This window comes from Phyllobates terribilis, unplaced genomic scaffold (genome assembly GCF_046119375.1).
Source record: "Phyllobates terribilis strain yellow unplaced genomic scaffold, ASM4611937v1 Scaffold_1__5_contigs__length_1240528914, whole genome shotgun sequence".
Classification (NCBI taxonomy): Eukaryota; Metazoa; Chordata; class Amphibia; order Anura; family Dendrobatidae; genus Phyllobates; species Phyllobates terribilis.
The window spans coordinates 481,519,153-481,587,700 of NW_027362761.1; the positions used below are offsets into that span (position 1 = coordinate 481,519,153).

Below are 68,548 nucleotides of genomic sequence, written 5' to 3' on the forward strand. Positions count from 1 at the left end.
TTTTTACCGTGTTCACTGAAGGGGTTAACTAGTGGCACAGTTTTATATGCCAGGTTGTTCCGGACGTGACGATACCAAATATGTGTACTTTTATTGTTTTTTTTGTTTTTTTTTTTATAATAATATTTATTGATGGGTACATTATATTTTTATTTTTGGTGGATTATTTTTTTATTTTTTTTTTAATATTTTTACAATTTTTTTTTTTTTTTTTTTTCACTTTCTGATAGTTTTTATACTTTATTACTTTGTCCCACTATGGGACTTTCACTTTTTTTTCTCTGATCGCCTGCATGGCACAGGAATGCAGCACCATCCCTGTGCCATGTAGGCTGTCAGCGCTGGACAGGGAGAAGATTGTTTGGAGATGCACTGCGCATGTCCAAAAAATCTTCCTGCTGTCTGGTGACCCGAATGTTGTCATGACGACATCGGGTCATCATGGCAACATCCTGGAAGCCGCAGCAGACATCGCTGGAGGCCGGAAGAGGAGGTGAGTATCGGCGATCACCTCCCCTTGCCACCGCAATGCTGCGATCGACTTCGATCGCAGCATTACGGGAGTTAATGTGCCGGGAGCGGTGCGGGACCGCTCCCTGCACATAGCCCTGGGTGTCAGCTGTGACAATCAGCTGACACCCGGCAGCGATCGCGCCCACACAGGCTGTGTGCGGGCGAAATCGCCAGGGTGTACTAATACGTATCAGGTCCATAAGGCCAAGGGCACAGATACGTACTAATACGTCCTAGGTTGCAAAGGGGTTAAAGTACACCCTGCACCCTATCTTGACTGAAAAAAAAACGAAATATAGAAATTTTAGCAAATTTATTAAGAAAGAAAAACTGAAATATCACATTGTCATAAGTATTCAGACCCTTTGCTCAGACACTCATATTTAAGTCACATGCTGTCCATTTCCTTGTGATCCTCCTTGAGATGGTTCTACTCCTTCACTGGAGTCCAGCTGTGTTTAATTAAACTGATAGGACTTGATTTGGAAAGGCACACACCTGTCTATATAAGACCTCACAGCTCACAGTGCATGTCAGACCAAATGAGAATCATGAGCTCAAAGGAACTGCCCAAGGAGCTCAGAGACAGAATTGTGGCAAGGCACAGATCTGGTCAAGGTTATAAAAGAATTTCTGCAGTACTCAAGGTTCCTAAGAGACAGTGGCCTCCATAATCCTTAAATGGAAGAAGTTTAGGACCACCAGAAGTCTTCCTAGACCTGGCCGTCCAGCCAAATTGAGCAATCGTGGGAGAAGAGCCTTGGTGAGAGAGGTAAAGAAGAACCCCAAGATCACTGTGGCTGAGCTCCAGAGATGCAGTAGGGAGATGGGAGAAAGTTCCACAAAGTCAACTATCACTACAGCTCTCCACCAGTCAGGCCTTTATGGCAGAGTGGCCCGACGGAAGCCTCTCCACAGTGCAAGACATATGAAAGCCCGCATAAAGTTTGCTCAAAAACACATAAAGGACTTCCAGACTATGAGAAATAAGATTCTCTGGTCTGATGAGACGAAGATAGAACTTTTTGGTGATAATTCTAAGTGGTATGTGTGGAGAAAACCAGGCACTGCTCATCACCTGCCCAATACAATCCCAACAGTGAAACATGGTGGTGGCAGCATCATGCTATGGGGGTGTTTTTCAGCTGAAGGGACAGGGCGACTGGTTGCAATTGAAGGAAACATGAATGTGGCCAAGTACAGAGATATCCTGGATAAAAACCTCTTCCAGCGTGCTCTGGAACTCAGTCTTGGCCGAAGGTTCACTTTCCAACAAGACAATGACTCTAAGCATACAGCTAAAATAACAAAGGAGTAGCTTCAGAACAACTCTGAGACCATTCTTGACTGGCCCAGCCAGAACCCTGACCTAAATCCAATTGAGCATCTCTGGAGAGACCTGAAAATGGCTGTCCACCAACGTTCACCATCCAACCTAATGGAACTGGAGAGGATCTGCAAGGAAGAATGGCAAAGGATCTCCAAATTCAGGTGTGAAAAACTTGTTGCATCATTCCCAAGAAGACCCATGGCTGTACTAGCTCAAAAGGGTGCTTCTACTCAATACTGAGCAAAGGGTCTGAATACTTATGATCATGTGATATTTCAGTTTTTCTTTTTTTAATAAATTTGCAAAAATGTCTACATTTCTGTTTTTTTCAATCAAGATGAGGTGCAGAGTGTACTTTAATGAGAAAAAAATTGAACTTTTTAGAAATTACCAAATGGCTGCAATGAATCAAAGAGTCAAAAATTTAAAGGGGTCTGAATACTTTTCGTACCCACTGTATGTCCGCCCCTGTATCTCACGCACCCTGCCCCCTCACACCCTTCTATCTCACACACCCTGTAACCCCTTGCACCCTTCTATCTCACACAACCTGCACCACCTTGCACCCCTCTAACTCACGCAACCTGCACCCCCTCGGACTCCTCTCTCATGCACCCTGCACCCTTCTATCTCACACACCCTGCACCCATCTGTCAGTCTGCACCTCTTTATTTCACATAGCCTGTACCCCACACACCTTTCTGACAGTCTGAAACCCCATAGCCCACACAGCATGTACCCCTCTTTCACATACACCCTTCCCATGTTCCCCTGTTCCCTCATTTCCTCTCACAAGTGCCTCCATCTTCTCCTTTAACATACAACTGCTTCTAGCCGGCAAAACGCTGTGGCTCCTCCCCATCATCAAGTCATATGATCACATACCTCCCAACTTTTGAAGAGAAAGAGGGACAGATCATGTGGCGTGCGTAGCGCGCTGCGTCAAGTTTTGGCCATGCCCCTGGCCACATCCCAATCCACGCCCATTTACCATTTTTATCCCCTGACAGGAGGAGTTGTCAAAGGGGCACTGGTAATGAGGAGCATTCAGCAGATGGCCCTCTTCCCCATTCTAGTATGTATGGCCCCCTCATCCCCATTCCTGGTATGAATGGCCCCCTCATCCCCAATCCTGGTATGCATGGCCTCCTCATCCCCAATCCTGGTATGCATGGCCCCAACATCCTCAATCCTGGTAGGCATGGCACCCTCAGACCCAATCCTGGTATGCATGGCCTCCTCAGACCCAACCCTGGTATGCATGGCCCCCTCAGACCCAATCCTGGTATGCATGGCCCCTTCAAACCCAATCCTGGTATGCATGGCCTGCTCGTACCCAGTCCTGATATGCATGGCCCCCTCATCCTCAATCCTGGTATGCATGGCCCCCTCAGAACCAATCCTGGTGTGTATGGCCCCCTCAGAACCAATCCTGGTATGCATGGCCCCCTCAGAACCAATCCTGGTATGCATGGCCCCCTCAGAACCAATCCTGGTATGCATGGCCCCCTCAGAACCAATCCTGGTATGCATGGCCCCCTCAGAACCAATCCTGGTATGATTGGCCGCCCAGACCCAATCCTGGTATGCATGGCCCCCTCATCCTCAATCCTGATATGCATGGCCCCAACATCCTCAATCCTGGTAGGCATGGCTCCCTCAGACCCATTCCTGGTATGCGTGGCCTCCTCAGACCCAATCCTGGTATGCATGGCCCCCTCAGACCCAATCCTGGTATGCATGGCCCCCTCAAACCCAATCCTGGTATGCATGGTCCCCTCAAACCCAATCCTGGTATGCATGGCAGCCTCAGACCCAATCTTAATATGCATGGCCCCCTCGGACCCAATCCTGGTAAGCATGGCCCCCTCAGAACCAATCCTGTTATGCATGGCCCCCTCAGAACCAATCCTGTTATGCATGGCCCCCTCAGAACTAATCCTGGTATGTATGGCCACCCAGACCCAATCCTGGTATGCATGGCCCCCTGATACTCAATCCTGGTATGCATGGCCCCCTCAGACCCAGTCCTGGTATTCTTTGCCCTCTCAGACCCAATCCTGGTATGCATGGCCCCCTCAGACCCAATCCTGGTATGCATGGCCCCCTCAGAACCAATCCCAGTATGCATGGCCCCCTCAGACCCAATTCTGGTATGCATGGCCCCCTCATCCCCAATCCTGGTATGCATGGCCCCCTCAGACCCAATCCTGGTATGCATGGCCCCCTCAGACCCAATCCTGGTATGCATGGCCCTCTCAGACCCAATCCTGATATACATGGCTCGCCATCACTGCACACATGAAAAGATAAACAATTCTACTCACCTTCCTTCCTCCCCTCTGCTCCAGCGCTGTGTCCTGTCTGCCAGCAGCTCATGTCCGCATCTGAGCAGCACATGACATCACTGCAATGCACCCTCAGATGCCGAGGTGACCGGTGGGGATATTCACTCCTCTCCACGCTGGGACTATGTGCGTGGAGAGGAGTGAATAGTCATTCTCCTTAATAGTGCACACAGCAGCGGCCGTGTTCCTGCTGTGGCTCCGCGATCCTCTGCGCCCGCTACTAAAGAGAATGGATATTCACTCTTCTCCACGCCCATGGGAGTGTAGAAGAGTGAATATTCATTCTCTCTAATAGCGGGCAAACAGGATTGAGGAGCCGCAGCAGAAAGCCGGCAGTTGCGACTGACAGTGTGCGCTATTAAAGAAAATAAATATTCACTCCTCTCCACGCCCATTGGCGCCCAAATCGCTTGTCAAAATATTCATTCAATATAGCACAATATTAACAACTAGATGGTGGTCCGATTCTAACGCATCGGGTATTATAGAATATGTATGCGGCCGACCGGGCGAGACTAATCAGCGAAGCAGTATTTAAATGGGTTGTGCACTGGGTTGTGCAGTTGATCTCCTGACGGTGGCCTGCGTGTTTCAAATCCGGCGCCAATTCGGGGCCGGGCTGCGCCAGTTGCTGATTGGTCGCGGCTGGCTGGCCACAACCAATCAGAGAAGCGGTGATTTAAATTTCGCGCCAATATCGCTGATTGGTCGCAGCCGGGCGGCTGCGACCAATCAGCAGAGCGGTGTTTAAATTTGGCGCCAATATCGCTGATTGGTCGTGGCCGCGACTGATCAGCGAACCGTGTTAGTGAGGACCGGGGAGCGGCGCTGCCTGTGCGGGTACTTCCGCTGCGAGCAGCCGGGAGATTGCCGGCTAGCGCCGGTCATCTCCCGGCTGCATCGCCGCTGACCTCCGTGCGGTAGATGAGCCGCTAACGGCCGCCATCTTGTTCTGAAATCCCGCGTCGCTGATTGGCCACGGCCGGACCAATCAGCGACGCAGGATTTCATGGACGGACAGGCAGACAGGATAAGTCGATTATATAGTAGATAAATCAACATGTTATGATTGCATTATGAATAAGCAAGTGTTAAATAAAACACATAGGAAACGCATTTCACATAATACATACAAAAATACACAGAAACTATACTTTTGATATACTGCATTCCTTTAGGAGAAGCTGTATCGAGGGAATATATCCAATATACTTCTCTTTGTAACAATCTCTTTTATGTCTTACTTACATCACTAACGAATACCTCCTCCAACACCATCTACCTTAATTCAGACACCATATGTTTATGTTCCTAAAAGTGCTTTGCCACTGTTGTTTCACCAAACTTTTTATTTTCAATAACTTTTACTTTTTCCTCCCCACTATTAAGTTTCTTAATAGGGGCTTACATAGAAATCATGGGGCCCCATAGCAAATGTTCTAATTGCCCCCCCCCCCCCCCCCGCAACACCCCAAAAAAATAAATAATTGTCGGGGTCACAGAAGAGCAGATCTCACAACATTCCAGCCTTTACATAGTAATTTTCCTCCTGCTGAAGTCCTAGATTATGCAAGCGAAAGTACCCCCCAAACACAGTTTGATACCCCCATGGTGAATTCCACCACATGCACAGTATAATGACTAGTGTTGAGCGAGCACTAAAATGCTCGGGTGCTCGAAGCTCGGGCCGAGCTCGCCGTGATACTCGGGTGCTCGACCCGAGCAACGAGCCCAATGTTAGTCTATGGGAGACTCGAGCATTTTTTGCGGTGGAACCCCCGGCAGTCTTTTAAAAGCCTAACAAGTGCTCAAAACGGTAGTGACAGTGCTCAAATGACATGGGGACAGCATGGGGATCGCCCCAGGAAGCATTTCTGACCCCCAGGTCACTGCTGTCAACAACGTGGTCAGAGGTATTAAGCCACTTTTACGGGCTCACAATAAAACCTTCAAAAACGAAAGTGAAACTTTTTTCCTGTGAAATATGTTAACCACTTCCTACCAGAGCCTGTTTTTGCCTTCGTGACCGGGCCAATTTTTTCAATTCTGACCACTGTCACTTTATGAGGTAATTACTCTAGAACGCTTCAACGGATTCCCCTGATTCTGAGATTGTTTTTTCGTGACATATTGTACTTCATGATAGTGGTAAAATTTCTTCGATATCACTTGCATTTATTTGTGGAAAAATCGGAAATTTGGCAAAAATTTTGAAAATTTTGCAATTTTCAAGCTTTGAATTTTCATGCCCTTAAATCAGAGCAATATATCACACAAAATAGTTAATAAATAACATTTCCCACATGTCTACTTCACATCAGCACAATTTTGGAACCAAATTTTTTTTTCTTAGGAAGCTATAAGGGTTAAAAGTTGACCAGCGATTTCTCATTTTTACAACAAAATTTACAAAAACATTTTTTTAGGGACCACATCTTATTTGAAGTGACTTTGAGGGGCCTTTATGACAGAAAATACCCAAAAGTGATACCATTCTAAAAACTGCACCCCTCAAGGTGCTCAAAACCACATTCAAGAAGTTTATTAACCCTTCAGGTGCTTCACAGGAATTTTTTGAATGTGGAAGAAAACAATGAACATTTAACTTTTTTTCACAAAACTGTTACTTTAACCTCAAATTTTTAATTTTTACAAGGGCAGCCAGAAAAAATGGACCCCAAAATGTGTTGTGAAATTTCTCCTGAGCATGCGGATACCCCATATGTGGTGCAAAGCCACTGTTTGGGCGCACGGCATAGCTCGGAAGGTAAGGAGCGCCATTTGACTTTTGGAATGGAAATTTGACTGGAATCAATAGCGGACGCCATGTTGCATTTGGAGAGCCCCTGAGGTGCCTAAACAGAGGAAACACCCAACAAGTGACCCCATTTTGGAAACTAGACCCCTCAAGGAACTTATCTAGATGTGTGGTGAGCACATTGAACCCCCAGGGGCTTCACAGAATTTTATAATGTTGAAGTGTGAAAATAAAAAAACACATTTTTAACACAAAACTGCTACTTTAGCCTCAAATTTTTAATTTTCACAAGGGCAACCAGAAAAAATGGACCCCAAAATGTGTTGTGCAATTTCTCCTGAGCACGCTGATACCCCGTATGTGGTGCAAAGCTACTGTTTGGGCGCACGGCATAGCTCGGAAGGTAAGGAGCGCCATTTGACTTTTGGAATGGAAATTTGACTGGAATCGATAGCGGACGCCATGTTGCATTTGGAGAGCCCCTGAAGTGCCTAAACAGAGGAAACCCCCAACAAGTGACCCCATTTTGGAAACTAGACCCCTCAAGGAACTTATCTAGATGTGTGGTGAGCACATTGAACCCCCATGGGCTTCACAGAATTTTATAATGTTGAAGTGTGAAAATAAAAAAAAACATTTTTAACACAAAACTGCTACTTTAGCCTCAAATTTTTAATTTTCACAAGGGCAGCCAGAAAAAATGGACCCCAAAATGTGTTGTGCAATTTCTCCTGAGCACGCTGAAACCCCATATGTGGTGCAAAACCACTGTTTGGGCGCACGGCATGGCTCGGAAGGTAAGGAGCGCCATTTGACTTTTGGAATGGAAATTTGACTGGAATCGATAGCGGACGCCATGCTGCATTTGGAGAGCCCCTGAGGTGCCTAAACAGAGGAAACCCCCAACAAGTGACCCCATTTTGGAAACTAGACCCCTCAAGGAACTTATCTAGATGTGTGGTGAGCACATTGAACCCCCAGGGGCTTCACAGAATTTTATAATGTTGAAGTGTGAAAATAAAAAAACACATTTTTAACACAAAACTGCTACTTTAGCCTCAAATTTTTAATTTTCACAAGGGCAGCCAGAAAAAATGGACCCCAAAATGTGTTGTGCAATTTCTCCTGAGCACGCTGATACCCCATATGTGGTGCAAAGCCACTGTTTGGGCGCACGGCATGGCTCGGAAGGTAAGGAGCGCCATTTGACTTTTGGAATGGAAATTTGGCTGGGATCGATAGCGGATGCCATGTTTCATTTGGAGAGCCCCTGGGGTGGCTAAACAGAGGAAACCCCCAACAAGTGACCGAATTTTACAATCTACTCCTCTGTATAAATTAATCTAGTGGTGGGAAAATAAGTAGATAGGTAAATGGTCACTAAACCCATAGATGAATTCCCAGAGAGGTGTCATTTCCAAAATGGGGTCACTTCAGGGGGGATTCTGCTGTTCTGGCACTTTTCAGAGGCACTAAGTACCAGAATTAAAGAATCCCCCCTGAAGTGACCCCATTTTGGAAATGACACCCCTCTGGGAATTCATCTATGGGTTTAGTGACCATTTTAACTCAATGGATGATTTCCAGAAATAAGCACGCAATGGAAGGTTTAGATTCTGGAGAACCCCACCCCCACCCCTGGAAATTAAGTGAGCGCTACTCGAATGTGTCATTCACTAAATGAACCAAATGTTTGAATGAAAAATTGGGATACATTTTTACAGTTTAAAAACGTGGTTCTGTGTGGAAGATTTTAAAGCAGTCAGTGACGCATAAGGCTGGCAATGATGGGCATTGTGGGCAATAGTAGCGGGTATCACGCCTCATTCCTCTCTTAGTACATACACGACATCTTTTCTGGGGGTTCCTTCTTGTGTCCGTTGCTGGCATAAGTGCAATAAAATGTCGCTCAGTGAGTCTTTTCACATCCTCAGATTCTAATGGATGAGCGGGGCTAACACTTTGAAAAACAAGATTTTCAATTACCTTTTCTTGATAGTCAAGAAAAGGATCTGAATTTCCTGCTTTTTTGTACAACACAAAAGAATTGTATGTGGCCACCTGAAACAAATAAATAACCAACTTTTTATACCAGGTATAGGACTTTCTTGATACCTGGTATGGCTGTAGAACCTGGTCTGCAAGGTCCACACCCCCCATGTGTTTGTTGTAGTCAATGACTGACACAGGTTTTTGCTTCAGAGTGGTGGATCCTAGTTCTACAGTGGCCCTTGTGGCATCTGTGTGGATCGAGCTGAGGACAAAAATATCCCTCTTATCCCTATATTTCAGGGCATGCAGCTCTCCATTGCGTACAGCCCCTGACTGCCCCTTTTGAAACTTTTGGTTGACCAATGGTTGTGGAAACCCCTGACGGTTTTTACGGATGGTCCCACAAGCCCCGATGTTGTGTTCAACCAGACTTTTAAATAGGGGTATACTGGTGTAATAATTGTCCACGTACAGATTGTAGCCTTTTTGAAAAAATGGACTTATCAGCTCCCAAACAATTTTTCCAGATGTCCTCAGATAAGTAGGGCATCCTGGTGGGTTTAGTTGGCTATCTTTCCCCTCATATATGCGGAAAGCGGATGTGTATCCGGTTGAACTTTCGCACATTTTATAGATCTTTATTCCAAACCTTGCCCTTTTAGATGGGATAAATTGCTTGAGATGCAGTCTTCCTTTGAATTTTACAAGGGACTCATCTATAGAAATATTTTGTGTTGGGGTGTAGAGCCTTAAGAATTTTTCTGACAAATTTTCAATGATGGGTCTAATTTTATATAACCTGTCATGTTCTGGGGCATTTCTGGGCAGGCATTGACTATTGTCGTTAAAATGCCAAAACCGCATGAGCATTTCATAACGGGTCCTAGTAAGAACAACTGAACACATAGGGGTGGCTTGAACAGGGTGGTTGGACCAGTAGGATCGAATGCTCGGTTTTTTAACAAGCCCCATGGCAAATGTAAGTCCTAAAAAATGTTTATTTCCGGGACATTAGTTGGTGTCCATAAATTTGCCCTAGCATAGTAAGATCGGGGATTCTGGCTTATGAATTGGGACGCATATAAATTTGTTTGCACGACAATATGCTCTAGCAAGCTGTCTGTAAAAAACAAATTAAAAAAATGAATTGGTCCAAAATCTTCCACCTCCACATTTATACCAGGAGTGGCGTTGAAATCAGGGCTGAATGGAGGAGCCGAATCCGAAGCCTCCCATCTGGGAAATGCTAGATCATGTGGCAAAGCCCCTTGTACACTGGCATGCGCCAATTCACTAGTAGCAGGGACAGCGCTTGTACTTGGCAGTGTTCCCTGATTTGGAGACGTTTCTCCAGTAGCGCTATTTGCCCCTATTGCCGTACTGGTCCTTGGGCTTGAGGATGGACCAGAATCACTGCTCATTTCTGAGCTCTCAGTGTCACCGCTACTAAAGCCCTCAAAATCCACATCTCCATCTGAGATTGCACTGTCATCAGTGTCAGAACATAGCAGGGCATACACCTCCTCTGCGGTATAAGTCTGAAGGGCCATTTTATTTTTATATTTTTTGACTGGACTGAACGGACAGGACTGGACTGGACTGACCGGACTGGACTGACCGGACTGGACTGATCTGACAGGACTAACTGACTGACAAGACTGACTGGACTGATCTGACAGGACTGACTGACTGACAGGACTGACTGACAGGACTGACTGACTGATCTGACAGGACTAACTGACTGATCTGACAGGACTGACTGACAGGACTGACTGACAGGACTGACTGATCTGACAGGACTGACTGACTGACAGGACTGACTGATCTGACAGGACTGACTGACTGACAGATCTGACAGGACTGACTGACTGATCTGACAGGACTGACTGACTGACTGATCTGACAGGACTGACTGACTGACAGATCTGACAGGACTGACTGATCTGACAGGACTGACTGACTGACTGATCTGACAGGACTGACTGATCTGACAGAACTGACTGACTGACAGGACTGACTAACCCTAACTCTTACTTTCTTTTTTATTTTTTTTTTTTCACTTTTACTGTGGCAAGGTTGACAGCTCTTGTCACACTGTTTCTCCTCTGCTCTCTCACTGAGATCGGAGGAGAAACAGTGTATTTATCAGCCAGATCGCCCGGGAAAGTTAGTTGCCAAAACAAACTTCCCTAGTGATCTCTCTGATTGGCTGGTGTGACGCTGACATCATCGAGACCTGAGCCAATCAGGTCTCGATGATGTCAGAGGTCACAGCACTGGGATTCCCGCTGCTACTAAGGTATGTGGGGGGTCCCGATCGCCGACCACCGGCTGTCACTATCTTTTAAATGCCGCGATCGCTATGGATCGCGGCATCTAGAAGATAGGAACAGGTTAACATCATGGGGACCTGATCCAATCAGGTCCCCATGATGCCACATGTCAGAGCTATCGCTCTGAACCGGTACCGCAGCGCTTACAGGACCTTGGGGGTCCTGAGCGCTGCGGGACCACCCACCGTTTTTAAACGTCGGCGCTGCACAGAGCCCAGCAAGTGCCGACGTTTATCTACAGTGGGGCGCCGCTAAGCGGTTAAGGAACATCCTTTCCAGGGAAAAGACTTGTGTATAAGTTAAAATAAATGACCAAAAACAAAAATACTCCTCCACACCTTCGGCTATGTTCACAAGTAGCATTTTTTAAGCGTTTTTGCACTTTTGTATTGCTTTCAACTATGACAAATGCATTCACCGGGAAATGTCATTTTAACATTTTACAACCTTATCTGGCCATGTGCTGTGTGACACATGCATAAAGTGCTGAAAAGACATGGGAACAGCATGGGGAAGACCCCTGGAAGCATCTCTGACTCCCAGGTCACTGTCTAAAAGTGTGCCCATCATAAGTGATCCTTGCCGCATCAGAAGATGCAGACTTGCAACTATCCCCATGCAAGTTCTAGTCCCAGGGCAGTGTTCAATTGTACCTCCCCCATTCCTTGCAATACAAGCGCAAGTATGCAGCCTGCCACCCACCCACCCCCAGGCTGCAATACCATACTGCTTGCTTGCTTGAACTTGAAATTGGGCCTTTTAGGCATGTGGAGGCGGAATCTGGCCACCACGTCATGGCTGTGTTGGCGGCCTGGAATCCATACTCAGTCCCCAGCCGCCCGGCGGCCAGGTGTACATACTCGGTCCCCAGCCGCCCCACGGCCGGGTGTCCACACACGGTCCCCAGCCGCCTGGGGGCAGCCGGGTGTCCATAAACGGTCCCCAGCCGCCCCTATTTCTCCTTGGAACATCCCCCCACACACTTTTCTTAGCCCGGCCTGCTTTAGGCAGCATTGGACGAGCCCACCAGAGAACCATACTCCTCCGGTGGGCCCTGACTTCTCCATCGGTGGAGTTGAGAGTGCCAAGGTGAGGAGCATGATGATGATGACAGAAGTTAGCATCTGCTATGTTTTCTTTTAATGCAAGTGTAAGTGTGCAGCCTGCCACCCACCCACCCCCAGACTGCAGTTCCATACTGCTAGCTTGCACTTAAAATGGGGTCCTTTAGTTTGGAGGAGGCTGAAGCTGGCCACTACCTCAAGGCTGCTTCGGCAGCGAGGTATCCATACTCAGTCCCCAGCCGCCCCTATTTGTCCTGGTGTGCCTTATACATAAGATTAAGCGCGTATACCAAAACATTACCTGTGCCCTCCTCAGTGCATTTAGTGGGAAGGAGAGCCTATTTCGCTGTAGTGTGTGCATGCCAAACCCCTGTTCATGATACATGCGAAAATGCCTCCCACCTTGCACCTGTCGTTGCAGACTTGCAACTATCCCCATTCAAGTCCTTGTCCCAGGGCAGTGTTCAATTGTACCTCTCCCATTCCTTGCAATGCAAGCGCAAGTGTGAAGCCTGCCACCCACCCACCCCCAGGCTGCAATACCATACTGCTTGCTTGCTTGCACTTTAAATTGGGCCTTTTAGGCATGTGGAGGTGGAATCTGGCCACCACGCCATGGCTGTGTCGGCGGCCTGGTATCCATACTCAGTCCCCAGCCGCCTAGTGGCCTGGTGTCCCCGCTTGCTCCCAGCCTCCAGGGGGTGGCCGGGTGTCCATACTCGGTCCCCAGGCACCCTTATTTGTCCCGGTAACCTTTCCCACACTTTTCTTAGCCTGGCCTGCTTTAGGGCAGCATTGGCCGAGCCCACCGGACTATCAGACTCCTCCGGTGGGCCCTGGCTTCTCCATCAGGGGAATTGAGAGTGCCAAGGTGAGGAGCATGATGAGGATGATAGAAGTTAGCATCTGCTTTGTTTTGTTGTAATGCAAGCGCATGTATGTAGTAGCGGCTAGGCCTGAGGTGGTCAGCGTTTTGGCGCATATCCTACCTCCTCCGAGGATTGCTGGATGTTTTCCTGCTACTATCCAAGTTCTATGACTCCCGTTAAAACAAAGCTTCAGGTGATAAATGATGGATGAGGTAGTGGCAAAGGAGAAAGAGCAGGAGGAACAGGGACCATTCACATCAATATCAGGCCAGTCAACCAGATATGTCTTGTAGGATATGTTTCTGTAACAAAAGGAGCGGTTCGGCTGCACAGTTATAGGGCATACAGTGAGTGCAATGCCTACCAAAAATTTCTAGGCACTCCAATGCCACTTGGAAATGACATGGAGGTCAGAGGGCGTTAACTAAACCTTTTTTTCCATTTATAGCAACTGGGTCTCCTGTGCACTGTTGGCCTAAGCAGTGAATGGAAGGCTTTCCAAAAATTATGAGGAACTGCAATGCCCCTTACAAGAGCCATGTGTGGCACCCCAGGGGTCTGGTCACCACAGTAATAGAGATATTACGTCGGAGAGCAAGTGGGAATTTTCCTGGTCAGGATCCCTTAAACATGCAACATCCTCCTGCCCCAGTCCTGGGAGGGGAGAATTCTGCCCTTATAAACTGGATCTGGGGCGGGGTTGAGTGAGTCAGAGAACAGAGAACAGTCAGAGTCAGAGTGAGAGCAAGGGAAAGTAACAGCAAGGAGCTCTGTAGGAGCTAGGAGCTAAAGACCAGTGGCTGGAAGCTGAGCAGAGCTCGCCCTGGCAGAAGACAATAGGAACCGGACACAGGAGTCCGAGGCTGTGAGGACTTATATATCCAGCAGCAGAAACCAGCCGGCAGGGAAATTCAGGTCCTCTGGCCATAGAAGACCGGAGGCTCAGTCACAAGCAAGGGACCAGCACCGCCGTCGTGGAGCGGAGGCTAACAGAAGGCCCCAAGTCACCAGCCATACGGGTGAGCACTACACGGTACACTCAGGGACGTGGGCTACTTCTACCCGCTTACAGCAAGGTAGCCAGGAAGAGTGCAGACAGACAGGGAGGCCTACAACTCCACCTGGCCAGGGGAACTCCTGCTTGCTCACAGACTGACCAGGCCTCTTATGCTAGCCAGTACTCCCGGGAGGGTCTACCTTATAATCATCAGTAAAGAGCCTGAACTGCACTGCAAAGACTCTGAGTCGTTCCTGCTGCGCTCGTGCACCATCACCCCCATCATCTACACTCACTGCCCTGAGGCTATACTCCTCCCGTGGGGAGTTATCCCATTCTCTGCTGCGCACACAACATCAGCCTCAGCGGTCTGCCTCGCAGCGGTGGTACTCCCTGACCGCAATCCATGGGTGGCGCAGTCTGACAATTAACCTCAAAACCTAAGAAAGACTGCCACTGGTTTGACCAGCCTGAGCCACGGGACCGGGTCACCGCCACGGAGACTACAGACCCCAGAGACCCGGCACCGGGTATCCCACACACGTGTACACACGGCCCAGGGGGCGCGTCACATGCAGTACAGCATATTACAAACATAAGTCCCATTATTGGGGAGTGGGTCTCCCATAGTATTTGCTTATGCCTTGCAAGCAAAAGCTGCCAAAAACTGGGACAGAGCAACTTGCAATGCCCCTTACAAGAGCCATGCAGTACAGCATATTACAAACATAAGTCCCATTATTGGGGAGTGGGTCTCCTATAGTATTTGCTTATGCTTTCCAAGCAAAAGCTGCCAAAAATTAGGACGGAGCAACTTGCAATGCCCCTTACAAGAGCCATGCAGTACAGCATATTACAAACATAAGTCCAATTATTGGGGAGTGGGTGTCCCATAGCATTTGCTTATGCCTTGCAAGCAAAAGCTGCCAAAAATTAGGATGGAGAAACTTGCAATGCCCCTTACAAGAGCCATGCAGTACAGCATATTACAAACATAAGTCCCAATATTGGGGAGTGGGTGTCCCATAGTATTTGCTTATGCCTTGCAAGCAAAAGCTGCCAAAAATTAGGACGGAGTAACTTGCAATGCCCCTTACAAGAGCCATGCAGTACAGCATATTACAAACATAAGTCCCATTATTGGGGAGTGGGTCTCCCATAGTGTTTGCTTTCCAAGCAAAAGCTGCCAAAAATTAGGACGGAGCAACTTGCAATGCCCCTTACAAGAGCCATGCAGTACAGCATATTACAAACATAAGTCCCATTATTGGGGAGTGGGTGTCCCATAGTATTTGCTTATGCCTTGCAAGCAAAAGCTGCCAAAAATAAGGACGAAGGAACTTGCAATGCTGGCACCCTGGTGGTATAGTGGTGGTGGAGGCTGAGGATAAGGAGAAGAAGATAAAACAGCTGAAACGAGGAAGCGTATACCCATGTGTGGGTGTGAAGCGGTGCATGTGAATACACCTCCCGAAATAACACAGTGGATTTGACTTTATGTTACTCTACTGTCATTTGGTGGTGATGAGAAGTCTGGCCCAATCCAGCCCTTGTTCATTTTGATAAGGGTCAGCTTGTCAGCATTGTCAGTTGACAGGCGAGTGCGCTTATCAGTTATAATTCCCCCAGCGGCACTAAAAACACACTCCGATAACGCGCTAGCGGCAGGGCAGGCCAGGACCTCCAAGGCATACAGAGCGAGTTCATTCCAAGTGTCCAGCTTGGATACCCAATAATTAAAAGGCACAGAGGAATCACGGAGGACGCTGGTACGGTCGGCAAGGTACTCCCTCACCATCTTTTGAAACTTTCCACTCCTTGTGAGAGTACCCCGCGCCTCAGGGCCTGTAAGCTGGGCGGGTGTGAGAAAACTGTCCCAGAACGTTGACAGTGTTCCCCTGCCTCTGCCCCTGCCTCTGCTGGATTGGAGTTGCATCTCTCTCGCCTGTACGCCTTGGTTGGGCAACGAACTGTGACCTCTGCCGCTAGCGTGTTCAGATGGGAATTTTTTTAAGAGCTCTGCAGCAAGGGCCTTCTGGTACTGCCCCATTTTTGTAGACCTCTCCACCTCAGGAATAAGAGAGTGAAAGATCTCCTTGTAGCGGGGGTCTACAAGTGTCACCAACCAGTAATGACTGTCACCCAACATTTTGACAACGCGAGGGTCACGGTTAAGGCAGCGTAACATAAAGTCAGCCATGCGTGCCAGACAGGTAACGGGCAAGATTTCCGTGTCCTCACCAAGATGATGACTGACCATGCTCTCCTCCTCCTCCTCCTCTTCCTCCTCCCCCCTGTCCTCAGGCCACCCACGCTGAACCGACGGTATGACACTTGTACAGGTACTACCGTCTACAATGCATGATAGCAGCTCCTGTTCTTCCTCCTCCTCCTCCTCCTCTCCCTCATTGTCCCCCAATGCACGTTGGGATGAGATGAGGCTGGGCTGTGTGTAATCGCCCGCTACGGCTTCTTGATCCATCTCATCATACTCTGGCTGCAATGCCTCCTCTTTAATTCTCTGCAGAGAGCGTTGCAAAAGACAGACAAGTGGGATGCTGACACTAATGATGGCGTCATCGCCACTCACCATCTTGGTGGCCTCCTCAAAGTTTGTCAGGATGGTACATATGTCAGACATCCAGGTCCACTCCTGAGGTCTTATGTGTGGAGTCTGACCTGATTATCGACGGCCTTGTTGCAGCTGGTACTCCACAACTGCTCTCTTCTGCTCACAAATCCTTTGCAACATGTGGAGGGTAGAGTTCCAACGTGTGGGGACATCACACACCAGTCGGTGTGCCGGAAGCTGCAAACGCTGCTGCAACACAGCAAGGGCAGCGGAAGCTGTAGCCGACTTGCGAAAATGAGCTGACAGGCGGCGTACTTTCACGAGCAGATCTGGCAACTCGGGGTACGATTTAAGAAACCGCTGAACCACGAGGTTAAGCACATGAGCCAGGCATGGTACGTGTGTGATTTCACCTCGCCTCAGAGCCGCCACCAGGTTACGGCCATTGTCACACACGACCATGCCGGGATGTAGGTTCAGCGGTCTCAGCCACAGATCTGCCTGCTCTTTCACAGCTGTCCACAACTCACAAGCAGTGTGAGGTTTATCACCTAAGCTTATGAGTTTCAGCACAGCCTGTTGCCGCTTGGCGGAGGCAGTACTGCAATGCTTCCAGCTTGTAACTGATGTGGTGATATCTGAGATGCAGGCTGAACATGAGGAGGAGGAGGAGGAGGATGCGCAGGAGCTGTACACTGTGGGGGCAACTCTGACTGACATAGGGCCCGCAATCCTCGGTGTGGGGAGGATGTGTTCCGTCCCAAGGTCCGACTGGGTCCCGGCTTCCACTATGTTTACCCAGTGTGCCGTCAGAGAGATTTACCATCCCTGGCCACAAGCACTTGTCCACGTGTCCGTTGTCAGGTGGACTCTCCCAGTAACTGTGTTGTTGAGGGCACGGCAGATGGTTTGGGACACGTGCTTGTGTAGTGCGGGGATGGCACACCGGGCAAAATAGTGTCGGCTGGGGACCGAGTACCGAGGGACGGCCACCGCCATAAGATTGCGGAAGGATTCCGTCTCCACCAGCCTAAAAGGCAGCATTTCCAACGCAAGCAGTCGTGAAATGTGCGAATTTAGGACTGTGGCCTGTGGGGCGTTAGCTGCGAATTTCCGCTTTCGTTCAAAGGTCTGGGATATGGACAATTGAACGCTGCGGTGGGACGTGGACGTGGACGTTGATGCTGTTTCTTGAGAAACTGCCATAACAAGTGAAGACTGAGAGGAGGGGGCATCTTTACATGCAGTATGGACAGGGGATTGCCTTGCACACACAACAGGGGGTTCTATTGCACGCACAACAGTGGAAGAAGCAGTGGTGACACCCGCTGACACTGGTCGTGGACCCTGGGTTTCGCCCCACAAAGTCGGGTGCTTTGCTGCCATGTGCCTGATCATGCTGGTGGTGGTCAGGCTGGTAGTTTTGTCACCCCTGCTGATGCTGGCATGGCAGGTGGAACATATGGCCTTTTTGGGGTTATCAGCAGAGTCTTTAAAAAAATTCCAGACTCTGGAAGACCTACCGCTTGTACTGGCAACGTCCCTCGTTTTGGTGTTACGGGGAACGGTTGCCTGCCTTCTGTCTGCGGCCACCACACTGCTTCTTCCTGCCTGTTGGGGTACTCTGCCTCCCTCCCCCCTGTGTGCTGCTGGCCTCACTCTGCATGTCCTCCTTCCACGTTGGGTCAGTTACTAGATCATCCACCACCTCCTCCTCTTCCACTTGCACACCACGATCCTCCTTCTCACTTCCTGGCAATTGTGTCTCGTCATAGTCCACCTCTTGTGACAGATTGCCAACGTCGACTTCCTGTGGCCGTGGCTGTTCAAATATTTGGGCATCGCAACATGGGATCTCCTCTTCCACCACTTCAAGCGTATCAGGCGAGGGGCCCAAATATGGAAATGGACCAGTGAACAGCTCTTCAGAGTGTCCAAGTGTGGGATCACTTGCTGTCTGACGACACTCGGCATGGTGGGAGGAAGGAGCATCAGGGTGAGGAGGAGTATGCGGTCGAGACTCACGGCTACTAAGAGTTGACCGTGTGGAAGACAAACCGGAGTTGGTGGTGCCCAGGTAACTGGAAGTATTATCTGCTATCCAATTAATAACCTGTTCACACTGATCAGTTCTCAATACTGGTGTTGTTCTGTGCTTCCCTAGTAATTCGGTCAAGAAGTGGGAGCGAGAAGATGTGGCTGTTGGTTGTGGCACATTTTCACCTTGGCCACGGCCCCATCCTCTGCACGAACCATCACCAGAACGTCCACTTCCACATCCCTTGCCACGCGCCTTGCCCATTGTAAATGAAGTAAAATAGCTCACACTTGCACTATCAATGGAAAAAGGGTAATAAAGAGTAGATTAGAACCGTGGAAGAGGAAAACCACAGTTATTGTTTACTGGTGTATACCACACTTTTTAAATAGAGATATTTGCGGCTGAACAGTGAGCGACACACTCAAACTGCTTTTTTTTTAGATACCAAAGGCCCAAAACTGGATAGTACAGCAATTTGACCCATGGAACTGCAAAACCACACTGGGATGTCGGGCCTACACAAGACTATTTTCAACAGATATATTTTTGTGTCACAACAGTCAGGAGACATTACTGTTTTTCTTTACGGAAAAAACTACCAAAAGCTGAATAATAGAGATTTTTTACCGTGGGATGGCAAAACCACAGTTATTGTTTACTGGGGTATACCACACTTTTTTAAATAGAGATATTTGCGGCTGAACAGTGAGCGACCCACTCAAACTGCTTTTTTTTTAGATACCAAAGGCCCAAAACTGGATAGTACAGTGATTTGACCCATGGAACTGCGAAACCACACTGGGATGTCGGGCCTACACAAGACTATTTTCAACAGATATATTTTTGTGTCACAACAGTCAGGAGACACTACTGTTTTTCTTTACGGAAAAAAATACCAAAACCTGAATAATAGAGATTTTTTACCGTGGGATGGCAAAACCACAGTTATTGTTTACTGGGGTATACCACACTTTTTTAAATAGAGATATTTGCGGCTGAACAGTGAGCGACACACTCAAACTGCTTTTTTTTTAGATACCAAAGGCCCAAAACTGGATAGTACAGCGATTTGACCCATGGAACTGCAAAACCACACTGGGATGTCGGGCCTACACAAGACTATTTTCAACAGATATATTTTTGTGTCACAACAGTCAGGAGACACTACTGTTTTTCTTTACTGAAAATATACCAAAACCTGAATAATAGAGATTTTTTACCGTGGGATGGCAAAACCACAGTTATTGTTTACTGGGGTATACCACACTTTTTTAAATAGAGATATTTGCGGCTGAACAGTGAGCGACACACTCAAACTGCTTTTTTTTTAGATACCAAAGGCCCAAAACTGGATAGTACAGCGATTTGACCCGTGGAACTGCGAAACCACACTGGAATGTCGGGCCTACACAAGACTATTTTCAACAGATATATTTTTGTGTCACAACAGTCAGGAGACACTACTGTTTTTCTTTACGGAAAATATACCAAAACCTGAATAATAGAGATTTTTTACCGTGGGATGGCAAAACCACAGTTATTGTTTACTGGGGTATACCACACTTTTTTAAATATATGATATGCGGCTGAACAGTGAGCGACACACTCAAACTGTTTTTTTTTTAGATACAAATGGCCCAAAATGGATAATACAGAGGTTTGAACCGTGGAAGTGCAAAACAACACTTCTGTTTCTCTAGCCTACACCAGACTATTTTCAACAGTTATATTTGTGTCTGAAAAATCAGAGATACGCTTTTTTTTTGGGGGGGGGGGGGACACCAAAAGGTTAATAAGATGGGTATTTGTACAGTGTGAAGGAGGAAAAAAAAAGGAGGATTTAGATGAAAAAAAAAGGATTTTTCCTGGCCCCCGACACCTGGTGCTAAGTCCAGCAATTTCAGCAACAGGAGCACACAGGACTGTAATGCAGCGTTTGCTGGTATAACCACTGTGTCTCCTATACAGCCTGCCTGCCTGGTATCTGGGAAGAATATTAGTCCTGAAAAGGACTGTTTGTTTGTTCTGGCAGCCTTTACAGACCCTACACTAACTATTTCGCAGTTTATATCTCTCCCTAAATCAGCAGCACTGTCCCTACACTGTCTAATCCGGAGCGACTGTGTCCAAGATGGCGGCGCCCGGTTTTAAATACTCGAGGTGACGCTGTGTGGCCAGCCAATCACTGTAATGCCCACAACCAACATGGCTGCAACATTACAGTGACTGGCTGGCAATCCCTGCATGTTCATTGGCTCTGTAAAGAGCGCCAAACATGCAGGGCGGAGACCCGAGCTCCCGCCCGAGTAACCCGGAAATGCTCGGTGCTCGCCGAACATCCCGAGTAGCGTGATGCTCGGGCGAGTACCGAGCAGTGTCGAGCATGTTCGCTCAACACTAATAATGACCCTACTGTACCCCACATCAACTCCCAACATACAGTATACAACATACAGTATATGTATGGCCCCCACACCTCACCATACAGTATAATGGCCCGCACTAGCCCTCCAAACAGTATAATGGCCCCCACGCAGCCCCCCAAACAGTATAATCGCCCCCACACAAATCTATACACTGTATAATTGCTTGCATACTGTACAATGCCCCCCCCACACACATTATAATGGCCACACATAGTATTCCATATAGTATAATGCACCCCCCATAATCCTCCATATAGTATAATGCACACCCCATAATGCTCCATATATAGTATAATGCACCCCCCATAATCCTCCATATAGTATAATGCACACTCCATGGTCCTCCACGCAATATAATGAGTGTACCATGATCCTCCATACAGTTCCTATCTTAACCTCTTGGTACTGATCCAGCTTCCTGACCCTCCACTGCCAGCCCACCCCACCGGCCAGCAGCCATTCCGACTCAACACAGGGGCCCCTGTTTGAGTCCAGATCCTTGTACAGGTGTTAAAGGATGAAGGCCAGGGTTCCCCTGGGACCTGCTAGACAAAGTGGCTAGCGCAAAGCCTGCCATTGGAAACCATTTTAACTGCTGCCAGAATTCCACTGACAGTGTGCCATTACACATGTTTAGAAGCAACAGCATGAAGGACATTATATAGCCGTACTAAGCAGTGTAGCTGTGAATCCAGCTTTGAGGTAATATAAAACATTTACTAGCAAGCAGAAACTAGATCTGTGTCTGAGGAACTGACAGCGGCATCAAAGTGGGTAAAGGGCAGCAATTAAGTAAATTCCAAACACTACTCTGTATTACAGCAGGCACCCGCATTATATGGAGCAGGTTCAGCTCCTGAGCCCGCTCCAGAGAACATCTGGCCTCCATTACATCTATTCCTGTTACATGGTTATGAAAGGGTAAAAGCTAAATCTTCATTCAAGACCAAAATAATTAATTTGTACGACTATTTTAAAGCTGTGATTTGGCTGTAAAAATAACAGGCAAATGGTTGGCAAGTAGTAAGTGACTACTAATCCTGGTAGTCACATGGTGCGTCCTTTTTGCCTGAATTGAGGAGTTCTGTTAGCGCCAAATCACTTCTTTCTTGTACAGTATCCCCTCTCAGCATCTTGTGTACAGAATACAAAATATCACACAGCATTATTAACTTGTATGTTACTGGAAACATCTTCAGTTTTCTCCAGCTCTCTTTAGTTATAAACATATTACACAACTAAATCAGTTTGTACCGCTTGTTCTGTACAGTCATGGCCAAAAGTATTGAGAATGAGACAAATAGTAATTTTTCCAAAGTTTACTGCTTCATTTTTTGTAATGGCAATTTGCATATACTCCTGAATGTCAAAGAGTGATCAGCTTAACAGCAATTACGGTACTTGCCTAGTCAATATTTGCCCAGAAAATGAACTTTAACCCCCAAAACACATTTCAACATCATTGCAGTCCTGCCTTAAAAGGAGCAGCTAACATCGTTTTAGTGATTGATCCATTAACACAGGTGTGGGTGTTGATGAGGACAGGGCTGGCGATCAATCAGTCATGATTAAGTAAGAATGACATTACTGGACACTTTAAAAGGAGGCTGGTTCTTGGTATCATTGTTTCTCTTCAGTTAACCATGGTTATCTCTAAAGAAACACATGCAGCCATCATTGCACTGCACAAAAATGGCCTAACAGGTAAGAGTATCGCAGCTACAAAGATTGCACCTCAGTCAACAATCTATCGCATCATCAAGAACTTCAAGGAGAGAGCTTCCATTGTTGTCAAAAAGGCTCTAGGGCGCCCAAGAAAGACCAGCAAGTGCCAGGACCATATCTTAAAACTGTTTCAGCTGCGGGATCAGACTACCAGCAGTGCCGAGCTTGCTCAGGAATGGCAGCAGGCTGGTGTGAGTGCTTCTGCACGCACTGTGAGGCGGAGACTCTTTGAGCAAGGGCTGGTTTCAAGGAGGGCAGCAAAGAAGCCACTTCTCTCCAGAAAAAACATCAGGGACCGACTGATATTCTGCAAAAGGTACAGGGAGTGGACTGCTGAGGACTGGGGCAAAGTCATTTTCTCTGATGAATCCCCTTTTCGATTGTTTGGGACATCTGGAAAACAGCTTATTCGGAGAAGAAGAGGTGAGCGCTACCACCAGTCTTGTCTCATGCCAACTGTAAAGCATCCTGAAACCATTCATGTGTGCGGTTGCTTCTCAGCCAAGGGAATCGGCTCACTCACAGTCTTGCCTAAAAACACAGCCATGAATAAAGAATGGTACCAGAATGTCCTCCAAGAGCAACTTCTCCAAACCGTCCAAGAGCAGTTTGGCGCCCAACAATGCCTTTTCCAGCATGATGGAGCACCTTGCCATAAAGCAAAGGTGATAACTAAATGGCTCATGGAACAAAACATAGAGATTTTGGGTCCATGGCCTGGAAACTCCCCAGATCTTAATCCCAATGAGAACTTGTGGTCAATCATCAAGAGGCGGGTGGACAAACAAAAACCAATAAATTCTGGCGAAATGCAAGCATTGATTATGCAAGAATGGACTGCTATCAGTCAGGATTTGGTCCAAAAGTTAATTGAGAGCATGCCAGGGAGAGTTACAGAGGTCTTGAAGAAGAAGGGGCAACACTGCAAATATTGACTTGCTGCATTAACTCATTCTAACTGTCAATATAACCTATTGGTACTCATAATATGATTGCAATTATATTTCTGTATGTGATATAAACATCAGACTAACACTAATAAAAACCAGAGGCCAGCAAATCATGTGAAAACATAATTTTGGTGTCATTCTCAAAACTTTTGGCCATGACTGTACACGGCGCCAGCTGCTGCAAGCTGTAATAATGTGTAATAGTGTCAGCACCAGAGCGGACACCAGAGGGCGCGAGTGAGCAGCCAGCACTACACCCAGTACAGAAGGTGAGTCAGGGTCCTGCCCAGCTACCTGCGGAGGGGGCGGGGCCGGCCATGACGTCAGCCTGGGATAGGAAGAGAGTCATGTGACCGAGAGAGAGGAAGCCGTCCCCGGAGAGAGTGCAGCTTGCAGGTGAGAGTGCTGCTGTGTATGGAGGAGAGCGCTGTGTGCGGAGACCGTCACTAGTCCCGGGATTAGACAGCAGCAGGGATAACAAGAAGAGCAAGGTGCAAGCTTTATAGGGTGAGAGAGAGAAGAGCTGAGAGACTGTCCCGAGGAGACATGATAGACTGCAGCTTCTGACCTGCTCACAGCACACAGCCGGTGAGGACTCGCTACATGTTATTCAGTCCTTTCTATATTTGTCCTGATCTCAATTACTTACACTTGGTAATGATGAATTTCTATTGTGCAGTGTTCTACAACCTGTGGGACTACAACTCCCAGCATTGTAGTAAGACAAGAGCCGCAGACCTCATATAGAGACTGATCATTCCTCACTGTGTCACTTCATGTTGTGTTTCTATGCAATGAGAACTCGTCTGAGACTTAGAATGACAGATGTGTATCGGGGCCAACAAAAGTTTTATCCCCTAATGACCGGCCAAGTTTTTATTTCCTTTTTGCCTCTTTGCATTTCAGCTGCCTTAATTTTATTTTTCACTTATGAGTTATGAGTCTTTACTTTATGTGAGACAAACTAGTATTTTTCAGCGCTGTTTGGGGGTATGTATAAAATACTGTCATTTTATATCTTTTTTTTTTTTTCTTTTTTTTACTGTTCTCATTTTACGCCAAATAAGCGGTTATTACATTCAAGTAGATAACTAATATTCATATAGGTGTTTTTTGTGATATGTATTCTACTATATTATTTATTGTGCACCCATAGTAGCCCAATTTACAGGGGAAAATTGCCCACTATGGTGACAGAAGTCACTGACAAATCTGACCAGCGCCTACTAGATATATTAGCTCTGCTTTGCTTGCAGCCACCCTGTGATCATCAGGTCTGACACCAGCATTGGCGCTGGCGATGCTCCTGTTCACTACATAGTGCTACTCCACTCAGGTAAGTGGGAAAACAGCAGTGGTAACAAACCGCTCCTGTCTTCTCTTCAGAACCCTCAGCAATGTCTTGATAGCTGGGCACTTCACCTGCTCCTGCTAGATTAAAGGGGTGGTCCGAAGACGAAGTCATTTTCATTCTAAATCTGTATTTTGTGCCATAATCTAAAGTATTTTCTAATATACTTACATTAAAAATTCCCTATCCTTCCCTAACTACACTAAATGTTTTTATTTTTTTTCTTACTTTCTTTTTGATGATGCTTCATTTGAGAATCCCAGTGCATGCTGGGATACTCAAACGAAGTGTCATGAGGGGGCAGAGGCTGCTTTCACTGCCCCTGCCCCCTCCCTGAGACAAAGCATTATCAGTGATGCTCATTTCAGGGGCTGGACTAGTCCCTGTGCGATGTGCACAATGACGGCACGCTCTCTGTTGTCAGCTCAGAACAGCAGTAACGAGCTGGCAACAGAGCAGTGCCCAAATACCCCGTGTGCAGGGATCAGAGCCGCCCCGCAATGACGTCACTGGTCTCTGGACGCCGGGTATTGTGACCTCACTCTGTTTATGGCTCATTACTGCTGATCTGTAGTGATGAGCGAGCACTAAAATGCTCGGGTGCTCGAAGCTCGGGTCGAGCACATTGGAATACTCGGGTGCTCGACCCGAGCAACGAGCCCAATGTAAGTCTATGGGAAACTCGAGCATTTTTCTGGTGGTCCCCCCCGGCGGTCTGCAGAAGGTCAAAAATTGCCCAAATCGATGGGAACAGTGCTCAATTAAACGTCAGGCAGGCAGAATATATAGGCAGACAGGCAGGGTATATAGGAGGGTGCATGAAAAACATAGCAGGGCACTTGGAACACACTAGTGCCGTCCGATTTTCATGCACCCGTCTCTTTAAAAAAGCTGGCCAACAATTCATCAGCGGCATACACCGGTACCCGACAATTTAGAACAGAAAGAATAGAGCATCACACATAGATTAGATAGATAGAAACATGTCAGTCACATATATAATAAGTACAGTGATAGTGTTGATTACTGTACTTGTCATTTAGTGTTAAAATAAAGGATTTATTAAAAAAAAAAATTGGCGTGGGGTTCCCCATAATTTTAGTCTCTAGCGGAGGTTAAGCAGACGGCTGGGGCAGATGATTGAAGCCTGGGAAGGGGGTAATACCCACGGAGCTTCCCAGGCTACTAATATCAGCCCCCAGCTGAATACCTAGCCTTTACCAGCTATTAAAATGGGAACCCCTAAAAAAATGACGTGGGGTCCCCCCTATTTTAATAGCTAGCAAAGGCTAGGCAGACAGCTGGGGGCTGATATTAATAGCCCAGGAAGGGTGCCATGAATATTGGCCCCCTCCCAGGCTAGGAACACCAGCCGCCCCAGAAATGGCGCATCCATAGGATGCGCCAATTCTGGCACTTAGCCTCGCTCTTCCCACTGCCCTGTAGCGGTGGCAGTGGGGTAATAGGGTTGGGGTTGATGTCAGCTTATAATGCCAGCTGACATCAAGCCCAGGTTAGTAATGGAGAGGCGTCTATAAGACACCCCCATTACTAAACCCATAGTCAAAGTTAAAAAAAAACACAAACACCCAGAATAAAGTCCTTTAATTGAAATAAACACACAATTCTTTAATGTTCTAAATTAAACCATAATTACCGTCACGCCCATTCCAACTGAAGCCAACGATCTCCTGCAATAAAAATAAAATAATAAACCAACCTCATCCTTACCTTTCCATAGTTCCCAGGACGGCTCCAGCTCTGCTACATTCACATGGCATACTGGATCGCAGCCGAAAGCTGCTATCCAGCTTGCCATGCCGCAGACACTGAGAAGCGCAGGCATGCTTGCGCTCCTCAGTGTCTCTCTGTGACGGCATCCAGATGAGCCGAGTTCATGTCCAATGAACTCGGCTCACCTCATGCACGTCACTGACAGCTTGGGAGAAATCTCCTGCGCTCAGCGCTTGAGCAGGAGAATTCACCCACGCTGGGATGGCATTGAGATGACAGGCTGGATCGTAGCTGAGCGCTGCCATCCAGCTTGTCATCCTTCAGAGACACTGCAGAGCGCAAGCATGCCTGCGCTCTGCAGTGTCTATGAAGGATGGCATGCTGGATGGCAGCGCTCAGCTACGATCCAGCCTGTCATCTCAATGCCATCCCAGCGTGGGTGAATTCTCCTGCTCAAGCGCTGAGCGTAGGAGAATTCTCCCACGCTGTCAGTGACGTGCATGAGGTGAGCCGAGTTCATTGGACATGAAATCGGCTCATCTGGATGCCGTCACTGCCAGACACTAAGGAGCGCAAGCATGCCTGCTCTTCCCAGTGTCTGCGGCATGGCAAGCTGGATGGCAGCTTTCGGCTGCGATCCAGCCTGTCATGTGAATGTAGCAGAGCTGGAGCCGTCCTGGGAACCATGGAAAGGTAAGGATGAGGTTGGTTTATTATTTTATTTTTATTGCAGGAGATCGTTGGCTTCAGCTGGAATGGGCGTGACGGTAAGTATGGTTTAATTTAGAACATTAAAGAATTGTGTGTTTATTTCAATTAAAGGACTTTATTCTGGGTGTTTGTGTTTGTTTGGTTTTTTTTACTTTGACTATGGGGTTAGTAATGGGGGTGTCTTATAGACGCCTCTCCATTACTAACCTGGGCTTGATGTCAGCTGGCATTATAAGCTGACATCAACCCCAACCCTATTACCCCACTGCCACCGCTACAGGGCAGTGGGAAGAGCGAGGCTAAGTGCCAGAATTGGCGCATCCTATGGATGCGCCATTTCTGGGGCGGCTGACGGCTGGTGTTTCTAGCCTGGGAGGGGGCCAATATTCATGGCACCCTTCCTGGGCTATTAATATCAGCCCCCAGCTGTCTGCCTAGCCTTTGCTAGCTATTAAAATATGGAGGACCCCACGTCATTTTTTTGGGGGGGTCCCCCATTTTAATAGCTGGTAAAGCCTAAGTATTCAGCTGGGGGCTGATATTAGTAGCCTGGGAAGCTCTGTGGGTATTACCCCCTTCCCAGGCTTCAAACATCTGCCCCAGCCGTCTGCTTAACCTCCGCTAGAGACTAAAATTACGGGGAACCCTACGTCAATTTTTTTTTTTAATAAATCCTTTATTTTAACACTAAATGACAAGTACAGTAACCAACACTGTCACTCTACGTCTTATATATGTGACTGACATGTTTCTATCTATCTAATCTATATGTGATGCTCTATTCTTTCTGTTCTACATTGTCGGGTACCGGTGTATGCCGCTGATGAATTGCCGGCTTTTCATGTTTCACTGTGAGCACTGTTCCCATCGATTTGGGCAATCACTGTAATGCCACAACCACCATGGCTGTGACATTACAGTGAGTGGCAGACAATCCCTGCATGATTGGTGCTCTAAATAGCGCCAAACATGCAGCACGGGGACCCAAGCTCCTGCCCGAGCATCGCGCAAGTACTCGGCGAGCTCCAAGCATCTCGAGTACTGAGATGCTCGGGCGAGTACCGAGCAGTGGCGAGCATGCTCGTTCATCATTACTGATCTGAGCTGACAACAGAGAGCGCGCTGTCATTGTGCACCTCGCACAGGGACTAGTCCAGCCCCTGAAACGAGCATCTCTGGTGACTCTTCGTTTCAGGTAGGGGGCAGGGGCTGCTGCTATGACCGCATCCTCTGCCCCCTGGTGACGCTTTGTTTGAGTATCTCACTATGCACTGGGATTCTCAATAGAAGCATTAGCAAAAAGGAAGTAGTGGGGGGGGGGGGACAAAAGCAGTTAGATAGTGTAGTTAGGGAAGGATAGGGGATTTTTAATGCAAGTAGAAAATAGTTTAGATTATGGCACTAAATAGACAGGGGTTTAGAATGAAAATCACTTTGCCTTTGGACCACCCCTCTAATTCCATTCTGTAAAATTACACTGGCTCTTGGTCGTTATCAGGTTATCTACTAATAAAGGTAATATATACTGGCCTATGTCTGCCTTGTACTCCCGATCAACTGCATGGATGGGAATTAGTCAGTGTGAAGTTTATCATTTCTTTTCTTTAGACATTTTCTATATATATTTATAATTTATTTAAAAAGTGAAACGTTGATGTTTAATAGATGATCTGGATAGTATCATGGACTGTATTGATGAATCACCTAGTAACTGTCAGCTTGTACCTGGCATAGCTGCAGCACGACATTTTTGGTAAATATGTTGTAAGCCACTTACCCTTTTTTAGACTATATGAGAGTGTCATGAGGCTTAAAAGATTAAAAGAAAAATGTGCAAATAAAAAAACAAATTGTAAAAAATATTTGTTTTTATTATCATGTATTTTTTTTTTAAAGTAGCAAAGCGTAAAACTATATAAAAATTGGACTTGCACTGATCCACAAAATATTTGTTTTATTTTTTATTCCTCCCCATAATGAGGTGTAAAACTTAGTTAATAACTTTTATATGTACCGCAAAATAGATCCTGCAAAAAAACAAGTTTTTATACAGCTGTACAATAGTGTTAATTTTATTAGTATTTTTATAGCTTTCCAAATATGGCAATCAAACAAAAAAAAAATTGTTTTGGTCATAAAGGACAAAATAGGCCCGGTCCTTAAAGGGAACCTTTCAGCTGTGGTATTTTCAGAGAAAACTTAAAGGGAATCTGCCAGCAGGTTTTTGTCACCTAATCTGAGAGCAGCATAATGTAGAGACCGAGAGCCTGATTCCAGCGATGTGTCACTTACTGGGCTGCTTGCTGTAGTTTAGATAAAATCATTGTTTTATCAGCAGTAGATTATCGCTAGAGGACTAGTATAAAAAGCTGGCATGTAGTCCTCCATATTCATTAGCTCTGTATAACCCCCACCCCCATCACTGATTGGCAGCTTTCTGTGTAGACTGTACATGGACAGAAGGCTGCCAATTGGGGGCGGGGTTGTACAGGGCTCCGTGTTCATGTAACTGCTACATCTGCAGCAGAGAAAACAGTGATTTATCAAAATGACAGCAAGCAGCTCAATAAGTGATATGTAAGAAGATGGAAGTGTTGCACACTTTCCCCTGAAAGACACGTGTACCGATGCAATGTATTTTATGTGCGACATGTTTACTAATGTGTGTTATTACTGATAGGTTGTGTTCTGCCCAGCAACAGGGAGTTAGGGTTAATAGTTGGGACTAGCCCTGAGTGGGAGGGGCTAAAGTGAAGGGACAGATAGTTTCCCTGTCAGGAAATCAGATGGGGCCCAGCCTGCAGTAGAAGCAGACCTACGGTCTGATAAGTAAGCAGACCCACATATTTGGTGCCAGGGCAAAGAACATGAGTACCTCACCCATGGCTACTGCCCCCCGCCACGTTACAGATACATTGCTAGAATTAGAGCCTCTGCCCCTACATCATGCTTCTCTCAGATGGGATAGCAAACACCTGGCAGCCAGAAACAATGTTACTAGGACGGCTGGTCTTAAATGCTTGTCTCCAGTGCTTTCTTCCTATCCTAGTCTTTTTGACTGACAGGTTTCTCCCTATACACAAACATAGGGAGGTATCTGTCAGTCCAGGGGATTGGGAGAGGAGAAGCAGACAGGAACTGGCTTTTTGTAGTAGTCAACTTAGTTACATCAGCCATGGCCACAGTTTTAAACTGTTTTCTGTGGAACCATGCAGCAAAACCAGAGCCGGTGTCTGAATCACTCTGCCCTTGGTTTGGGCAGCATGAATCATCCGACAGGTTCCCTTTAATGGTTACTGACTGCAAACAGAGATCTGTTATACTGAATCACTAAGTATATTAAAAAATTGTATACACTACTGACTGGACTGATTAAAGAAGCTTTAAATAAATAAAATGAACGTTGGATTACTGTCTAATGTAATGTGTTTCTATTCCTCATCATTTGAGGATATTTGTTACTGTCAGTGAATGAGAAGATTCCTGCACACATTTATAGGCTGCACGCCTGTACATAGCTAGCCTTGATCTCAGCTGTTTTATCCAGTATGGAGCTGCTAAGCAGCCTAGACTCCGGACTAATACATTGTAGCGAATTCCCAGAAATACTTTTGTAGTTGCTGCTGTTGTATTTATTTCCTCTATGTTGGTTTTCATACTGTCATTTTGTGTTCTTCAAGCATACGCAAATGTCTGGAGTAGAATCATCTTCAGCACCAAGATCCAAACACAGAGCTACAAATGGCCGTGGTGTCCAATATGACCAAGTGCCAGTTGAGTCATATGAGCCAAGAGGTAATCTGCAGACATTACAGGATGGACAGTTGGCTTTGAGTGCAGATCCATTGCCACCACCTCCACTGCCACTTAGTCCTCCATTTGGGACGGACTTCTTTCCAAGCGACAGTGAGGAACCAGTCACTTCACTTGAACTGAGACCTGTACGCCGTTTTATTCCAGATTCCTGGAAAAACATTTTCAAGAGTAAAAGAGAGACTCCATGGGAAGAGCCCATTTCTGATATTAACTACATTTCTGGTGGAGAACGTTGTTCACCACCTCGTTCTCCGTCCCTCCCCGCTTCTGGACCTCATGGAAAAAGCTTAGTTGTGGATTCAAAATTGGTTGGGAGTTCGTACCGAGACCCATATGGAGGTTCTGGTGGTAGCTACAACTCTAAGAAAGAAGTTGAGGCCATGATTGCCGATGATCCATTCGGGTCTCTGGGTCACCAGACGCAGACTGTGAAAACCTATAGTGCGAGGGTAGAAGAGTACAACTTGCGATACTCTTACATGAAGTCATGGGCCGGATTGCTGAGAATACTGGGCGTTGTGGAACTCTTGCTCGGAGCTGGTGTTTTTGCCTGTGTTACAGCTTATATCCACAAGGACAATGAATGGTACAATATGTTTGGTTACTCGCAGCCATATTCATACACTGCTAGTTTACAAGGGGGATACTACTATGGTGGCCCCAAGACTCCCTTTATACTAGTAGTGGCAGGCTTGGCATGGCTAACTACTATAATCCTCCTGGTGCTCGGCATGTCCATGTACTACAGGACAATTCTCCTGGATTCTAACTGGTGGCCGCTAACAGAGTTTGGGATTAACATCTGCTTGTTTGTTCTCTATATGGCGGCAGCCATTGTGTACGTCAATGACACAAACCGAGGAGGACTGTGCTACTATTCCTTCTTCAACAACCCCTTATATTCCACATTCTGTCGCGTGGAAGGGGGGCAGACGGCGGCCATAATCTTCTTGTTTGTCATTATGTTAGTCTATTTAATCAGTGGACTTGTTTCCTTGAAGCTTTGGCGACATGAGAGTGCCCGCAAGAGACGCGAATACATTGAACATGAGGTACGTTATTTTAGTACTTATTTAGGTATCCTGTATTAGGTTAATGGGTTATTCCCCCAAAAATTGTCCTATGGATATCTTGCTGATTCGTAGGGGCCTGACCTCTGGGATTGCCAGCAATCCCAACATTGGGCTTTTGGAAACGCAAAAATCGGGATCTGGAGACCCATCTTTAATGGAGCAGAGGTGCAGGAGTTCTGCCTCTGTTGCATTAATTGTCTTTAGGGCTGCCAAGCTCTGCATTCAACTATATTCATCGACCATGAATGGAGAGGAGGCTGAGCATGTACACCGCTGCTCCATTCCTATCGGGTTTACATAGTACCATTCTTGGGCTTCCAAAGCCCTGATCTCGGGATCACTGGGTTCTCTGCAGCTGGACCCCCGACAATCAGCAAGTCATTCCCTATCCAAGTGAATAGGGAGAATCTCCCTTTAATTTGCTTTGATCCTTTGGTTTCTGCTTTTTCTGGTTCGCTGTTTTTGGTATATTTTTCATCTTTTGTTAATATTTGATGCATCAAAGAGGTTGTCTGACCTTAGTCTACAAATGTGCCATCACTCTGTGACTGCAGACTTGTGAATCCTCACATCGCATGAACTGCGAGGATTGTCTAGAGCTGGAATCGGCGGGCGCCTGGCCACAAGTTTATGATTTGCATACAAACGGTCACGTGCCGATTAGATGGGTGTGGCCTTGCTCAATGGAAGTGTCTTTATTGAGGCCGGAATGTGGTCAGAAGTATGCAAATCGCATACTTGCGGTCACATGACCACCTCCTCATAGATCGCAGTATTCACAATGTGAGGATTCACAAGTCTGCAGTCAGACTGACTGCAGACTTGTAGTTTAAGGCAGCGTAAACCTCTTTAATCATGGTTCTATGTGGCTGTAGACTTGTGAATCCTCACATTGCGTACTCTGCAAGGACTCTCCAGCATCTGGAGCGGGCAGTCATGTGGCCGCAACTATGCGATTTGCACATTTCTGCCCACATTCTGACTAGACTCATCTGGCCTCGCTCAATACACTTGCATTGAGTAAGGCCGCACCCTTCTAGTCAGCACATGACCGCATATATAGAAATTTCATACTTGCAGTCACGTGCCCACTGCTCCCAGCACCAGAGAATCCTCGCAGTGCGCAAGATGTGAGGATTCACAAGTCTGCAGTCACATACTGACTGCACGCTTTTATCCAAAGGCTCGACAACCCCTTTTAAAGTTAATTGGTCCATCAAAAATAAAAGCTACCATCTGGACACCGTGTGTGTGTGTGTGTGTGTGTGTGTGTGTGTGTGTGTGTGTGTCTGTCATTCAAGGCTATTTGCTTTTTATCTTTTAATGGCTGGGAGAAGTTTGGAAAATTTGTATTATTTTTGGCATACACACTGATGGTAAAAACAGACATGAGGCCTAGTAGGTTGGATGCCTGTCACTCTACCACTTACAGACTGTAGTGCCTTGTATTACTCTGTATTCCAAATGATTATGCTAGTAAATATAATGGAAAAAAAAAGTACCAAGCCCACAAACAGCTATGTTTACAGGAAAATAAACACATTATGGTGCTTTGAATGCAAACATGACCAAATCTTAAAGGGGTTAATATACCATATGCCACAACTATATTGTCCAAACTAGGTAGGGAATCTGTCACTTGATCAATGCTGCCCAAACCAGGAATCAAACACTGTGTGTGCGACTGCAGCCAGGTATGTCTTTCTCTGAAACGCTCTTTCCTCACTTCAGTTGAATGTCATGTCTCTCCTTATGCGTACACATGGGAGAGACCTGTCAATCAAATAGAGTGGTGTCGAAAAAGCCATCCGGGAGCTGCGCTGGACTAGTCAGGTCTCTTCACATGGTCCCTGGCTGGTTTGTAAAACAATTTTTCTCTAAAACCCAATTGAGAAAGATATGCCTGACTGCAATTGTACAGCTATGCACTAATTCTTGAGCTGCAATCAAATCTATATACCTTCATAGCAACAAAGGTAGCTTTTCCTCCTTACTCTCCCATATACATGCATGCTGGGCCCAACCCGCCGGAGTGACCCCCACATTTTGGCAAGTTGGCAAAACTGGCTGAGACTGGAGTAAAAACTCAAAAAGCCACAAATTTTTTACTCAACTTTTGGATTTGGAAAAAAGTTGGGCAGTTTTACACCAGAGAATTGGCATAAACTTCTTGATGAATCTGGCCTTAATGATTTTTTTAGTTTATATCAGTGAATTTTTACTATTATTTTTATGTTAATGATGAAATAACCTGATATTTTGTGTTCTGTTTGGCAGATGAAGTCGCATGATTCACGTGATTACTCACATAAAGTTTTGGTATGTATAATATATAAAAAAAAAAAAAAAAAAATGTCCAGATTATTAGCCTTACTATCTAATCAGGCAGAAATGTTGGATATGGTAATGTGGGTGCTGCTGTGCAGGAAATAAGTGACTAACTGGGATCGCGGCACTTGGATCCAAATAACTTAAAATATGATGGTGTATCCTGGCCATATTGTCTTTAGTAAGCAACCATTACCAAAGTGCCTTCCTTTTTGACTACGTTTTAAGCAAGAAAATGGTTTGTATTACTGATTTAAGTATATTTACTTATGGAAAAAAGATGGTGATTATAATATGAATACTTGGCATTGCCTAGTAAGATGAAAGTATTTTCTTAAATAATGTATATGTCTGACTAAGACAGAATTATGTTTGACAAAAAAAGGAACTCAGTAAGGTGATCAGTAATGCTGGATTCACCGTGCAATGCACGAGTGCTGGGCGCGCTCCATTGACGTCTGTTTTCTTCAGGAGTTATGATGTAGTTTACTCAAGCCTTTTGGAGCCTTATTGTATAGATTTATCAGATGAAATGTCCAGAATTTTACAGATGCAATATTGCATTGTAAACTCTTGGATAATATCATTACATCTTCACATGTCATATGATCATATAGACCAGTTGGCCACAAATGGGAATATCTTCTACTAAACTTTGCAGAAATGAAATATCATGAATGACAGTCATGCATCTACATCCGGCTGCTCCATGGTATTGCACATGACAGGGTTACAAATTACGTGTTATTACTGGGATATATGTCACCATGATGTATGTGAGATATGCTGACAATGTACATATGGAGTATAAAGAGAAGTATGTCTGGGGAAACTTACATGGTTGGTTATGCGGATATCTATGTATGACTTACTTCCGAACACTGTCTTAATCATATTATACTGTGTCACATTTATTAACTATGCAGTGTGCACAACCTCACATTTCCTCTATTTAACGAGGTTTTGTCACTGCTCCTGACATATATGTTTTAGTAAATTCTTGTATTCTCCATGAAATAACAATTCTGGAACAATTTTCTCTTAATTCTGCATTGTGCCGTTCCTGTGTTATTCCTTCCAGAACTTTATGAATGAATGAACAACTCGGTGTTGCCGTTCCCCTTTGTTAAAAGGTGGATTCTTAAGGCCCCGTCACACATAACGAGATCGCTAGCGAGATCGCTGATGAGTCACGGTTTGGTGACGCAATAGCGATCTCGCTAGCGATCTCGTTATGTCTGACAGGTAGCAACGATCAGGCCCCTGCTGTGAGATCGCTGATCGTTACAAAGCTTCCTGGACCATTCCTGGGTCGTTGCGCTCCCGCTGGGCAGTGTGCATCGCTGTATTTGACACCTTGTCAACGACCTCGCTAGCGATTCAGAACTGAGACACATTGAGGTGCATAAATTGGACTTTTCTGCGTTCATCGTCCCTGATTGGTGGTCGCTACTGCGTCCTTGTTTTTTCAGATCCCACCAGCGTTCTCCGGCTGTGACTCCACTTTGAACAAATCAGACATCTTTAGCGAAGTAGGTATTGTTTGGGGTCTCAAATGAGTTTCCATTTTTAATTCATTTATAGGACATCTACCAATTATCTGCTATCATTGCTCTTCAGGGAGGGAGGGCTTGGCTTCAATAGCGATCTCGTTATGTGTGACGGGGCACCAGGACCGTTAAAATACTGGCAGCAGTTGTCGCGGCAGGTCTTCGCATCATGGGTGTTTCTGCCATGTCCCACTGGTTGAAGGCCTGCAATTGCAGGATCGTTTGCACGCTATTCACCGAGCTCCACTTCCCCATTGGCTCGGTCCACAGAGTCCACAAAGCCAGGCGGACAGTACGTAATTGCATCACGTCGACGAAGAAAGTTCTGAAGCGTGCAACAGGCCAAAAGAACAGTCTATTGATTTAAGCTTCATGTTAATTGGCGTATGAAAAACTCTGAAGCGGTTGGCCACGACAGCGTGTCAGAAAACGTGCTGTGTGTGTGTGTGTGTGCACGAGACCCCTAAAATATCTGCCCATGCAAAAGCATATATATACAGATAGAAGCCAAGCCCTCCCTCCCTCCCTGAAGAGCAATGATAGCAGATAATTGGTAGATGTCCTATAAATGAATTAAAAATGGAAACTCATTTGAGACCCCAAACAATACCTACTTCGCTAAAGATGTCTGATTTGTTCAAAGTGGAGTCACAGCCGGAGAACGCTGGTGGGATCTGAAAAAACAAGGACGCAGTAGCGACCACCAATCAGGGACGATGAACGCAGAAAAGTCCAATTTATGCACCTCAATGTGTCTCAGTTCTGAATCGCTAGCGAGGTCGTTGACAAGGTGTCAAATACAGCGATGCACACTGCCCAGCGGGAGCGCAACGACCCAGGAATGGTCCAGGAAGCTTTGTAACGATCAGCGATCTCACAGCAGGGGCCTGATCGTTGCTACCTGTCAGACATAACGAGATCGCTAGCGAGATCGCTATTGCGTCACCAAACCGTGACTCATCAGCGATCTCGCTAGCGATCTCTTTATGTGTGACGGGGCCTTTACTCTGGCCACGATGTTTGGACAGTCTCACTGTAGAGACACGCCCAACTACTTACACCGAGTTGTCAATTTATACATTTCTAGGAGGGTTGGCAGCAAAACGGCACAATACCAAGTTCTGAAAAGATTCTGCAGAATTATTTAATGGGGAATGCAAATATTTATTAAGAAAAAACCTGATGTGTCGGGAAAGTTGACAGTTCCTCTTAAAGAGTTACTCTATAAAGTAACTGACATAAGTAACTCATCTGTGCCTTTTAAATTGATTTCTTCCAACAACCTTGCTTAGTGCATTGCCATTGATGCTTTCTAAATATTAGATTTTTTTAAAAGTTTGTTTGCCCAACATAATTTTTATTCAATGCTTGCAGTCATATGTTTTATATACTTCTTCTATAGTAGATCAACATTAGTTCGTTGCTTTTATGTAGCTAATAATAGGTAGGACTGCCCATACCGGAACATGAGAAATGTAATCATGAAGGAATGTGCAACACAACAATGCTGGGGGAGACGGGCTTACCATGGAATGCGCTAAACCTGCTGCTTCTTGTTCATTGCACACAGAGCATTAGCCCTTTCCTAGTGATTACTACTCAAAACCTAAACAGGAAATGTAAGTATATGTCATAATATACTGTGCACCAGAATCATCCTCTAGAAATCTAAAAATATGTATTTAAGTAAAATTAAAGTGCTTGTCTGGGACATTTATATTAATGGCCAAGCCTTAGGATAGGTTATTACTATCTGAACAGTGAAGGTGTGACACCTGACACCCCCACCGATCAGCTATTCTTGGCAGCCAGATGTGGTCAATAACGGAGCAGAACTACACAACTCCATCAGCTGTATAGTGGCCTCAGCGGGGTACTACAGATCCACTACTAGTTATTAAACACTGGGTCAGGCTCATCTATGGCACTCCCGAGTTCAGGCGCAGTGTGTCTGACAGGCACAGGCTAGAAAACCACCTATAATATCTAATTATCTCGATTTCTGGTCTCTAAAATTAATTAGTGACCTTCATAGGGATGTATTAAAAGAGAGTATACGAAACCAGATGCAAAAAAAAAAAAACATTTTATAACCATGAACATAATAAAACAAAAAGTACCCAAATTTCACTACTACAGCCAAATAGCCTCCAGTTTTTAGGACATAACTATTACTAAACATTAAAATTAGGAAAAAAACTTAATTGTAACCCACTTAAATGCTACTAGAGACATATTCACTCAGATTCAGGCGTTAAAAGTTCAGCAGAAGAAACATTGGCAAAGAGAAAAGCAAGGGTGGCAGAGCATATTATCATATCAGAGATTATTATTTCGTGTTCGGGCACAATGTTCCTGAGAGGCCATTTATAAGAAAACCTTACTTATTTCTACTTAATATGCACAAACTTTGCATCATTCATTCATAAAATGAGCAAAATAAACAATTGTGATTAAAAAAAAAAAAAAAAAGGATGAACTTTGAAAAGTGAGAACCTACAGGCGCAATGAGCCTGAGAGGCCCTGGAGGTCACACCTGCTCTCCTCAGGAACAGTGGTAAAACTGAGTGGGGGTGTTTCAAGCAACAACTAAAGATAGGAAGGTACTGGGAGGGGAGGGATCCCCTGCTGCCTTGGAGAGGAGGGGGAAACAAAAATGTTTGAACTGTGCCTGTTAGGCTTATTGCTCCTGACGCAGGGTTAAAAGGGGTGGATCTTCAGACAGCAGAGGTAGCCGCTATACAGGTGACGGAGTTGTGTATTTCCTCTCCGTAATTGAGCAAATCCGGCTGCCAGCACAGAAAACAGTTGATTTGTAGGGGCTACGGGTGTTTCACCCCCCACTGATCTCATATTGACTACCTATCCTAAGGACAGAACATCAATATACAGTACTGGACAAGCTCTTTAACTCTCATACGTTTTTGTAAGGATATCAACTAGGAATGAGCAAATCTGGAAATTCAAATTAGCCAGCTTTGCGAACTGTTTCAGTTTGCGAGAATCACATTTTTTGGAAGTACTGCAAGAGCCTCCAATTGCCCTGAATAAAACTGTGTGGCACTGGGACTGAATTCATCCTCTTTAATGCAAATACAGCCTTAGTGATATTAAGTGACCTCAACATATGACAATGGATAAATAGTTGCTAACCTTTGTTCACTTTTGTTTTGTCACGCACTATCTGTACAATTTTATTCAGTACTTCACGACTTTCATTGCCTAAGCTGTCATTTGCGACGTCCTCTCACTAACCAGATTTACCACAAAATGGCTGCTGCATTCCCTACCTTTGCTTGTATTACAGGCTTTTGACATCAAAATAAATACATATATATACTGTTTGGTTTAGTACAGTGTTAGATTGGGGTTAGAGGAAATGAGCCATACTATTTGTGCATGCGCAACATGTGTACTTAAAGGCTATGTGCCCACGTTGCGGAAATGAAGCAGAAAATTTCTGCTTCATTTCCGCATGTCCTCTCCCGCGTTTTCGACATGCGGAATTGCCTTGTGTTTTTTCATGCATTGAATAAGGCAATTCCGCATGCGGAAACGCAAAATTAATGAACATGCTGCGGATTTTTGAACGCAGCATAAACGCTGCGGAAAAATCCGCAGCATGGGCATAGAACTTGCGGATTCTCATTGGGGACCATGGGGTGCGGATTGACAACCGTTTTACAAGTGTTTATGCTGCGGAAAATCCGCATCAAAAACGCTTGTAATCCGCAACGTGGGCACACAGCCAAAGTCTGCTTGTTATCTTCTTACAGAGGGAACATATAACATACAGTACAGACCAAAAGTTTGGACACACCTTCTCATTTTAAGATTTTTCTGTATTTTCATGACTATGAAAATTGTACATTCACACTGAAGGCATCAAAACTATGAATTAACACATGTGGAATTATATACTTAACAAAAAAGTGTGAAACAACTGCAAATATGGCTTATATTCTAGGTTCTTCAAAGTAGCCACCTTTTGCTTTGATGACTGCTTTGCACACTCTTGGCATTCTCTTAATGAGCTTCAAGAGATAGTCACCAGAAATGGTTTTCACTTCACAGGTGTGCCCTGACAGGTTTATTAAGTGGGATTTCTTGCCTTATAAATGGGGTTGGGACCATCAGTTGTGTTGTGCAGAAGTCTGGCGGATACACAGCTGATAGTCCTACTCAATAGACTGTTAGAATTTGTATTATGGCAAGAAAAAAGCAGCTAAGTAAAGAAAATCGAGTGGCTATCATTACTTATAAATGAATGGACCCATGAAAAATAGATCCTATTGGCATGAAATTAAGGCTATGTGCCCACGATGTAGAAATGAAGCAGAACATTTCTGCAGCATTTCTGCATCTCCCTGGCAGAAAAAACGCATGCAGATTGTACATGCGTTTTTCCTGCCAAATACATGCGGATGTGAAGCGTTCTTCACATGCATTTCCGTATGCGGGTGTCGAGCGCTTTCCAAGCGATTTTTAGCATCACTTGGAAAGTGCTTGTCAACTTGGTCACACCATATAAATCCATGCAACTGGCATGGATTTATATAGTGTGACCGTAAGAATGTTTAAAAATAAAAAAATAAATCTATACTTACCTTCTGATGGCCCCTGGTGTCTTGCTTCGCTCCGTTCTGGCTGCCGGGAGATCGCGTTGCCCTGTACTGTAGAACCTGTCGTCACATGACTATGACGTCAGCGCAGGTCCTTCAGTCCTTCGTGATTTGCCGGCAAAGGAGAACAAGCGCTGCAGGGGGCCGCGAGAAGGTGAATATAATCTTTATTTTTTATTTTATTCTTTTTTTCACAGGTACAATGGTACCCAGGTCTGGATGAGTATCTTCTCTCCTCCAGACCTGGGTACCATCCGCACATAGAAACGCATATAATCCGTGTGTACAAATGTACGGACACGGATTATATGCGTTTCAATGCAAGTCAATGGCGGCGATTACGCTGCGTGTCCACAAAATTAATGGACATGCTGCGGATTTTTGAGTGCAGCATAAATGCTGCGGAAAAATCCGCAGCATGGGCATTGACATTGCGGCTTGTCATTGGGGACCATGGGTGACGGATTACCATGCGTTTTTTAAGTGTTTACGCTGCGGAAATTCCGCAGCATAAACGCTTGAAAAACGCATAGTGGGCACACAGCCTCATAAATTCCAAATGGTGTTGTCTTTTGCAAGACCTTTGTTGCCCATTTTCATGTCAGAACGTGGGCTAGTGAGTTTTCTGAAATGAACTAACAGTTTTTAGGAATCTATGGAGCTGTTAGTACAGGTCAGTAGACCGTTGTCAAACCAAGACTTGTTAAAACATGCCTGGATTGTGGTTATCAAACAGAGACCTTAAGGCTGTGTGCCCACTATGCGTTTTTCAAGCGTTTATGCTGCGGAATTTAAGCAGCGGAAACGCTTGGTAAACCTTCCCCCATGGTCCCCAATGCAATTCCGCACTTTCAATGCCCATGATGCGGATTGTTCCGCAGCGTTTATGCTGCGCTCAAAAATCCGCAGCATGTCCATTAATTTTGCGGAAGCGCTGCGTTTTCACCGCCATTGACTTGCATTAGAACGCGCCAATTCCGCAAGACTGCATCTGTACTCCTCCACTCTCCTCCACATCCAGGTACCATACAAACTATAAACAAGAATAAAATAAAGATTATATTCACCTTCCGACGGCCCCCGGACTCCTTCCCTGTGCTTGCCGACAGATCGCGCAGGACTGAAGGACTTGCGCTGACGTCACAGTCATGTGACAGCAGGTCTTTCAGTACAGCGTACCGCGATCTGCCGGCAGCCAGGAACGAGCGCAGCAACACTCCGGGGGCCATTAGAAGGTAAGTATAGATTTATTTTTTTATTTTTAACCATTCCAAAGGTCACACTATATAAATCCATGCCGTTTGCATGGATTTATATAGTGTGACCTAGTTGTCAAGCACTTTCCAAGTGATGCTAAAATCGCTTGGAAAGCGCTTGACACCCGCATGCGGAAATGCAAGTGAAGAACGTTTCATTTCCGCATGTCCCTGGCATGAAAAACGCATGTACAATCCGCATGCGTTTTTTTCTGCCAGGGAGATGCAGAAACGCTCAGGAAAAAATCCTGAGCATTTCTGCATCGTGGGCACATAGCCTTAGGGTTCAGATTTCTGATTTCCGCGTACAGGTGCTATTCATGGTTTTTACTTGTCGCACTCATCCATGTTATATTCTATGGGGCCATTCGCATGTCTGTGATTTTTCGGAGACTTGTCCAATTTTGATCTGAGGGTCAGATCAAAATCAGCAATTCAAGTCTATGGATCTGTGAAAAAGTTGGACGCACTCGGATGGCATCCGAGTGTGGTTCGATTTTCAAGGACTGTCAGAATGGAGAAGGTGGAAAAACTTTTTTTTTTCCCTCCATGTGTATGGTGACCAAACGAGGTAGTCATGGGCGAGCTGTGGCCCATGCTTGCTTTGGCACCCTACAGACAGTGTGTCCACCCTCTGATGTGCTGCTATTTATGTGGTGTTTCCCACTTGATTCTGGCCAGCTGGCCTCTTCTGACTCTGACTCCTCTTCTTCAACTAGGGCAGCAATCAATTCAGAGGACACAGAGTTCATAAAAACAACCAGAAGTTTACTTGGTAACTGGCAGTATTTACAGGCAGGTATAAAGGATAAGGCCCAACGGGTTGTCATCTTTCCCGTGGCTGCATGTGTCACGGCTGTTAAACACCTATGTGTTTCTCTGGCGATCCACTGTCTGGGATACTAGGCCCATGTCTACCCTAGCAGCATATACAGATCCTGTTAGCTTTCTGCAGTACTGCACACTTCTGACTGTGCTCACTTCCTGCACTAGACGCTAGCACTCAGTTCCCCTTCCCTCTACTGGACCGGCTGGCACAGTTAACCCTACCCTGGCCAAACTGCAGCCCCAGAGGGTTCTAACTTTGGGAATGTGCTTTTAACCCCTTTTAGTATCAGGGGCAGACTATCACCTTCACCACTACTACACATGAACGAGAAAAATTGATGACCATTGGACCACGCTCTGATCAAAGTGTGATCCAAGAAATTGGTCAAGTTTTTCTCGTCCATGGAAATATCTGATGTCGTCTGAATGAGCCCTAAGGGCCCCTTACAGATTGGATAAAATTTGGCCTAAAGTGATGATTTTGCCAGCATGAACTGACTATCTAATTTTTATGGGGGGCTTCCATACTCTTGAATTTCAACGGCTGATCCTGTTGTGCGATGTTCATAGTCGAGTGATGCTGTGTATGAGAGAGTTGAGGGAGAGAGAGCTGTCATCCAAACAATCATTAGGCATATTGCTATCTAATGTGTAATTAAAGCGCACCTGTCAGCAACATTGTGCTTGGTAAACTACATACACTGTCAGGTGGGCGACATTACAATGAGTAAAATGATACCTTTGTTGATGAAATACGTCCTGTGGTTCTTTTATAATCTTTATTTTCAGTTCTGCCATAATGAGATGCTCATGCTCCGGGTGGGACTTTAGGCAGGGGCTGTAGCTGGTGCTCTCATTATGTATGCCTATCTCTGGCCTCTGACAGGTCACTGTGCTTTCAGTGACCTGCATACTATTTTAAATATTGCCTTTGTAATTTCTCTGCCAATGTGAAATTTACATGTCCCAAAATGGCCGCATGCGCAGTAGCATCTTTCGGTTGCCGCGAGATGCTACTGCGCACGCTCGGGCACTATTTTGCTTTTGGAAAAAATAATTTGAGAGAAGCAATATGGTACTGTGCATGCGCAGTAGCATCTCTCGGCAACCAAGAAATGCTACTGCGGAAGTGCAGGCGGCGGGGGCTATATTGCTGCAGGCAAGTTTCTCTTTCCTGAAGCAAAATTGCGCGTGCGCAGTAGAATATGACGCGACCCCTGGGCCGTGGGGTACTCTGTGCCGGTCCGGTCGGTGCAGGGGATGTCACAGTGGCAGTGACCCGGTCCATGACCCAGGGTGGTCAATAAAAGGGGATTATAGTTTTTATAGTTTAATGTTCGTGACGCCACCTATGGTATGCGGCTATATGGAGCCGCCGCTGCGGTGAAGATCCTCTGGAGCTGATGGTGACGCAGCAGAGTTGGGACAGCTCTTCACAGGCAGAGCTAAGCTCCAGGGTGATGCAGGGATGATTTGATGAGGTGGATGTTGCTGTGCTGTGTGGTGCAGGGGATGGCGCAGATAATAATTCCAGGACACAGTGGGGTGCAGTCTTCAAGGTTTACTCACAGTTGTCAGACTCCAGGTTCCCAGCGCCAGGGTAACCTCCCACGCCGTCCTGTGTTCACCTAGACAGGGGTTCAGCAAACTCCCAGGTGTTTCAGGAGTACATAACGGGACCCCATACTGTGTGCCTTCCTCGGTTGTCTTCCTACCCTGTGCCTTGCAACCAGTGTCCCAAGCCGGTAACCTCGGATTTTGGCGGGCAACGTGCAGTCCCCTGAATCCTATGCGGCTACCTTTTTAGCGATTTAGTTGCGGTTGTGAGCAGCTGCACCCTGAAAGTACAGAAGCCTCCGGTTTCTAGCTGAGCCTTGTAGTTCTCCACTAGTTATGGGCCGGTCCCCTTTGCGGCCTGATCCCTCCACGCTCTGGTAGATTCGTTCATGCGTACGGGTGGCTTCCGCACTCTCCGTGCCCCTGGGATCCCCTAGCTTCTGGAGCCTTCCCTCTGCTCCCTTCCTCCCTATACTCCTACTGAAGTGCTTCCCTGTTCTTCTTCCTACACCCACACCCACTACTTGGTTCCCCCTCACTCGGTCCCCCCCCCTCTTCCAACCAGGGACAGGGCTCCGCATAAGCCAGTGCATCTTGCCCCGCCTGCTGGTCTGGAATGGTGTAGTGTTGGATGAAGGTGGGTGGGTCCCGGGCAGTACTCCCTCCTTACCTGAGAGTGGGGCACCACACCTTTGGGTGAGATGCAGTACCTCTGTGGCGACTGAACCCGCAGGGGCACCACACATCTCTCTGCAACCGAAAGATGCTACTGCATGGGCGTCAGCGGCCATTTTGGGACATGTAAATTTCACATTGGCAGAGAAATTACAAAGGCAACATTTAAAATAGTAGGCAGTCACTGAAAGCACAGTGACCTGTCAGAGGCTAGAGATAGGCATAGATAATGAGAGTACCTGTTACTGCCCCTCCCTAAAGTCCCGCCCCAGAGCACTAGCATCTCATTATGACAGAGCTGAAAGTAAAGCTTATAAAATAACCACTGGACGGATTTCATCAACAAAGGTATCATTTTACTCAGTGTAATGTCGCCAACCTGACAGTGTATGTAGGTTACTAAGCACAATCCTGCTGACAGGTGCGCTTTAAACTGAGCACAAATGTAGCGTTCCTAATTCTCCCTAGTAAATCTTTTTCCCTGACTTAACATTTATTTTTTTAAGTTTAAGACAAAAAAATATATATTTTATATATTTTTTTTTTTAGCAGTAATTGTACAGGTGATATTATTGTTCCTCCATGAAGCAGGTAGTCACAGGGGCAACTATTGTAATTCTCCATTGTGCAAACCATGCTATAGATCTCCTCTTCATAGATCCTCATGTGTCTGGATTTAGGGAGGAGTTGCAAATCCAAGAAAAATACAGTCCATTTTGAGCAGTTAGAATTTAACATCGAGTTTAGCTGTGGCTCCCTCTTGTGGCTGCTTCAAGAAAGTAGTTATACAATTGGAGGACAAGTGCTTTGTGGCAAAGTAGACAACTCTGATACAAGTGTGCCTAATCTTTGCTTGTTTTCAGCCTTGGGCACAGTTTATTGCTTTTTGGGTGTAGATCAACCATCATTACATGCAGTGTTTTCTATCCATTTGTTATCCATAATATTCAGTATTGCAGCATTCACTGGTTATTGCACAACTTTTTCAGAGTACTGAATGGCAAATCTCCAAAGTTGTGTTGTGGATCTGAAATCCACATCAATTTACACTACAGATATTCTCTGCAGCTTGTGCACAAAATTTCTAAAACTTTTATGTACATATCACTGGTATTGCAAAATGCAGGATTTACGCCCTGTGGATGCGTACCCTTTAACTAAGTCCACACGATGTATCTACAGTGGAATCTGCACTAAACTGTGCAGACCGTTGCGGTTTGCACTGTGGAAATGCTGTATAATCCCGCCCGCACCACTGATGAGCAGCTTTCTGTGTACACTGTGCATAGGCAGAAAGCTGCCAATCCGTGCTGGGGGCGGAATTATACAGAGCTCGTGAATATGGAAGAATATGCAACAGCAAGTTCACTAGTCCTTTAGTGATAATCTCCTGCTGATAAAACAGTGATTTTATCTAAACTACAGCAAACAGACCAGTAAGTCACACATCACTAGAACCAGAGTCTCAGTCTCTACATTATGCTGTTCTCAGATTAGTTATCAAAAGTAAGTGGCTTCTCCTAAAAATTGGAAAAACTTTAAAGCGAACCAGTCATGTCAAAAAATGTTGTTGATCTGCAAATATGGGGGTTCACCTGCAGGTTAATGGCATTCTAAAGCTGTGCGGCTGCCACACTGAAATCCCAGATGGCAGTAGGAAGTGAACTCAGTGTGAACATACCCTAAGGGTATCTCTTCAAGAAAGTGCATTTTGTTCTTGGGATAATTGTCAGATTACAGCTCATCCAATAGGAGCTCTCTCGTTTTGAGCTACTTTACTTTAGTATCTCTAAAATTAAAGATCTATTATCAAGAAATAAATGGATCATGTTTTATGACTATAGTGATCAAACCTTTCCTTTCATACTGTTTCTTTGTTTTAGCGTGACGCTTCTGCTGGTAATGATCATCTCGCGACTGATGTCCCAGCAAAGCAAAGAGCTAACCAACCTCCCGAAATGAGACCTGAACTTGTAAGCGGATACATTCCAGCAGGACATATTCCAAAGCCCATTGTCATGCCGGACTATGTGGCGTAAGTATTGGTCACAGACCTTGGTATGTGGAAAGATTTTGTGATGTTTATCTTTACTTTTCAGTAAGACTCCCTTTACACACACTTTTCGGCGTTTTTAAACACTTCAAACAGATTTTACGTTTTTTGTTAATGGTATTTCTTTTTGTTTTGTATCATGGATTTTTAAAGTTTTGGAATAACTGTGGGATAAAAAACACCATATCCAGAGGATGCTGTGTTATTAAAGACCTCCACAAAGCATAAAAATGAAAAGAATAGAGGAAATTTATCATCCCCCCCCGCCCACTCCCCTCTGGCAGTTGTCTGACATTAAAAAGTTGCAGAATTTGTTGTAGATGATAGTTGTGAGAAATTTTGCGACTTCTAGCTTATTTTGCTCAGACCTCATCCATTTACAAGGGCATGATTTAACACATCACCGCAAATTTGCTATAATGTACTCCAGAAAAATATTGTACATCATAGCTAAAATATACCTCAGCTCTTAGTTGGCGTAAATTTCACTTTCTGGAGTACAAACAACCCACAGATGCGCCCAAAAAAATATTTTTTTTTTGGATGGTGGATGTGCTCCTCATTCAATTAAGCCACCTTACTGTAGTGTGTTACAATTAAAGCCTTGGTAATTTCCTATGAAAACACAAAACCAGCCCTCTGCAAAATGCAGTATGTGAACCAAACCTTTGTGTGTCTAAAAAAAACAAAAAATGGCCTTATAAAAATTCCCTAAAACAATAAGCAATAGGACTTTGTAGGTGACAGGTTTGTGAATAATCAATTAGTGGATTAAAGGAGCTTTACTGTAATTGCCATAGAACTACGGTGTGTCCTATGTTTTATTTAGAAAAGTGTTTTCTTTCTTTATAATAGGAAATACCAGGCAATAAAATCAGATGATGAGCGTGACCGATATAAAGCGGTGTTTAATGATCAGTATTCTGAGTACAAAGAGTTATCGGCAGAGGTACAGGCAGTGATGAAAAAGTTTGGTGAACTAGATGCGGTGATGAGAAAATTACCCAAAAACCCAGAAAATGAATACGTGAGTATACGTCTAACATTATAAATATTTCTTATATATGTTATTCACTTATTGATTCTTTGAATTTTTTACCAATTCGCAAGTTTTTTGGCTAAAGATGTTTTGTTTTAAATTTACAAATTACAATGGTGGCCACAAAAAAAAAAGTAAATAAATTTGAAATTAAAAAAAAAGTTGAATTTTTTTCGTGAAGCATGACTGAATACAGCCTAAGGGCTTGCTCATACAACCGTAGATTCTCTCATTAAAGAGAATCTGGTCATTCATGCTAATGACAATCTGATCCGGAGTTTGCACATGAGTGGTCAGATTCTGTCATATGAGAGAATTGGAGCACACTGAGGAGCAGATGAAGAACAAAATTTCTCAATCTTCTCCATTCTGTGAGTCTGCGGAAATCGGACTGCACTCATATGTCATCCGAGTGCAGCCTTATGTTTTCTACTCGCCCAAAGATTTGAGTGAGTGAGTGGCATCCAATTTCAAAGTGAAATAGCAGCATGCTGTGATTTTTATTTATTTTTTTTTTTCACTGACCGATTCTCTCATTGAAAAAAGTCTGTTATCAGCACTTCCTCATTGAACATTGATCTAAGTGCTATATCGTGTGAGTGAGCCCAAAGACAATCAATGCTGCGATGAAGAATGTGTTCATACCTGCAATGTAGGCTGAGCAATTATGCCAAACTCCATGCAGTGTTATTTTTTTGCTTTCACAATGACAGGCGCCATAACTGACCCTGATGGATTCCAAAATAAGTATAAATGAATAACAAATGTTAGGTTGGTTCCAGTGACATTTCCTCTGAGAGGGGTATTCTGATCTGATCTTAGAAATTCATGGCATATGTACAAGATATGCTATAAAAATCATGCATCTGTCTCCAGTACTTTCACCCTATCTAGTGAGTGAGTCTCAGCGGCAGAGAATGAATGGGGGATGCCAGTGTAGTTCTTTGTTCACTTCTATGGGAATAAGCCTAGCAAGCATGCTTAGTTTATTCAGTGACTCCCCTAGAAGTGAATGTAGAGGGTCAAACACATGCAATGTCACCTTTCCATTGATTCTTTGCTTGGATGCCCAACCAGTGCCCTGCTGGGACTTGTGCAAGTCACTTATATGATATCTTATGTATAAGCTATAAATGTATTTAATACCCTTTATATCTGACTCGCCCCCTGGGCCGTGGGGCACGCGGATCCGGGCGATAGGGGAACAATGGGGGTAGTAGTAGTGGCGGCCCGGTCCCGCGGCTCAGGGTGGTCAGGCCAATGGTAGTCTGCTGCTTGCTTTAGATAATGTCCGACTACGCCACCCGTGGATTGCGGTTATTAGGAACCGCCGCTGCAAGGCAGTCCGCTGGGGCTGATGATGGGTGCAGCTGAGGTGATGTGACTCCCCACGGGAAGAGTGCAGCCCCAGGGCAGTGTAGTGGATGTTGGGAGTGATGGTAGTGAGAGTCCCAGTACCGGTAGTGCCGGAGGAGCGAAAAAGCACACAGACAACGTACTGCAGTCCAGCGTCTTTACTCACGGTTAATATCCAAGTCACTTCAGCTGGCAATGACTGCCCGAGCCGTGCTGCGTCCACCAGATGAGGGGCTCGGTCAACTCCCAGGCAGTTCAGGAGCATAGCACAGGACCCCCTTTTATCCTTTCTCTGGCCTGCCTCACCAGTGACCCACTTTTGTCCAGCTGCCGCGGACCTGTGCGGTTAAACGTGGGCCCCGTCCTCCGCTGTCCTATATGGTGCCTTCCTAGCAGGTTTGATGAGGTGTCGCACCAATATATGATCACGACGACCGGTCTTTGGCTGAGGGTTGTTTCTCCTCCACCAACTTGGGATCCGGTACCCTTAATCTGCCTGACCCTGCACCCTGGATTCTTGTGGGTTCTTAGGGTCCCTTCCACCTTCTTGTTCCTGAGCCCTTCTGTTTCTCTGTCTCTCCTTCTTTGCAGTTCCTTTCTGCTCCTGTTCCTTTCTCTTGGAGCTGAGATGAGCTAGAATCTCAGCTCCCCTTCACCTCCTTCCTCGGCCTCTTCTCTAGGCCCACTTCTCCTTCTCCTCTCAGGCTCCAGCCTCTTCCCTAGGCCTGCCTCTGGAGCAGCACTCAGCCTGAGCTGCTGCTCCCTGTCAGCTCTCCTCTCCTCACAGACTGAACCTAGATCTAAGATGGTGCCCACCTTTTATACCTCCCTCTAGCCATGAGCCCAGGTGACCAGCAACCAATGAGCTCCTTCCTACGCTCAGGAACCAACCCCTATCTGCCCCTACAGCACTGGGTGTTCCACCCCTCCCTCCCCACTCCAGCAGGGACAGATGCTCTCGTGCCTGCACTTATGTCTAGTGGGAGCACCGTTGAGCTGTCCCTCGGAAATGGGGTGTGTGTGCTGCATGCAGCTAACTGAGCCCTGGTCCATACTCCATCCTTACCCGGGAGTGGAATATCACACCTCTGGACTGAGGTGCAATACCCCTGTAGCGGCCGAACCCTCGGGGCGCTACATATCCACAACACAAGGTAGTGTATTAAAGTAGATGATTTCTGGAGCAAGTATTTTTTAAAAAGCTAATCAGTCCAACCCAGAGGATGTTATACTTGGCAATGAGAAAAGCCATTGTTCGGTAGAAACGTTTGGAGATTTCAGCTAGTTCTCTGGTCTGCTGAGTGGCTCTGCTGTTATGATTCATGGGTTTCAAGAAATATCACACAAGATCACGATGTATCCTAACTTGAATTACCCTGAGAATTTGATTGACGGTGCCGTGAACCTGATGTAACGTTATAAACATGTACACTGCTCACATGTTCTATGGACATAACAACAACTCTAGTAGAGTGTGCGCAAACTGCCCATCTCTACATGCAGCACCCACTTAGGGAAGCTCTTCTGGACCAAAATCCAATAGCTTCATGTAGCTTTACATAAGGAAAAAAAGTGTTTTTGTTTTGTTTGTTTGCTTTTTATTTATGTCAGCTCTTTAGTGTGTTGCCTCCGAATATATCTAATGCTCCTTTTCATTAATATAGAGGATAACGGGTACGTCCAATAGCCATTTCTGATAATTGCCATATTGTTTGTCATACAGTTTTGATGTACACTATTTCATGGTTGTTTTGCTACTAGTACCACCGTGCCACTTGACTATTTATTACACTGGCCCAGCCAAGCAACCTCCAAAGAAATTGGAGCAGAACAAACAGAAGAAGTGTCTGCTCTTTTCTAGAGTCATTGCCACTTAGTTCTCGAGATCAACAGGGGTCATAGCTGTCGAAATCCTGCCAATTGGATATTTGAGGAATTTCCTAGTAATTTTATCAATGTCTATGCTCCCAAATAACGGGAATCTGTCAGCAGGATTTCACCCCCTAAACTATCTATATGTCAGTTTAACTCTTTCAAAGACAAATCCAGCAATACCTTTACATGGTCAGTCCATTCCTCCATTACTGAGAAATAAGTGTTTGAATTGATATGCAAATTAGGCTGTCGATCTTATGCCTCTGTCACTCCAGCTCTATTCCCTGCCCAGTGCTGCCTCCTCCTGTTTGACTGACTGTCTCTATGCTGTGTGACTTCAGGCAAAACAGCGTCAGTTAAGCCAGTAGAGGCGGCGTTAGGCAGGGAATAGAGCTGGAGTGACAAAGGCTTCATATCTACAATAGCTCTTCAGCCTTGCTTTGAAGATCAATTCAAAAGCTGATTTCTCAATAACAGAGGAACGGACTGGCCATATAAAGGTATTGCTGGATTTGTCTTGGGTCACGTCCACACGTTCAGTATTTTGGTCAATATTTTACATCCATATTTGTAAGCCAAAATCAGGAGTGGAACAATCAGAGGAAAAGTATAATAGAAACACGTCACCACTTCTGTATTTATCACCCACTCCTGGTTTTGGCTTACAAATACTGATGTAAAATACTGACCAAATACTTGAAGTGTAAATGTGGCCTTAGAAAGAGCTACATGTGCATATATATTGTAAATGGTTTAGGGGCTTGTATTCTGATGACAGATTCTTTTTCACATAACTTTTCTGCATAACATTAATTTGAATATAAATCAGTGTACATTGTTATACAGTACAGACCAAAAGTTTGGACGCACCTTCTCATTTAAAGATTTTTCTGTATTTTCATGACTTTGAAAATTGTACATTCACACTGAAGGCATCAGAACTATGAATTAACACATGTGGAATTATATACTTAACAAAAAAGTGTGAAACAACTGAAAATATGTCTAATATTCTAGGTTCTTCAAAGTAGCCACCTTTTGCTTTGATGACTGTTTTGCACACTCTTGGCATTCTCTTGATGAGCTTCAAGAGGTAGTCACCGGAAATGGTCTTCCAACAATCTTGAAAAAGTTCCTAGAGATGCTTGGCACTTGTTGGCCCTTTTGCCTTCACTCTGCGGTCCAGCTCACCCCAAACCATCTCGATTGGGTTCAGGTCTGGTGACTGGAGGCCAGGTCATCTGGCGTAGCACCCCATCACTCTCCTTCTTGGTCAAATAGCCCTTACACAGCCTGGAGGTGTTTTGGGGTCATTATCCTGTTGAAAAATAAATGATGGTCCAACTAAACGCAAACCGGATGGAATAGCATGCCGCTGCAAGATGCTGTGGTAGCCATGCTGGTTCATTATGCCTTCAGTTTTCAATAAATCCCCAACAGTGTCACCAGCAAAGCACCCCCACACCATCACACCTCCTCCTCCATGCTTCACGGTGGGAACCAGGCATGTAGAGTCCATCCGTTCACCTTTTCTGCGTCGCACAAAGACACGGTGGTTGGAACCAAAGATCTCAAATTTGGACTCATCAGGCCAAAGCACAGATTTTCACTTGTCTAATGTCCATTCCTTGTGTTCTTTAGCCCAAACAAGTCTCTTCTGCTTGTTGACTGTCCTTAGCAGTGGTTTCCTAGCAGCTATTTTACCATGAAGGCCTGCTGCACAAAGTCTCCTCTTAACAGTTGTTGAAGAGATGTGTCAGCAGTTAGAAATCTGTGTGGCATTGACCTGGTCTCTAATCTAAGCTGCTGTTAACCTGCGATTTCTGAGGCTGGTGACTCGGATAAACTTATTCTCAGAAGCAGAGGTGACTTTTGGTCTTCCTTTCCTGGGGCGGTCCTCATGTGAGCCAGTTTCTTTGTAGCGCTTGATGGTTTTTGCAACTGCACTTGGGGACACTTTCAAAGTTTTCCCAATTTTTCGGACTGACTGACCACTCGTTGGCCACTCGTTTTTTCTTTACTTAGCTGCTTTTTTTTGCCATAATACAAATTCTAACAGTCTATTCAGTAGGACTATCAGCTGTGTATCCACCAGACTTCTGCACAAAACAACTGATGGTCCCAACCCCATTTATAAGGCAAGAAATCCCACTTATTAAACCTGACAGGGCACACCTGTGAATTGAAAACCATTTCCGGTGACTACCTCTTGAAGCTCATCAAGAGAATGCCAAGAGTGTGCAAAGCAGTCATCAAAGGAAAAGGTGGCTACTTTGAAGAACCTAGAATATAAGACATATTTGCAGTTGTTTCACACTTTTTTGTTAAGTATATAATTCCACATGTGTTAATTCATAGTTTTGATGCCTTCAGTGTGAATGTACAATTTTCATAGTCATGAAAATACAGAAAAATCTTTAAATGAGAAGGTGTGTCCAAACTTTTGGTCTGTACTGTATATTAACCCGTCATAATTCTGTAGGCCAGCACATCGCACCTTTTTGATATTTAGTTGATAAATAAATAGTTGATTAAAACTTTTGCAAATGTTCCTAGGAGTTCTATGACATCACTGTCATGATCCTCATTTTATTGAAGGGACTTTAGTGTCACATCTCGGTATGTAATATTTTGGTTTCAGATCAGTAAGCAGAGCCTCCTATTAGTGATTCAGCGTGAACACTCATTGTAGAGGTTGGATATTTCTGGCATGATGAGCGCTGTAGTAGTCTGGAGAATGATATCACTGCATTCTCATTAATGTGGCTCACCACACAAAACAACATGGTGGTGACTGCTCTCCTGTCAGCAGAACAGGCACTGTCAGAAAACGAATGCATGCTAAGAGTAAAAAGCATCCCTCCACCTTGCTTACACACACGTCTTTTGTTTGTGTATGGTTTGATATATAGCTATATACATTAGCTGGCATCACCTTCAGTGCCCCTATATAAATGTATTAGGAGATTGCCATTTGCATATTTTCCTATAGTCCTGTAATTGCTGCAGGGAATTTTACAGATTATCAGTTTATAGTCTCCACAGCAAAGACTTGAGGAGTAAAATAGAAACCTACAACTGTTGTCGGAGTGTTCCCAACAACCGATTGCTCTCGGTGGGAAAAACATGATAATCTTGTAGGTATGATACCTTTTTAATGGCTAACAAAAATAAATTATGTTACAAGGCAAGCTTTCGGGACAGCTTAGGTCCCTTCCACAGGCATGGTATGACAAGATATATGAAGAAACACATATATGCACACACAGAAGAAAAAAAAAAGGAAAAGAAAAGCAGATGCATGGCATAATAAATTGACATTTCAATAAACAAACAAACTGAGCTTGGAGAGTGAGTCCTTAATTGGATTGGATTAGTGGTGTGAAAGTTTTATGGTCCCAATATCCATGTAAGATCATAGGCCTGGTGCCCTCACTGTCTCTGGAGCAGATTCCTCAGATTTAGTAGTGAGAGATAAATCCTCCTGACAGATTTATTCCTGTGTGGAGGGTGTCAAAGACCCTAATCAGTTTGTATCCCCAAACCCTTCGATGTTTTTGTGATTTAAAGTTGCCTTTTAATATGACAACTTTCATATTGTTGATGTTCTGTTCTGGACCACAAAAATGTTTGGCCATCGTTACCTGGGTTTTTTTTATCTGTAATCGTGTGGCGATGAGAACTCATCCTTGCTCTCAATTTGTGTCCTGTTTCTCCCACATAGCGACCCCCAACAACTGATTTTAATCACAATGCTAAAGAATTTAAATATTCCTTAAAGGGGTATTCCCATTTCCAAGATACTATCAAAATATGTAGTAGATGTAATAATAATATTAGCAAATGCCTCCAATTAGAAATGTAGTATAGTATCTAAGATTGGCTATGTCATTTACCCCATGTGCAGGGCATTGCAGCAGCTTAGGTATCCATGGTTATGACCACTAACTGCTAACTAACTACTTGTCGCTATGTGAGTGGTCGTAACCATGGATATCTAAGCTACTGCAATTCCCTGCATGTAAGGTAAGCGACGTAGCTTATCAGAAGAACTGTTCTAATTGGAGGTATTTACTGATATTATTATTACACCTACTACATATTGGGATAGGATCTTGGATATGGGAATACCCCTTTACAGTAAGAGTATAAGTGAAGTTATATTGCTGAGATATGCTTTTGGGGTCTGATTGCTGGAGTTTCTAAATAGTGCAGTCCCCTGCCGGCTTTTCAAAGTTTCTTTACTTTTCAGCTCTTTATAGTAAATCAGACCAGGCAGCAATCGCACAGTCAGTGTCCGATTCATGTTGCTCGTGGTTCGAGGAGCATAATTCTAATGACAGGTTCCCTTTAACTGTAAGAGCACATATAGTAATCTTATTTAGTAACCTATGTTGTATGAAAACTTTTTAATTAAATTAGCTGTACAGGACTTGCATATTGATGACCTAACTGTAGGATAAGTTACATTGGGGGGGGATCCAACACCCAGCACTCCCACCGATCAGCTGGTATCTTCTCTGACAGTGGCTGGATGTTTGCAGTGGAACACCGCAGCGCCATACATTAAGTGGCTACTTTCGAGTTCTGATGTTTGTCTCCCATTCAAGTGTCCATGTGTGAGTCTATGATGACGACTTTAAAATAAATGTAATAACTATGATTAAAAATAATTTAAAAGGGGTTGTCGCATTAGTACATTCTCCCCTACCCTCTCCTATAAGAACGAGGATAAAGCCACTTCAATGCCTCTTTGCCATGACCATGATGTTACTCAATTCTACACATCAGAAGTAGCCACTGCCATGTGACTGCCCGCTGCTTTCCCCTGCAGTAACAGCTGCTTGCTGGGGCACCTTGCTTTACAACTGAGGTTTCAGAATTCTTGGGAAACAATACATATATTATACAGAGCTCCACCCTGCAAGCCATGTAAAAATAGTAATGTATTAATCACAGTGGGAACATTGTAAAGATTTTCCTTAGTTACATCATCTTTGAGCAGAGGCAGGGTGACGAGGCCTACAGTATCTGGTATTACGGCCTGCAATATGGGAAAAGTATGTATGTGATATCGCATTGTGATTGTAATGTCGTCAGGAACAACGGATATATTATAGGGTGCACAATATTTTACTAATCCAGTACACTGTAATACGTGTTCTCTCAGGACAGTCCAGAAAGCAGTCTCCAGCTGTTTGTCACGTGTAACAATATGGTAGGTGTAATCACTATGTAGGGAGTATGGTGTTTACCAGCGCCAGATTACGCCTCAGCATGTAATACGCATCTGCCCACACTACAGCAGCTGCCTAATTGCTGTTTCTACTAATAACCTCAATTCCAGAGCTCCACCTATTTCTGTGTAATACTTCTGATATTAGCTGTTAGGACAAGATTTAGTATTTGAAACAAAGATGTGTATACCTTTTTATTTTTTAACCCAGTAACATTCGCAAAACATCAGGATGAAACGCCATATACTTGTTATAGATTCCAAACGGCTTAAACATTGGACCCGATTATATCATTAAGACTTGTATTTTATGCACCAGTCTTAATGAGCAGGGCTGTGGAGTCAGAGTCGTGGAGTCAGTATGAAATGGACCGACTCCTAAAATATATAATAAATTGGTACAGTAGTACAATGCAGGATGTGCTTTAAATGTTTTCATAAGAATTTGGGAAGGTTCTGAAATGTCCTATAAATGTCTGCTCTGTTCCTGATCTAAGGATCTCGGACTTTAGTTGAGCTGAATCTGTGCTGCCCTTTATGTACACGCTCAGCAGTGAAGATCCTCCTACCAGTTCTGTGGAGTTGGAGTCGGTGGTTTGGCTTACTGACTCCACAGCTCTGTTAATGAGGGGCGTTCTGGAGTAAGATGTGCCTATTTCATTTAGAGGCTCACGCCTCTCCATGAATTGGTCACATCCTAAAGCTCCCAGAAATGTTACTCCTGTTAGGGCCTGGTTTAAGTTACGTCACTACTTTTTGATGAATTTGCCAAGCCCCGTCACATTTCAGCTCTGCTCAGAGCTGGTTGAACCTGTTGCATGAACACCAACAGTCGTCAAATTTGAGGGTGTTTTATGCCAGAACTCTGGCATCAACTCATTCATGAATTAGGTCCATTGTGTGTTTTGTTTTTTTTTTGTTTTTTCTTCACTCCAGAAATCATATTGATAGTATATAAAGTCATTGTCCATTTACAGACAACACTTCCTATGTTCTTCAATGATCACTATATTATTATACTTGACAAACTGATTAACACCAGTGCTCTCTAGAGGTTATATAGGCAACAATTTGTCTTCTATGGCAGCCATTATATTATTTTATGTGATATCTCTCTATACCACATTGTAAATGCACACCTAAATACAAGAAAGCTAATATTTTCAAGGGTAGCTGCGAAAAAAAATTGCAAATCTCCTAATTGCATAAAATAGCTATAATACCAAAGTTGGCATCTTTTTAATAAATGCCAGATATGCAACCTAAAATTAGCTATTTGTGTAGGAGGGGTGGCATACTAAAATTTGTCTTTCTTAATTTTTCAGGAATATGAACGAATTTCCAAGGTTCTGCAGGAATATCAGAAGAAAAAGAATGTGCGTATATTCAGTGCACATAGAATAATTGTGACAAGAATAAATTCAGATTTTTTTTTTTTTTTCATTTATCTGCTAAACTGAACATAGAGAAGCGTCATTTTGCAGCCACTTTAGTCATTTGCTGTTATTTTAATTCTGTAATAAATGAATTGCATCTAAGCAATTCTAACCTTGTTTTCAATTCTACCTCTCATGGTGCCAATCCAATGTGCCGAAATTGGACTTTTATTGATTGTAAAATGTATCCTTCATAATATTTTACCCAACCCTGTGCACTACCGATGCTTGTGCAGGGGTTCTGTTACTGACAGGTTGCTTTTCATGAAAGCAATTATTCTGATCTGAATACAGTGTGCTTTCCTTTCCTGTTCTTTCTGGACTGATGTGACTGGTGCGGAAGTGGGTGGGGGTAGGGGGCTACTGGCACTGGAGTTGGGGGTGGTATTCACTGCTCAATGGAGTTCTATATACTCTGCTCTTAGGCCTGGCTAAGATTCATCCAGGCCTGCACTGACCGCTATCTTATTTGCCTAGCCAGCTTAAAAGTAGCAATCTCCAACATGTTACTGGCTGTAATATAGAAATATACTGGAGCTGGTTAGAAAATAGTACATGTATAATATTTAAAGGGGTTGTCCACTACTCGGACAACCCCTTCTCAATCCCTATATTTCGCCCTTGTAAAATAATAACACATATACTCCCCTCCATTGCCAGCGGCATTCTAGCGATGTCACGGACTCTCCCAGGAATCGCATGACATTATGTCACACAATCCCTGCAGCCAATTAATGCCCGCTGCACTCTTCCTCCTTGGGACGTAACTGACATCCGGAGGCAGTGAGAGCAGGTGCAGCTCTGATTTCCTCCTGACTGACTGCATGTCAAGACGAAAGACCCAGTGCTGTTACTGCTGGACACAACACCTACATCAGAGGCGAGGTATAGCTGCAGATATTTTACTTGGGGAAAACATTGATTTGAGAAGGTGTTGTCCCAGTAGTGGACCACCCACGTTAAGTAGCGTTGAATGGAATTATATTTGTCTTTTCCAACAATATCAGTTGGACATTAGACTACATTGTCTTCTTTCTCAACACAAAATGAACTTTGAGCATCCAACCTGTTTTATTGTTGGGTGTTTAACACTGGCCTTTGTACAACATGTGAATGATTGTGTCATAACTGGCCCATGCAGTTATGTGAAACGCAGGCTAACTAATACATTTGTTTCCTAATAGGATCCTACATTTTTGGAGAAAAAGGAGCGCTGCGAGTACCTGAAGAACAAGCTCTCTCATATTAAGCAAAGAATTCAGGACTATGACAAGGTCATGACCTGGAATGATGGATTTAATTAGCAGTTTGGAAGATTTATTTCTGTAAATAGCGTCATGTCACTTTTCTCTCAGATCCTATTCACATTTGAGTTGTGGCTTGTTTTCTAACAAAAGTCACCATTCAGTGCGGGAACCATCACACGACCAACACCAAAGATGGGAGACGGCCCCTCTTAAATTCTAATGGGATCCATTAGGTCCTGTCTCAGTGACGGGAAGAATAGTCAAATATGAGCGGAGCCTCTGTCTTTTTTAAACATTGCAGAATATTTTACATGTTTTATTGTAAATAATTTATTGTGAAAATATTTTAGATGCTAGTTATATGGAACACTTTATACATCCATCCATGAATAGTACTTATAATGTGGACAATGAAGTAATTAAAAAATATTTTGTATTTTTTTCTTTTTTTCATAATAAAAATTATTTGTAATAACCATTTTGCAGCTGTAACCAACTAGTGGGAACACTTGTCATTTCATTTAACTATTTCTGGGGCATACTCTGTATGGGATGTAATCTGTACAGATCAGTGATGTAAAATACTTCCATTTTAAAAATAAAATGTTTATAGTTTCCCTTTTTATTGCTGCCATGGTTTATTTTTATACCTAAAATTTGATCTATTATATTACAACCTTAATCATTTTGTTATATGCTTCACCTCTGCTTCGTCTGAGATTTTCCTACCCTTTGTATCCAGGCTGATTTTTTTGTTTGCTTTTTTTTTTTTTAAATTTTCATGGGTAGGCAATTGTCTATTGTTCTTTTATGGACTAGAACAGGATATATAAAACAAAGAACTTATACTGTGACATGCCCTTTTTTTAAGGTCCAAATCTATCACCGTAGTGTCATGAATTTTTGTAATGGATTTAACTGGTTAGCAGCTGAAACCAGTTTGGCCATACAATTGGTGCAACCTGTGCAGCCGCACAGAGGCCCAAGAGATAAGGGGGCCCACTTTTACCTACAAAGCAGGTAGAATTGTGCAATATGAGTAGCTATTGGACTGCAAAGGGCCCAGATATTGTTTTTGTACAGGGGCCAGTTTCTGTCTGTATCCGCTCATAAGCACAGATAAATCTACATTTGTATTTTTTTAATTATTTATAAGATAATGTGCGTGACAGACATACAGGTGTATATATTTCCTCTTGACTAGGTTGTATGTCATAACTGTATGGCCAAAAATATTATGTGAAACAAAGAGGTGTTCATATTTCATTACGCTACAAAACATTACTACTTACCGGGATAATACAATCTAGTGATGTACATTTTTTTTTTCTTTACTTAAAGGGAATCGGTTGTCACCAGGTTTTGCCACCTAACCTGAGAGCAGCATAATGTACAAACAGAGACCCTGATTTCAGTGATGTGTCATTTACTGGCCTGCTTAGTGTAATTTTGATAAAATCACTTTTATTAGCAGGTAATTATAATTAGAGGACTAGTAATCCTGCTGCCAGGGAGTCCTCCATATTCATGAGTTATTTAAAAACCCCACCACTGATTGGCAGCTTTCTGTGTACATTGTGCATAGGCAGAAAGCTGCCAATCAGTAGTGGAGGAAAGGTTATACAGAGGTCAGCATTCAGAGAACTGGTAAATCTGGAGCAGAGAAAACAATTATTTTATCAAATTGACCGCACAAAGTACCATAAGTGATACATCACTGGAATCAGGGTCTCTTCCCCTTCATCATGCTGTTTTTCAGATGTGGAAGCGAAAACCTGGTGGCAGATTTCCTTCAACTAAAGTCTGTCTCCAACACAAGAACTCTACCTCCCAACTTTGGCCTGAACTGGTACCATATTCCATAACTGCTTCTTGCTTTTGACAAGCTTTGTTTTCCCTTAATCCCCTTTTTTAATTATTTCAGGTGATCACCAGAAGTGGGTTTGTAGGAGAATAGACTGTCATTTCAAAATTCTCTGCAGAATAATCTCTTAAAATATCTTCATTGCAGTTGAAACTATAAAGATGGAGGTCCCCACTAGTGCGGCCTGCTGGCTTACTGCATACTGTTTTATGGGAAGTTCTATGCCTGGAACCCAATATTAACACAGCATGCAAGCGCTCTCGTAACTCATGAATACCAAGGACTCCTCCGCAGCGGCGTAACTAGAGTTCAATGAGCCCCGGTGCAAAATTTGGACCTGGCTCCCTCCCCCTGCATGTTTGTCAGATGTATGGGCCCTTGTAGCTTTGTAAATCTTATAAGGACATACGTTTGCCCACCCCGCCTCCATTGTCTAGTTACATCCCCCATCAGGAGCCTAACCTGATATATATGCCCCACATCCTAGTATATATGTTCCTCATCCTGTGCCCATCCTGGTATATATTATTTATTTATATAGCATCATTGATTCCATGGCGCTGTACATAAGAAGGAATTACATGCCAAATGCAGATATCACTTACAGTAAATGAATTAACAATGATGGATTGGTACAGAAGGAAGAAGACCCTGCCATTGCGGGCTTACATTCTACAGGATGATGGGGTAGGAGACAGTAGGTTGGGGGAATGTCCCCTGTTCTACTGCTGTCCTTTAACACATTTAAAAAAAAGAAATGATTTTATTCACCTCCCCCCCCCCGCCCCCACCACCACCCACGCCACGTTCTGTAGCTAGCCACTGACGTCAGCATGTAAGTGACGGGACAGCGCATGACTGCCATACGCCTCCAGTCACAGGTAAGCCGACATCAGCTGCCGGCCTCTGATTGGCCTGCTGCGTGTATTGCAGTGCAGGGACCCAGCGGGTCTCTGCACCGTAATGCATTTCAACTAAATCTGTGTCCTCGGACACACATCCAGCTGAAATGGGCGCCAATGTCGACGGGTCCCCCTCTCGCACAGGCCCAGTAGTGGTCGCACCTTCTGTGACCGCGATGATTACGCCTCTGCTCCTCAGCTGACCAGTCCATCTGATAAATATCACTGTTTTACTCGTGAACTTCTACAAGTTATCCAGTATGTTATATAGCTCGGCTAGGGCAGTATAAAACTAGTAACAAGTACTCTCTAACAGAGGGGGATAATTATTTTTTTTCGTTTCTATGTATTTTCACAAAATAAATCTGATCCATATACTGCATCAGCTCCTTTCCTCATTGCAGGAATCATGCAGTTTTGGGCACGGCTTTTTTAAAGCAGCTGGATTTTGACTCGAACAGCTGCTAGCTCTGCGGGCTATTTATCAAAATCTTATCAGGTAAAACTTTCCTTTTTAAAAGGATGTGGATAGCTAGCAACTGGTCTGAGGCTAGTTAGGATACTATCTGGATTAGGTCGATATGGCATTTATTTTATTTTTTTAATGCATCTATTGAGTTTGATCTGTTTTTTTTGGATCTGACTCGCCATCAGACGAATACATGTTGCATCTGTCCTTAAAGGGAATCTGTCACCAGGTTTTTGCTACCTCATCTGAGAGCAAAATGTCGGAAAAGAGACCCTGATTCCAGAAATATCACTTAGTTTATTGGGTGCAGCAGTCCTGACGCAATCAGAATTTTCTCTGCTGTAGATGCAGCAGTGCTCAGAAAGCTGACTCTGCCCACACCACTGATTAGCAGCTTTCTGTGTACATTGCATATTGACAGTAAGCTGCTAATCATTGATGGGCACGTGGTTGGACCAGGAGGCATGGGCAACTAGTCCAGCACTGATAATCTCCTGCTGATAAAACACTTTGTTTGTATTGAAACTATAGCATACAGCCTAGTAAGAGATACATTGCTTGAATCAGTGTCTCGGGCCCTACCTCTTGCTGCCCTCAGGCTACATAGCAAAAACGTAGTGACAAATTCCCTTTAACCCCTTAAAAGCCCAAGATCGAAGTCGATCGCAGCATTGCGGTGGCAAGGGGAGGTGATCGCGATACTCGCCTTTCCTGCCGGCATCCAACGCTGTCTGCCGCGGCTTCCCGGATGTTGCCGTGACGGACCCGATGTCGTCATGACAACATCCGGGTCACCAAACAGCAGGAAGATACTTTGGTCGAGCGCAGTGCATGACCAAAGTATCTTCTGCATCTGCAGCGCTGACAGCCTGTATAGCACAGGGATGGTGCTCCCTATGCTATACAGGAGATCAGAGTAAAAAAAAAGTGAAAGATCCATAGTGGGACAAAGTATAAAAGTAAAAAAAAAGTGTTAAAAAATGAAAAAAAAAGAATAATAAATTGTAAAAATATTTATAAAAAAAATAATCCACCAAAAATAAAAATATAATGTACCCATCAATAAATATTATTATGAAAAAAAAAAACAATAGTACACATATTTGGTATCACCGCGTCCGGAACGACCTGACCTATAAAACTGTCCCACTAGTTAACCCTTTTAGTGAACACGATGAAAAACAAAAAAAAAACAAAGCAAAAAACAATGCTTTATCATCACATCGCCAAACAAAAAATGGAATAACACGCGATCAAAAAGACGAATATAAATAAAAATGGTACTGCTGAAATTGTGTAAACATGAAAAACCTCTAAAACTATACATTTTATTCTGATTCTTTTTAAAAAAAAAACACCAAAAAACTCTTGTGCTGTGCGAGCAAGAAAGTTCATAATTATATCAAGATCCATCCAGTATCCCTTAGGGACTATTTTAAAAATTGAGTCAAAATCGAAATAGATAACCATACATGGGCCAGTAAAGTCTTAAACATGATAAACATTCATATACAATATAGATTTAAATCTGCCCTATCTTAAAACACCTCAACTGATACTGCCTGTCATGGAGGTTGGCACCCTAGTATACGAGTTTGGCGCCCCCATTTTTTGGTGTTTTTTAAAAAGAATCAGAATAAAATTTATAGTTTTAGAGGTTTTTCATGTTTACACATACTCTAGTTACCTCTATCTCAATAGAGCTTTTTGTACGTTTTACTGCTGAAATTGTCATCTTGTCCCAAAAAAAACAAGCTGCCATACAGCTCCATCAGCCAAAAAATAAAGTTATAGCTCTCAGAATAAAGCGATGCAAAAATTATTTTTTCTATAAAATAGCTTTTATTGTGTAAAAGCGCCAAAACATAGAAAAACTATATAAATGTGGTACCGCTGTAAACGTACTGACCCGAAGAATAAAGCTACCTTATCAATTTTACCACATGTGGAACAGAATAAAAAATTTTAAAAAATAAATAAATCATCCCGCAAAAAAACAAGCCATCACATGACTGTCGGCCAAAATATGGAAAAATTATAGCTCTCAAAATATGGCGATGCAAAAACTAGATTTTACAAAAAAAAATGCGTCTTTAAGTGTGTGACAGCTGTCAATCATAAAAACCCGATATGAATCGGGTATGGCTGTAATTGCACCGACCCGAAGAATAAAGTCGTCTAATCACTTATGCCGCATGAGGAACAGCGTAAAAAATAAACGTTGGGGTTGGGATTTTTTTATAAAAAAAAAAAGATGACGATATGGCGACTAGTGTTGAGCACAAGTGCTCGCTACTTGAGTTTGCATCGGATGCTCGGGTATGCCCTGAGTATCGCGGGTGTTCAAGTGAAATGTGAGTCTCCGCCCCATATGCTTCGCGGCCAAAGAAACCTCGCGGGGATTGCCTGCCATGCACGAGCAATCTCCGTATGGTTTTTTTGGGTGTCTAATAACCGTGAAAAATGCGGGCGGGGACTCGAGCATGTCACTCGAGCACCCTAGATACATGGTGCATACCTGAGTACCCGATGCAAACTCAAGTAGTGAGCACTTGCGCTCAAGACTAATGACAACTTATTCAATATGATGACCTAATGTTATCAAATTCTGTGCAATACCTCTGGGTTCAAAATGTTCACTATACCCCTTGATAAAATCCTTGAGGGGTGTAGTTTCCAAAATGGGGTCACTTGTGGGGGGTTTCCACTATTTAGGCACATCAGGGGCTCTCCAAACGCGACATGGCGTCCGCTCTCGATTCCAGGCAATTTTGCGTTCAAAAAGTCACACAGTGCTCCTTCCCTTCTGAACTCTGCCATGCGCCCAAACACTGTATTTTCCTCACATATGGGGTATTGGCATACTCAGGAGAAATTGCACAAAAGTTTTTGGGGTCCATTTTCTCCTCTTACCCTTGTGAAAATAAAAAAATTGGGGCTAAAACATCATTTTTGTGGAAAAAGTTTTTTTTTTTTTTTAGTTTTCATGGCTCCATGTTATAAACTTCTGTAAAGCACTTGGGGTTCAGGGTGCTCACCACACATCTAGATAAGTTCCCTGAGGGGTCTAGTTTCCAAAATGGTGTCACTTGTGGGGGGTTTCCACTGTTTAGGCACATCAGGGGCACATCCGCTAATTATTCAAGCAAATGTTACATTCAAAAAGTCAAATGGTGCTCCTTTCCTTCCGAACCCTGCCGTGCGCCCAAGCAGTGGTTTTCCCCCACATATGGGGTATCGGCTTACTCAGGAGAGATTGCACAACAAGTTGCATGGTGCAATTTCTCCTGTTACCCTTATGAAAATGCAAAACTGGGGGCTGAAAAACATTTTTGTGGGAAAAATGTGAAAATTTTATTTTCACGGCTCCATGTTATAAACTTCTATGAAGCACCTGGGGGTTCAAGGTGCTCACCACACATCTAGATAAGTTGCCTGAGGGGTCTAGTTTCCAAAATGGTGTCACTTCTGGGGGGTTTTCACTGTTTAGGCACATCAGGGGCTCCCCAAACGCAACATGGCGTTCGCTAGTTATTCAAGCAAATTTTACATTCAAAAAGTCAAATGGCGCTCCTTCTCTTCCGAGCCCTGCTGTGCGCCCAAACAGTGGTTTCCCCCCTATACCCATATGGGGTATCTGCATGCTCAGGGGAAATTGCACAACAAATTTTGGGGTCCATTTTTTCCTGTTACCTACCCCTGCAAAAATGAAAAAAAATGGGTCTAAAGAAACATTTTTGTGAAAAAAATTAAGTGTTCATTTTTTTTCTTCCACATTCCAAAAATTTCTGTGAAGCACCTGAAGGGTTAATGACCTTCTTGAATGTGGTTTTGAGCACCTTGAGGGGTGCAGTTTTTACAATGGTGTCACTTTTGGGTATTTTCTGTCATAAAGACCCCTCAAAGTGACTTCAAATGTAAATTTTTGTAAATTTTGTTGGAAAAATGAGAAATTCCTGGTCAACTTTTAACCCTTATAGCTCCCTAATAAAAAAAAAAAAAAAAAAAGTTGTTCCAAAATTGTGCTGATGTAAAGTAGACATGTGGGAAATGTTATTTATTAACTATTTTGTGTGACATATCTCTCTGATTTAAGGGCATAAAAATTAAAATTTTGAAAATTGCTAAATTTTCGAAATTTTCGCCAAATTTCCATTTTTTTCACAAATAAACACCAGTCATATCAAAGAAATTTTACCACAATCATGAAGTACAATATGTCACGAAAAAACAGTCTCAGAATCAGGGGAATCCGTTGAAACGTTCCAGAGTAATTACCTCAAAGTGACAGTGGTCAGAATTGTAAAAATTGGCCTGGTCATTAACGTGCAAACCACCTTGGGGAGTAAAGGGGTTAATAGTTTATCTGACTCTGCTCATTTCTGCATATACTTGCCAGACCGCAGGTACGATTGGCAGGTATTGTGTACCTGACCTATTCATTGGAATAGGAAAAGTACATGCATTCCGACAGGTATGTGTAGATGTGAGGCCATTGGCACTAAACCCCTTTAATACAATAGGGAAAAGAAGAAAATCTCTTTTTAAAAAGAAACCAGTGCAGACATAATGCTAAATGAAAGGTTTTGTACAGTATAACATGAACCACCAATCAGGTCCACTGGATGAGCTCTCTGTTCTACCTATTAGGGGGCTCCTAATTAAAATAAATTATGATATTCAATTATTAAAGGGCTTTTCCAGTTTAAGAAAACCCATCTTTAGGCTAAGTGCCCACGTAGCGTTTTTCAAGCGTATATGCTGCGGAATTTCCGCAGCGTAAACGCTAGGTAATCCGCCCCCCATGGTCCCCAAGGGGATTCCGCAAGTTCTATGCCCATGCTGCGGATTTTCCCGCAGCGTTTATGCTGCGCTCAAAAATCCGCAGCATGTCCATTAATTTTGCAGAAGCGCGGCGTAATCGCCGCCATTGACTTGCATTGAGACGCACATAATCCGTGTCAGTACATTTGTACTCACGGATTATATGCGTTTCAATGTGCGGATGGTACCCAGTTCTGGAGGAGAGGAGACTCTCATGCAGACCTGGGTACCATTGTACCTGTAAAAAAAAGAATAAAATAAAAAATAAAGATAATATTCACCTTCCGACGGCCCCCGGTCTCCTTCCCTGTGCTTGCGGGCAGGACTGAAGGACCTGCGGTGACGTCACAGTCATGTGACCGCAGGCCCTTCAGTGCAGTGTCCCGCGATCAGCTGGCAGCCAGGAAGGAGCGTAGCAACACACGCCGGGCCATCGATAGGTAAGTATAGGTTTATTTTTTTATTTTTAAACATTCTTTTACGGTCGCACTATATAAATCCATGCTTTGCCTGAGTAGAGAGCACAAGCTGTTGATCTCACTGATTGCCTACAGCACTGTTTATATGACGAGCACTGCAGACAATAGCAGACACCAGGAGCATCCGCTGAGATTCAGCGCTGGACCTGGGGAAGATGAGTAAAGAATTTAAAACTACAAACTGCACTAGGGGACAAGGGTTTTCTGAAACCGGAGAACTCCATTTAATAAGCTGCAATTTATGTCTGCCTAAAAAGTTTACTTGTTAAAAATCTTCCAGGAAATACGGGAGGCCTTCTGGACTCACATTCATAGAGCTATAGAGTAAGTTTACATGTCAGACAGCATT

General features: G+C 44.3%; 1 protein-coding gene across 2 annotated transcripts; it reads left to right on the forward strand.

Annotated features, from left to right (window-relative positions):
- The first annotated feature begins 24,225 nt into the window (after positions 1-24,225).
- Positions 24,226-60,222, forward strand: MARVELD2 (MARVEL domain containing 2). 2 transcript variants are annotated; one of them, XM_073679378.1, is made up of 7 exons: positions 24,226-24,314; positions 31,395-32,582; positions 34,881-34,922; positions 47,303-47,454; positions 48,328-48,499; positions 58,304-58,354; positions 59,599-60,221. In XM_073679378.1, the coding sequence occupies exons 2-7, from the start codon at positions 31,404-31,406 to the stop codon at positions 59,716-59,718; spliced, it is 1,716 nt and encodes a 571-aa protein (XP_073535479.1). In that variant the 5' UTR covers positions 24,226-24,314; positions 31,395-31,403; the 3' UTR covers positions 59,719-60,221. The 2 variants fall into 2 exon arrangements, with proteins under 2 accessions (XP_073535479.1, XP_073535488.1); XM_073679387.1 differs by having other exon boundaries at positions 24,247-24,506; positions 59,599-60,222.
- Positions 60,223-68,548: the final 8,326 nt, after the last annotated feature.

What these genes read in the sequence shown, in the direction of transcription:
- MARVELD2 (XM_073679378.1), top strand. Translation starts at nt 31,404, where the DNA reads ATGTCTGGAGTAGAATCATCTTCAGCACCAAGATCCAAACACAGAGCT. An exon ending in ATTACTCACATAAAGTTTTG is followed by an intron (nt 34,923 to 47,302) that starts GTATGTATAATA and finishes TCTTTGTTTTAG; the next exon opens with CGTGACGCTTCTGCTGGTAA. An exon ending in AATATCAGAAGAAAAAGAAT is followed by an intron (nt 58,355 to 59,598) that starts GTGCGTATATTC and finishes GTTTCCTAATAG; the next exon opens with GATCCTACATTTTTGGAGAA.